The 67,698-nt window shown below is 41.4% G+C and overlaps 1 protein-coding gene and 1 long non-coding RNA gene across 6 annotated transcripts; one reads left to right on the top strand and one right to left on the bottom strand.

The window, feature by feature from the left end:
* Positions 1-32,353: 32,353 nt before the first annotated feature.
* Positions 32,354-40,062, bottom strand: ZBTB14 (zinc finger and BTB domain containing 14). Of its 5 annotated transcripts, none has more exons than XM_060613338.3 (4): positions 39,289-40,062; positions 36,963-37,049; positions 36,782-36,865; positions 32,354-35,591 (listed from the first exon to the last, which is right to left on the bottom strand). In XM_060613338.3, exons 3-4 carry the CDS (start codon positions 36,782-36,784, stop codon positions 34,245-34,247), a joined length of 1,350 nt encoding a protein of 449 aa, XP_060469321.1. In that variant the 5' UTR covers positions 36,785-36,865; positions 36,963-37,049; positions 39,289-40,062; the 3' UTR covers positions 32,354-34,244. The 5 variants fall into 5 exon arrangements, with proteins under 5 accessions (XP_060469321.1, XP_060469319.1, XP_060469317.1 ...); XM_060613336.3 differs by lacking the exon at positions 39,289-40,062 and adding an exon at positions 37,532-38,415; XM_060613334.3 differs by lacking the exon at positions 36,963-37,049.
* Positions 37,982-42,489, top strand: LOC144613844 (uncharacterized). The gene is made up of 2 exons (XR_013551277.1): positions 37,982-38,098; positions 42,326-42,489. It is a non-coding gene; the product is annotated as an uncharacterized LOC144613844 (long non-coding RNA).
* The last annotated feature ends 25,209 nt before the right edge of the window (positions 42,490-67,698 follow it).

Genomic DNA, 67,698 nt, shown 5'->3' with positions numbered 1-67,698 from the left:
GAACGCGAACAGATATCTCGGGATCATAAGGATCAGGACCATAATCTGGGGATGGTAGAGCCCAGGTCTGTGAGGAGGAAGGCATCACCTTACCGGCCTTGCACTGCCTGCTTCCAGATGTTTTTAACAGCATGATAGAAATAAACGTCTACTGGTGTTTAAGCTCCTGCTATTTTGTACTTTCCTGTTACTACAGTCCAAACCAATTCTAACTGATACCAAAAATAGATCAGAAAACGTATGTGTGTTTGGGATGGGTGAGTGAGGAGCTGAGGTTTGGAATGGGCAAAGGGGTTGAATTGATAAGACGGGGACAGAATTCAGAAAGAGAAGATACATTGGGGGGGGGATTTAAAAATATGCTCCCCAGGGGTGCCTGGGTGGCTCAGTAGGTTAAGTGACCTACTCTTGGTTTCCACTCACGGTTTGTGAGTTCAAGCCCCATGTCTGGCTCTGTGCTGATGGTGAGGAGCTTCTTGGGATCCTCTCTCTCTGCCAATCCCCACCTCTCTCTCTCTTTAAATGTATAAATAAACTTTAAAAATAAAAATACGCCCCCAAATTCTTTGATCCTCCCCTCTTCAAAAGGTGTAGTTCTCCTTCCCATATTTGTGGGCCATATTTAGTGATTTCTTCTAATGAATAGACCGTGTCTGAAATAATGGTGCATGGATTCTAAGATTAACTTATGAAAGGTATTCTGGCTTTCACGTTGATATCTGTTGGATTCTTGGCTCCGGGCAAAGTCCAATGCCATATAGAGAGAATACTCAAGCAGCCTAAGAAGAAGTCCATGTGGTAAGGAACTGAGGCCTCAGATGCTCAACATAAACTTGCCATCTTGGCAGCAGACGGCGAGCCTGGTCAAGCCCTCAGATACCTACAGCCCCAGCCAACATCATGACTGCAACCTGATGAAACACCCTGGGCCAGAAGTAGCTAATGGAGCTGTGTTTGCACTCCTGACCCACAGACACTGTGCAATCATACATTTATTTTTAAGCCACAGTATGTAGCAGAAAACTACATATACCCTATCAAGTTGATACATTATGGATGGAGAAAATGGGATGGGAAGGTGTTTGCCAGTCCAGGACATGACATCTGAGCTTTGACTTAATGCTAAGTTATTGCATATGACAGAGGAAGAGGGAGCAACGTTTAGGCATGCTGAGCAGATCCAAATATGTTCTGAGCCAACTCTCTTCCTTCGAGGGTCCTGACTGTTGAAGCACACACAATAGGGCAGACTGGGAGATGGGAATGAGGCAGCATCATTGATTAATTCCTAGGAAAACACCCTATAATGTAGGTTTCTGATAGACTTGGAGGCTACATGGGACTTCATACACCCTCTCCTCTGGAGCTCAGGCCGCTGAGGCCTGCATTGCAATAATCCAAGTGGGAAAGGAAAGGGCTTTGGCTTAAGGTAGGGGTGGCAGAGGTGGAAAGAGGGGGGATTGATCTGAGGTATGTTTTGGAGATAGAAATGACAGGCCTTACAAATAAATGTGTGGGAAGTGTTTCTTCACCTCTCTCCAGTCAGGAATATTGGAGGTTCTCTCTCCAGTTTTCAACATCTCCTGTCTTGTTTCTCCCCAAGGGAGGAGAAGGGGATGAAGTGATTGGTTAGAGATCACTAGTCTTTGGACATCCTTTTCTTTGTGGATGGGATTGGGAGACAGGCTTCCTGTGCCCAGGCACAGCTGGTCCTCTGGGGCTTCTTGTCACTCTGCAATGTGTCATGAGGCCAACAGCCTCCTAACTAACTCTAACTACTCCCTACGGGTGCATTGTCCACACCAGCCATGATTACACCTTTTGTTCAATTTCCTCTAATAGCTCATTTGATTTACCTGAAGAGATTTGGAAGTCTGTTTGGTCTACAAAAATGGGGACAGTAGTCAGAAGTATCTCCAGTCAAGTTCACTGTTCATTTTGATGCAGGAGTGGCATTGCCATTTTTATGATGTAATATTATGTATGTCTCACATTTCTCTTACTGGACTCTGTTGTTTGAAGCCAAGCCTTTGTTTGGCAGCCATAAATATTTGCATCAAAAAAAAAAAAAATACAGCCATACAGAATCTTCAGTTGTCTTAAAAATGGGAAAGGATAAGTTGATAGAGACATTTTCCATTTTTGAAAGGCCTATTCAAAATGAAACCAAAAACTTCATTACAAGTTATGAAAAATGCATTGACTGACCTTTGAAGTTCATACAAGCTCAAAAAGAGCAGAATAATTAAAGAAGACAAGCAAAAAGCCCAAGAAAATATATGAAGCTTGACTAATGAGCATGTTCAAAATAAATAATGTATCTTCATGAGTTATTGATGATCTTATAATTCATGAATGCTGAGAAAAACATAACAAGGAATGATTTGTAAAAGGTCATCAAAAGCAAGTAAGAACACAACCATCTCACTGCTTATCTTGTAAGTGATTAAGGTTCTAAGAAACAATGAGAAAAGAAAAAAAGAAAAGGAACAATGGAAAGGGGTCTGTACTTGTTTGAATAATGTCCTCCCAAAATTCATGTTCACCCAGAAACTCAGAATGTGATCTTCCATAGAAATAGGATCTTTGCAGATGTAATTGTTACAATGAAGTCATATTGATTAGGGTGGGTCCTAAATCCAGTATGACTGGTGTCCTGATAAGAGGAGGGGACATAGAGAGACACAGAAACACACAGGGAAGAAAGCTGTATGACAACAGAGGCAGAGATTTAGTGATGGAGCTGTAAGCTAAGGAATTGCTACCAAAGAAGCCAAGGATTGTTAGCAAGCATCGGGAGCTAGAAGGCATGGGAATATTCTTTCCTAGAATCTCAGAGGAAACAAAGCCCTACAGGCCTCCTTGATTTTAGACTTACCTAACTCAAATATTGAATTCAATCGTTATATTTGCCCAAATCTGTGAGCTAATGTCATTTAAGTCATAAATAGGCCTATATTTGAATATCAATTTTATTTAACAAATATCCAATGATCCATTAGAACCTAAGAATGCTAAGAGCTGGGGGTACTAAAAAGGAGAAATGTATAAATTACAGACCTCAGGTAACTTCACCTGTTAGGATAAATAAATGAATAATTAAATAACCAAGGAACTTAGTATAATAAAAGATGATAAATTACAAAGTACTGCACTAGGCTGTAGTTAAGGTCAAAAAGAGAAGATACTAATTATAATGGCTACTAAGCATGAAAAAGAGGATGGGCCGAAGTCACTGCACATACTTCCTAGGAATCAAGGAACTTAGTGGGGCATAAACAGTATCTGAAATTTTGTAAAGTTTAATAAAAAAAAAAAAAAAACAAACAAAAACTCAGGGGCACCTGGTGTCTGACTTCAGCTCAGGTCATGGTCTCACACTCCACGAGTTCGAGCCCCACGATGGGCTCTGTGCTGACAGCTCAGAGCCTGGAGCCTGCTTCAGATTCTGTGTCTCCCTCTCTCTCTGCTCCTCCCCCACTTGGCCTCGCTCTCTCTCTCTCTCTCAAAAATAAATAAAATGTAAAACAAACAAACAAATAAATGAGAGGGGGTAAACATATTTAAACACAGCTCTCTTTTACAGATCCATTGTAATAGGCTCTGGATAACTGGGCAATTGCTCAAGCACTTGGCATTGCTTTGCCTCACCTGCTTTCTATTTAAATCTTCTTGTGGAATTGTGACACTCAGGGTGGTCAACTAGTGTGGGGTTAGGATGAATCCCGATTCAAGAATTGTTAACTACGAACAACAAGAAGGGGCTTGTGACCATGAATAGTCTCAAAGATGTAGATTGGTAACAAGATATGAAAAGTGAAAAACGTGAGACAGTTGTGAAGCTGTTATGTATGAGTCTAGGAGCTAATTTTTTGCTTCAAATTAATCATTCTTAATAATACTTCTGTAATTAACTCTCAACGTAACAAAACGTGGAAATTATATTATTTTAAATTACATACCATCAGTCAATGCTCAATTACCATTTACTTTAAAAGTCTATTACTCTAAATTTAAAAACCAACACTGTTTATATCCTAATATACAACTGATTAAAATTAGTAACTAAATGGTTGAGAAGCTACCCTATTGTTCATTTAAATTATAATGAAGTGCATCTATCCTCAATTGTACAATCTTGTCATTTTTAAATTTTTATATTTTAATAATGTCATTAAAAATATCCTACTGTAGGGGTGCCTGGGTAACTCAGTCAGTTAAGCATTTGAGTCTTGATTTTGGCTCAGGTCCTGATCTCCAGCTCCGCATCAGGCTCTGCTCTGACAGCACAGAGCCTGCTTGGGATTCTCGTTCTCTTTCTCTCTGCCCCTCCCCCACTTGCTCGCTCACTCTTTCTCTCTCTCTCTCAAAATAAATAAACTAAAAAAATATCATACTGTATACCACCATTCATGTTAAAGTATGCAGATGGAGAGGACATTATTGTGAGCTTCATCTAAGTTCCAGAAGCTCATTGAATTTGCTTTTAAAGAGATAATGGACATCCAATGCCCATATCTTGATTTCTTATACTATTCTCCAATAAAAGGAACCAGAGAGAAATGGTTGATTCTAGGGATGGGGCAGAGAATATACAAGATGACCCTGGAGCATCTTGCAGTGCCAGAAAATAAGGAAGTATTCAAAACAATTAAAAAGATGGGCCTGTCAAAAGAACTTGGGAGCCATCCTGAAAAAATTCACAATAGTAAAAGCTGGAATAATTTGAGCAATAAAGTAGTGTAGTATTGGATTATAACCCACAGCATAAAATATTCATGAGCCCCATGATTGCCCTAGCTTGCTGCCTGGAGAGAATTTCCAGTGAGAGAGCAGGAAGGGAGAACACAATCATAGCCTAGATGTGCGCCAACTTCAGAATTGGTGGAGGCCAAGACAGCTGGTATTCATGGGGCAGAGCAACAGAGAGCCTTAAGTTCTCTACATCTGTAGAGGGATCCCCTCAGGTCTTTAGCTGAGTCCTGATCCACACGTATAAATGAAGAAACTATGGAGGTTAGGAAAGAGATGACCAGAAAGAAGCAGAACAACCTGTGAATCTCACAGAGAGCCAAGGATAGAATGTATTTCCACCAGCCATGGTGGAAGACCGACCACTTGGGACATCTAGGAAAATCCACAGGGGGCACTCTCACAGAGGGACCACATTAGCCCTTTGTTGAATCTAACAAAGTATCAAATTAAGTCTTAAAGACATCAGACTATTCAAGTAAATTGCATCCCAGAAGGAAGCCCAAAACAATTTAAGGAATACAAAAGTCTAGCATCCAACAAGGTAAAATTCAAAGTGTCTTCCACGTGATTAAAAAATAAAGTTACCAGCACAAGAAACAAGGGTCATCAAGGATGTGGAGGAAAAAAAACCCCTCATGCACTGCTGGTGGGAATGCAAACTGGTGCAGCCCCTGTATGGAGGGTTACTCAAAAAGTTAGAAATAGGGGCGCCTGGTGGCTCAGTCGGTTGAGCGTCCGACTTCAGCTCAGGTCATCATCTCACAGTCTGTGGGTTCGAGCCCCGCATCGGGCTCCATGCTGACAGCTCAGAGCCTGGAGCCTGTTTTGGATTCTGTGTCTCCCTCTCTCTCTGACCCTCCCCTATTCATGCTCTGTCTCTGTCTCAAAAATAAATAAACGTTAATAAAAAAAAATTTTTTTTTAAAGTTAGAAATAGAACTACCCTACAATCCAGTCATTGCATTACTGAGTATTTACCCAAAGAATACCAAAAAACCAATTTGAAAAGATATATGCGCCCTTATGATTAATGCGTTGTTTACAATAGCCAAGATATGGAAACAATCCAAGTGCCCATCAACTGATGAACAGATAAAGATGTGGTGTATATAGATACAATGGAATAAAAAAGAATGAAATCTTGCCATTTGCAGCATAAGGCAAAGTGAAATAAGTTAGTTAGAGAAAGACAAATACCATATGATTTCACTCATATGTGGAATTTAAGAAACAAAATAAACAATCCAGGGGTGCCTGGGTGGCTCAGTCGGTTAAGCGTCCGACTTCAGCTCAGGTCATGATCTCGCGGTCCGTGAGTTCGAGCCCCGCGTCGGGCTCTGGGTTGATGGCTCAGAGCCTGGAGCCTGCTTCCGATTCTGTGTCTCCCTCTCTCTCTGGCCCTCCCCCGTTCATGCTCTGTCTCTCTGTGTCTCAAAAATAAATAAACGTTAAAAAAAATTTTTTTTTCAAAATAAACAATCCAAGGGGGAAATAGAAGAAAGAGAAACAAACCAAGTAAAGGACTCTTAACTATAGAGAACAAACTGACGGTTACCAAAGGGGAAGTGAGGGGGGATGGGTAAAGTAGGTAAAGGGGATTAAGAGTACACTTATCATGATGGATCCTGAGCAATGTATAGAATTATTGAATCACTATATTGTACACCTGAAACTAATACAATACTGTATGTTAACTATACTGGAATTAAAATAACAAAACACAAAGTCATACCTACAGTCATATAAAGGAGCAAGAAAATATGACTCATAACAAAGAGAAATAAAAAAAAAAAAACAGACCAAGAAATGATACAGATGGTAGAATTAGTAGACAAGGGTATTAAAAACAATTATTATAAATATATGTTCCAGAGAGCGGAGGAAAGCATAAGCGTATAAGAAAACAAAAAGGAAATAGAAAAGACCCAAATCAGGGGTTACCTGATTGGCTCAGTCAGTTAAGCATCTCTTGATTTGGGCTCACATCATGACCCCACCCTTTGTGAGATCAAGCCCCACGTCAGGCTCTGTGCTGAAAGCACGGAGCCTGCTTGGGATTTTCTCTCTCCCTCTCTCTCTGCCCATCCTCTGCTTGCATGTGCACAGGCTTTCTCTAAACAAACAAACACACATTAAAAAATAAAAGACCCAAATCAAACCTCTAGAGATAAAAATGATAATGTCTGAGATAAAAACCATCCTGGAAGTGGTTACCAACTACAGTAAAAAGATCAGTGAACTTGAGAACAAAGTACATAAAATGAAGCTACATAAAATGAAATCAGAGAAGGAAAAAAACTGAAAACCTAAGTGGATCTGTGAAACATCAAGCAGATTAACATGTATGTATGATTTGAGCCCTAGAATGAGAGAAGAGAAATGGAGGAATGAAGAACTTGTGTCTGGCATATATAAAGAACCCTTAAAAATAAATAGTAAGGCAAACAACTCAATCAAAAAAAAATGAGCAATATATTTGAATAGACTCTTTAACAAGGAAAGAAGATCCACAGATAGTCAAAAAGCACCTGAATAGATGCTCAAAATCATGATCACTGGGAAATTGCAAATTAAAAACACAATGGGATACTACTACATATCTGGAATAGCTAAATACCAAGTGTTGTCAAGGACATAGAACAATTTGAACTCCTATACAATGCTGATGGAAATTTTAAATGGTGCAACCACTTTCGAAAACAATTTGGTGGCTTCTTACATACAACCACCAAGCACCACAGCCAATCCACTCCTAGGTGATTATACAAGAGAAGTGAAAGCACATGTCGACACAGAGGCTTGTATAGAAACATTCATAGGAAGTGTATTTGCAATAAAACCTTTGGGAGTTATAGAAATGTGCATTATCTTTTACGTAGGGATAGTGTCATGTAATATGTACGTCAAAATTAACCAAATTGTACATTTTAATGCTATGGAGCTTAGTGTATATCAAATATATTTCAAAAAATTAATAAAAATAATTATTGGGAAATAAGCAGAAATTTAAAAAGATAGAGAAAATAGTTCATTTACAATTTCTGAGGAAAAAAAACAAGCATGTTAGTCAGAATTATAAGACGGCCCTCTAGGTTTCTGCTCCCTGGTGCTCATGCTCTGTATCAATCCCACACTTTGGGTAGGATCTGTGAATATGTTGGGATATCACTCTTACAATCAGGTTACGTTCTATGGCAACAGTGAAGGAATTTTGCATTTGCAGTTAGGTCTCAAATCAGTTAACTTTGAGTCAATCAAAGGGTTATTATCTTCAGTAGGCCTGACCTAATTGGGTGATCCATTTAAAGGAGGATCTGTAGGTAAGAGACAAAAAGCAGCAGATACCCTCCTGTTGGTCTTGAAAGAGCAAACTATCATGTGGCAGGGAATAGCAGGCAGCCTGTTGTTGCTGAGGGCCTCAGTCCTACAATCGTTAAGACCTGACTTCTTCCTATAATCACTGAGGTTGGAAGAGAGCCGGGAGCTTTAGCTGACATCACAGCCCTAGCTGACACCTTCACTGCAGTCTTGTGAGATAGTGAGCAGAGAATCCCAATTAGACTGTCCCAGACTCCTAAGCCTTTGAAATTGTGATAATAAATGTATGTTAACTTAAGCTACTAAGGTTGTAATTTGTTACACAGCAATAGAAAACTAATATGCATGAAAACTGAAGAATGCAAATGATGACATAAATGCTAGCCTGTACATGAATGAATTACTGAAATGGAAGATAGTACTTAGTAATTCACCCAGAATCTTGCTCAGGGAGATAAAGAGTTAAGCAAAGTAAGACCAAAACTTAAAAGAACATTTGTTAAATATGAAGGATAGATTGAACAGTTAGTGTGTGTGTGTGCATGTGCGTGTGTGTGTGTGTGTGTGTGTGTGTGATATAAGTTGTATAAAAACAGAATGTAAAGAGTAACAGACTAATGGAGAAGCAATATTTAGGAGATTCCAGACGTAATTTGCCTGAATTAAATAAAGATGAGTCCTCTCATTAAATGTACACTATAGAGGTAAAAAAAATAGAGTCCATACTAGAATATCAAGAATAAAAAGGAATTCTTAAAAATCTAAGAGATAAAGAACTAGTTATCTGGAAAGAAATGACAAGTAGACTAATAGTAAACTTCCTATCAGTGCAACAGGTGACAGGAGACACTTCATTTTTTAAATTTATTTATTTATTTATTTTGAGGGAGAGACAGCATGAGTAGAGGAGGGACAGAGAGAGAGACACACACAGAATCTGAGGCAGGCTCCAGGCTCTGAGCTGTCAACACAGAGTGGATGTGAGCCTCAAACCCATAAACCGTACTATCATGACCTGAGGAAGTTGGAGCTTAACTGACTCAGCCACCCAGGTGTCCCAGGCACTTTAATTATGTCTGCAAAATGCTGAAGGAAATGACTTGGAATTTTATACCCTGCTAAACTGTTATTCCAAAGTTAAAACAAAGTAAAGACATTTCCAAAGATATAAAGATTAAGGATTGTTATTCACAGAGTCTCACTAAAAGAACTATTAAAAGACTGTGTATATGTGTATAAAATGAATTAAGAGGAAAGGTCATGGATCAATAAACAATGGTAAGAACAAAAATTGCTAAGTTATTTTGCTAAATTTAACTATTGACTGTAGAAAAAAAAAAAGATAATTTTTGTAAGTTTCTAAAAAGGCAAGTCAAAAACTATTAAAAAATAACTAGATGGTGGGGCACCTGGGTGGCTCAGTCAGTTAAGCGTCTGACTTCAGTTCAGGTCATGATCTTGTGGTTTGTAAGTCGGAGTGCCACATCAGACTCTGTGCTGACAGCTCAGAGCCTGGAGCCTGCTTCACATTCTGTGTCTCCCTCTCTCTCTCTCTCTGCCCCCTCCCCTGCTTGTGCTCTCTCTCTCTCTCTCTCTCTCTCTCAAAAATGAATAAATATTTTAAAAATTTTTAAAAAATAACTAGATGGGAGAAGTATTCAATAGGTAGTTAGAATGAACTAAGGTTTTTTGTTGTTGTTGTTGTTGTTGTTGTTGTTTTTAGTTTATTTTGAGAAAGACAGAGCATGAGCCGAGGAAGGGCAGAGAGAGACAGAGAAAAAGGGAATCTCAAGTAGGTTCTGAAGGGTCACTACAGAGCCCGATGTGGGACTCGAACCCACAAAACCATGAGATCATGACCTGAGCCAAAATCAAGAGTCAAACACTCAACCAACTGAGCCACCTAGGTGCCCCTGAACTAAGGTTCTTACTACATTCAAGAACACAATAGAGATTCCAAATAACTTTAGACTTTATTAGAAACTTCTAGGTCTAAGCATGCGTATGTTAAATGTTTAGTGGTAATCACTACAAAATATGAATAAAAGCTATACTTTCTTAAATACTAGGGAAAAAAAATGAACAGAGGTCAGTAGTGAGAACTTCAACAGAAAGTGAACAGGAGAAAAAAGATGAAATGAAAAAGTTGAATAAGGGAAGACTCAAAATCATAGTAGAAATAGTATGACTGTATTAGGAATAAAAAAAAAAGTGCTAATTAAATCCACCAGTTAAAAGATAAATGTTATCAGACTGGATTTCTTTTTTCAATTCAGTTATATAGTGATGGGAGTCACACCTAAACACATTAATCAGAAGGTTAAAAGTAAAGGGATGAAGGGGCGCCTGGGTGGCTCAGTCGGTTGGGCATCCGACTTCGGCTCGGGTCATGATCTCGTGGTCCATGGGTTCGAGCCCCGTGTCGGGCTCTGTGCTGACAGCTCAGAGCCTGGAGCTGTTTTAGATTCTGTGCCCTCTCTCTCTCAGACCCTCTCCTGTTAATGCTCTGTCTCTCTCTGTCTCAAAAATAAATAAACGTTAAAAAAAATTTTTTTTAAATAAAAAATAAAAAAAAAATAAAGGGATAAAGATAGGTATCTTAAGTACATAACAACTCAAAGAAAGTTAATTAGCAAATGCTAATTTCATTAAAAAATTTAAGCAAAAATGCATTAAGAAAAGCGAGATACTATACAGTAATAAAAAAACTACCAAAAAGATACAATCTTAAACTTCAGTAATCATAAACTTAATGAACCTCACAATATAGTATAAACATACACAGTAAAATGAACCAAATACAATGAGTTATTAAACCAAAAAGAGTGGCATTTTTACATGCACAATCATTAAAAACTAATACACAGGGTTATAAAAATTTTAGCATTCATATAAAATATGTGCAAAACAAAATGTAAAATCATTATCTACAAGATGGATTTAGAAACCCTCATGTGGGCATCTGGCTGGCTTAGTAGAGCATGAGACCCTTGGTCTCAGGGTCATGAGTTCAAGCCCTACACTGGGCATGGGGCCTACTTAAAATTAAAAGAATGAATGAATGAATGAATGAATGAATGAATAAAGAAAGAAAGAAAAGAAAACTTCATACAACAAATAGAGACTGTTTTTTTAAGTTTCAAATTTACTAGGTCATAAGGAAATCTCAGTAAACTACAAAGTAAATTGCAAAGAACTAACATTGTACTGGCCACGTTTTTTTTTAAACCACAATGTAATTAAATTTGAACTTTACTACAAAAAGTTTTTTTTTTTTTTGAAAGTTAGAGAGCAAGTGGGGGAGGGGCAGAGAGAGCAGGAGACAGAATACCAAGCAAGCTCTACGCTGGCAGTGTGGAACCCAACATGGGCCTCAAACCCATAAACTGTGAGATCATGACTGAGCCGAAGTCAAGAGTTGGATTTTTAACCGACTGAGCCACCCAGACACCCCAAAAAAATTTTTTTTAATTCAAACTTCTAATAACTCAGGAATGGAATTACAATGTACATGTAAGATATTTAGGACTAACTAATAAAAACATTAATATCAAAATTTGTTTAATTTTTAACTTACAAAATAAAAACAATAAAGATAAAAATAAATGAGTTTTATATTACTGAAGAGCTTAGAAAAAGATGAATAATAAATACACAGGCATAGAATGAAATTTTGAAAAAATAAGAACAGAGATTAATGAAGTAGAAGACCAAGAAAAACAGAATATAGCAGCAAAAGTGAACAGGTTCCTTAAAAAATAGACAAGGCACTAGGAAGACTATCAGAAAGAAGAGAGAAGACAACACAAATATACAATATAAAAATGTAAAAGGGCTATAGCTTCAAATTGAGTAGAGATTTTTTTAATCTATGAAAAGGGTATAAATTACCTAATGACAAAAAATTTGAAGACTTCTAGGAATCCATGATTTTAAAGAATATAATTTAATGAATCCAAGAAGAAATAAACTTGAATAGATCTAGAATAATTAAAAAAAAAAAAAAAACAAAACTGAAGCAGCAATAAAACCTACCCACAAAAAAGGACAAATATATAAATAAACACAAACAGGTCCAGGTAGTTTTATAGGTGAGTTTTACCAAAACTTTGAAAAACAGATACAGTCAATCTGACACGTAATTTAAAAGATATGAGAAAAAAGAGACGAAGCAACCCAACTTTATTTATTGGTGTTAAGTAACTGGTAACAAAACAGTTACCAACACAAGAAAATAAGGTGAATGACCATGCTCACTGAAAACGGTGTGGGAGGAAGAGGAGGATGGAATCAGACTGTGTTTGCCAACGATAACTGTCGTAAACGTTTAAAAAGAAACATCTGGAAATAGTAGACAATGGATTATACAGGATAGAGGGAAACTAAAACCAGAGAGATCCTGTAAAACAAACAAACAAAAACTTGTAATAGTCCAAAGGATGAAAGATAAAAAGATGAGCCAGGGCAAAGAAGTGTGATGGGTCTGAGAGGAAAGTTTGGAATGAAAATACTGTGCTTTTAGCAAAAGTAAATAAGATATATTGTGAGTGATAGTTACTTTATTTATTTTGAGAGAGAGAGAGCGAGCAGGGGAGGGGCAGAGAGAGAGGGGGAGAGAGAACCCCAAGCAGGGTCCCTACTATCAGCACAGAGCCAAACGTGGCCAGATCCCAAGAATCATGAGATCACAACCCGAGCCAACACCAAGAGTCCAGCGATCAACTGACACCCCAAATCCAGGTGCCCCCAAATCCCTTTTTAAACTTAAAGCCAAAAATTACCACCTCTCCCTGATGTTGGTGTCAATTCTCTTCATTAGAATGTTACTTAAGCATATAAAAATTCAACCAAATATAAATCCTTATGCTTATAATTCTTAAGCAACTATTCTAACTACAAATTAAATACAAATTTCAAAACCCACAAAACTCAAATGAACAACAGGAGTGAAAACTGAATTATGATGTGCTTCCCTAAAAATAAATGACTCCTTCACGACATGAATGTGATACTAATTATAAATGGCACTATGTCCCTTGCCTGATGCTTAGAGCCCAGTGCAGTCTCATGGCTGTGGGCTACTTTCTAGAAGAGTCACACGTTCCTGCCTCTGTCAGCTGAGTGTATGCCCACTAAGAATCTGTTGTGTTGCCCTATCCCCACCCTGGACGTCGTATGCTCGTTGTACTTCTTAAGTTAAATATGCAACTTAATTAAGTATTTTACCAACTGCTCAATAATTATGACAAGAAAGAGAAAGTGTGCTTCTTAAAAAACTATTTACATACTTAACAAAAATTGAATGGCTAAGTTGTTATATTATGTATTGTGGTGGAGGCCTTCTCAGAACAAAGGAAGGCAACGTGCAAGGTGGCCCAACCAACTCTTATACCCACATGCATGACTCTGACGCAACTCTGTAACCTGGACTGGGTCCAGTCAGACTCTATGTGTCGCCATAAATGGGAGACGAAGAAGTAGAAATTGCATGAAAGGCTACACCCCGCTGTGCCTGGGCCTCAGCCTTTTTGCGGGTCTTAGCCTGCTGAGCCCGTCCAGCAGAAATAAAGCTGCTTCCTGGAAAGAAGAGCATCGGTGTCCTGTCCCTCTAGGCAAGAATCCTGCTACAGTATAGTTGAGACAAATACAAAGTTTCAGCCCCCAAAATTTAAGCAATAACTATTCTGTAGTTTTGTGGTTTTTTAAATTTTGTGGGGTTTATTTTAATTTTTAAAGTTCTTTATTTATTTATTTTGAGAGAGAGCATACATACAAGTCGGGGAGGGGCAGAGAGAGAGAGTCCCAAGCAAACTCCACACTGTCAGCACAAAGCCTAATGAAGGGCTTGAATTCACACCATGAGATCATGACCTGAGCCCAAATCGGACGCTTAACCGACTGAGCCACCCAGGCACCCCTGTTTCACTGCATCCTCTTTTTATTACTCCATGACAACACAAGTAGTAGCACTTTCTGGTGCCCGGGCATTCCTGAACGCAAATAAAAAATGTGGGGCCTACACGTGACTTGTAGTTATTTCTTGCTCTAGGGTGGCCTTCCAAAAAGTACTATTGTTTTTTATTATTTTAAATTTCTTTTGTGGAGGGGCACCTGGGTGCCTCGGTGGACTAAGCGTCCGACTTCAGCTCAGGTCACGATCTCACAGTTCGAGGGTTCGAGCCCCGCGTCGGGCTCTGTGCTGACAGCTCAGAGCCTGGAGCCTGTTTCCGATTCTGTGTCTCCCTCTCTCTCTGACCCTCCCCCGTTCATGCTCTGTCTCTCTCTGTCTCAAAAATAAATAAACGTTAAAAAAATTTTTTTTTTAATTTCTTTTGTGGAAAACAAGTGGAGCCCAATGAAAGTATCAGTATAAGAAAGTCTTATGAAAGGTAAAGCTAGTCTTCAGGAAACCACAGAAAAGTTTATTTCACCATGTTTAAATGACTTTCACAAGGTGTTAGAGTGACAAATAAAGCAATAGACTGAAAGAGGACGATTTTTGTCTTTAAAGAAAAGGTTCCAGTTCTTTCTGGTTTCTTAAGTTTCATCTTGAAAAACTGGTATTATTCCATACCTCCTAAACCTTCTAATGTTAAGTGTTAAAAGAAAAAAAAAAAAAACTGTCAAACACAAAACAAAAAACTGTCAAACACAACTGGGAGAACTATAAGTGACTCAACTTCCTGAAATGCCATTTGGCAGGCAGTAACAAAGCTTTGTAATTTTGACACAAAAAGTCTACTTCTTAAGATGCATCGCAAGGATATATACTGTGCCCAGAGATATGAATAAATATTTGGTCAGAATGGTGTGCTTTAGGGGCGCCTAGATGGCTCAGTTGGTTAAGTGCCCAACTTTGGCTCAGGTCGTGATCTCACGGTTCGTGAGCTCGAGCCCGTGTCAGGCTCTGTGCTGACAGCTCAGAGCCTGGAGCCTGCTTCGGATTCTGTGTGTCTCTCTCTCTCTCTACCCCTCCCCTGTCCGTGCTCTGTCTCTCTTTCAAAAATAAATTTAAAAATTTTTGTAAAGAATGGCATACTTTATGTGCATAAAAAATTAAGCATACAAAAAGAGTAAAAGTTAAGGCTTGAATAAGTAAATTATGGCAATATCCAAATAATGGAATACTATGCAGAAATAAAAATCCTATCGTACAACACTAGTGTTGTTACTGAAAAATATTTGTTATATGCTGTTTAGTGAAAGAATCACGATCAAAACAAGATATACAGCATGATCCTATGTGTATTTAAATACATTTATTTATATAGAAAAAAGTCCGAAAGGCATACACAGAAATGTTAAGAGAAATTTACACAGCTCTAGGATGATCTAGGGAATACCACAATGGGCAAACTAGACTGAATTGTAGTTATTCTGGAGCTCATATCCCAGTAGGGAAATACAGAAAATAGACAATAGTAAATTCACAAAAGTAAGATATAACGTGTTAGGCAGTGATGAGTACAGTGAGTAATGAGTATCCAGGTGGAGGTAGGCAGGGCTGTCTGTATAAAGTGGTCCAGGAAGGATTCACTGATAAGGTGACATTTGAGTAGTGCCCGAAAGGACCCCAGGAAAGTGATGGAAGAGATTTAAATTTTCTATATATAAAAAAAAAAAATTTTTTTTTCTACTGTTATATTTAGCACAGCATGTAGTGGAGCAAGGCAAGGGTAGAAATAGGAAGCCCAGAAGGCCACTGCAATATCATGGCAAGAGAGAACGACAGTTTAGAAGGTAGGCAGATTTTGAAGTCTGGGCCAACAGGGGGTGCTGGTGGCTTGCATGTGGATTGGATGTTAGCTGCAAGAGTATAGGATTTATACCCTCAATGGGAAGGACAGAGTTGCCATTTAGTAAGACAGGAAAGATGTGGGGAAGAGAGGTGAGGGTCAGGTCAGGAGTATGGTTTTGGATAGGTTATATTTGAGATGCCTACTAGAAATCAATATGGAGATCATTTATATTGAAGAATCTCCCTCCAAGAGCTCTCCCTCCCCTCCATTCCCCCTGTTTGAATTAGTTACACTTGCCCTGTGTGGCACCCCCCCCCCACGCCCCCACCTCCCCATACATGCCCCTTTCATGAAATTGGAATTGTTTATGAATCTTTTTCCACCCCCACTAGACTGTGAGGATGCTCTCACTGCGTCTCTGGCACCTGCTGCTAGAGGACTTGGATTGTAAATAAAGCACAAGTGTCTGTAGAAAGGGGTTTAAAAAAGTAGGGAACTAAAGCCAGTGAATGTTACCATAGACACATAAGTTATTGTTACTAATAAGGTAAATATCTTTCTATATTTCATTTAGAAACATCTTGCTAAAATGTTTTTACCTGGGAACGAAAAAGGTCAGTAACGCTTTTATAACTTATTTGAGTCTCATGACATCCAAGCCAGTAACATAGCTGTGTGCTGATTTCTTTCCAAACTTTACATAATAAAGACCTACAACCTAAGTGCAGAATTTGAATGTTCTCATGTTAATTTAGTTCAAAGGAAAGAAATAAGAACTTCAGACTTACTGATTGACTCCAAAGGCTTAACAGGCAGGACTCGGTACATTTCGGCGCATTCTAATTTAAGATCTTCTAATAACTCCCTTGAGAAATTTCATATTGAAATAGTTCCTGGGACTTCTGATAGACAAACACAGGTATTTATTTACTTATGTTACCACCTCATACTGCCAGTAAATGACAATAAAGTGATTTTTTAAAAACATTCTCCAGATTGAGGTAAAATAGGAAGTCTCTGGATTGTGGGACACCAGAGCCAGCTGAAGGTGGGAATTTAAAAAACAAGACTAGAGCGGTGCCTGGGTGGCTCAGTCAAGTAAGTGTCCCACTTTAGGGTTAGGTCATGTTCTTGTAGTTCTTGAGTTCAAGGCCCGTGTCAGGCTCTGTGCTGACAGCTCAGAGCCTGGGGTCTGCTTCAGATTCTGTGTTTCTCTCTCTCTCTCTCTCTCTCTCTCTCTCTCTCTCTCTCTGCCCTCACTCACTCTCTCTCTCACTCTCTCTGAAAAATAAATAAACATTAAAAAAAATAATAAAAAACAAGACTAGCAGGAGAACGTACATATCGAATGATGGGATTCTTCAGCCTTCTTCTCCTGTAGATTCTGAGAACACTATCAGCTAAAACCTTCCTCCCAACCAGGAGATGTGAGAATATGTTTTGCCATGTCTGACCACCTCAAAAGGAAGGATCTAAAGATGTTGACATCAGATGATAACCAACAAGCATCCCAGTGAGATCACCAGAGAGTGAAGCCTCCTCAGTGGGCTCAGAGATTCCCATCAGCTTTCATTACCCAGTTTTAGAAATGAGGTGACAAAGAAATATTACCAGTCATCTGAGGAAAGTCTCTAACACAAAAAAGAGAAACCAAGTCAAACAAGAAAATGAACGGGGAAAAAAAAACCCAACAAAACTTGGAGTAAACAAATGATTGATCCAGGGAGAACATTCAAAAACAAACTATCATTAGTATCTTCAGAAATATAAGAGAAGATTTTGCAGCCATGAGACAAGAACAGGATGCTGTGAAAGGGAGCAGGTGGGAGGCATTCAAAAACAAAACAAAGTGCATGGAAATTAAAAATTACGATAGCCCAATGGCCAAAGTTGAAACAATTTGGGTAACAAAATAATGTTAGCATTGGCATATTGCCCATAGAATAAAATAAACATTCATCAGCTCTGATATAAATAATTGTATAAGTAAATAATTGGGGGAGAAGGCACATTTCTTCCTTATAAAAAATTTCAATTAATGTATCTAGAAAGAATGAGTAAAACAAAAAAATCACTATTAGAACACCATGGTAATAACTATTACAGGTAATTTCTACCAAAGTTGGATGCTAAAATTAGTGACCTCAAATTTGAGGAGGAATTGGATGTTTACATCTTCTCAAAGTACCATCTCCAAGACATTAACTAGAAAGAGGAAAAATAGTAAGTTTATATTTGAGCATCTTTACAAGAACCAGATTACTTAAGTGAACAAGTTAACGGTCACCAGGAATAAGACATGGCAGCATCAGGAACCCCCTGATATAATTCACAGAGAAAGGCACATCACTTCTGTGGTATTCTTGCCAAAAATGCACAACGTCAGCATAATCATAAGAAATTATCAGACAAACTCAAATTGAGACACATTCTATACAAATAACACACGAGCACTGTCCAAAAGTGTCAAGGTCATGAAACACATGGAAAGAATGAGAACCATTACAGATTAGAGAAGTTTAAAGAGATAGAATAAATAACTGCAACGCAATATCCCAGATTTGATCCATTGACAGAAAACAAAACAAAACAAAAAACATTACTGGTAAAAAACAACAAAAACAACAAAACTGGTGAAATCCAAAATTAAGTTTGTAGTTTGGCTAGTGGAATTGTTCCAATATTAATTTCTTAGTTCTGATAATCATACTGTGGTTATGTCAGATGTTAACATTAGGGGAAATTTACTGGGGTATAGGGAAACTCTCTTTTTGCAACATTTCTGTAAATCTAAAATTATTTCCAATAAAAAGCTTTCTCTTAAACCTTAATATAAATGTTGAAAATATAAGGTTAAGGAAATCTCTCAGAAATCAGATCAAGGACAGAGATGGAAAATAAGGAATAACAAGGATTTTAGAAGATTTGTTTAAGAAAACTGAAGAAAGAGAAAACAACGGCGAGGAAGTTATAAATGAAATAATTCAAGAAAACTGTGCAGAAGCTGAAGGACAGTTTCCAGATTAAAAGGATTTACCAGTTTCCAGTACAAAGACTCACGCCAAGAAACATGACATTTCAGAACAGGAGGATAAAGAGAAGATTCTTCAAGCTTTAAAGGGAGAAAAATATACACGCTACACATGAGAAAAAGAAATCAAAATGACTTCAAACTGAAAGGGCGGGCCTACGCCGGCCGACTCCATCTTGTTCTGTGTCCTTCACCTAGACCACGCCTCCTCCCCTTGAGTAACCTCCCGCTCACCCGTTCAAACTTCCTGATCAAAACACTCCCAACGACCTGCGTAACAGGACTCCGACCCTTCCCCAGCCAATCGGCTGAGGCCACAGCCATTACCTCAACTGCCCCTAGACCCCAATAAAACCTTTGTCCTTTTGAAACTCGGTCTCTCTCCCTGGTATCTCACCGCTGCGTCGGTGCAGGTAGGGGACTGAGCTCGAGCTAGCTCGAATAAAGGCTCTTTTGCTTTTGCATCGGACTTGGCTCCCCGGTGGTCTTTGGGGATCACGAATTCTGGGCATAACAAAACTTCTCAAGATATGTCTGAAATTTTGAAGATAGATTATAGGTTTTTAATATCTATATTTACTCACATTTTTACCCTCAAAGCAGATGTGAGATTGGTGGAGCAGAAATCAAAGTTGTTATTACTTACAGCAGTAACTGCATCGGCTCCCCACACCCAGTACCCTACAGGTCACATGATGAGAGTCAGATGTCACCCTGTACAGAGAGGTCTGTCTGAGCTTATAAATCTGGGAGTTTATACAGGCCCTAAAACTGACCTTTTGAGAGAAGCCTGGACACCGTGGATCCCGAGTCATTAATAATCCTTTGGAATGTAAATGACTGGCTCTAGGCTCAGCACGTTCATCCCCTTTCAAATGCGCACACTTTGGGAGATAAAGCTCCAAGTCTTTCTGGAGTTATCTAGGCTATTCAACTACCCTTTAGCCTCTAAGGCTAGTTTTTCAACCCAGGTGCCATTAAAAGTTTGCTCAAGAAGCTCTGATTGTGCAGGAACATGAAATTATTCACTTCCTGACAGGTTATTTCCCAATCTAGAATTCTAGCCCGAGGCCAACCATCAGTAAGAGTGAAGGTAAAATGAATCTCAAAAAGTTCACCTTCAGTTCACTCCTCAGATTGCGGATGTGCTCCTCCACCAAAGCAAGAGAGTGAATCAAGAAAAGGAGGACAGCTTGGGATAAAAGAATACCTTTTTTCAGTAAAATTTGCATTTCTTTTAGATGCATCTCCAAAGTCTGAGAATGTCCTTAAAACAGGAGCAGGAAGTACGGTTTTATGATAGGAGAAGATAGGATTCAGTAGCCAGAGAGGGAAAGATTAGGGCCTGAGGTCCCTGGGTAGGGAAAAGCACCTATTTTTGAACAATGCTGGGAGTGTCTGACCACAGCCAACCCCCTCAGGCATAAGGTTCCTCTTAAGAATGTCACAGATACCACCTACTCCCCCTTCAAGTATCCCCTCAGGGATTTGACCAAAGACCTAAGTATGGCCAGAGACCACCCCTCATACAATGGAAATGAGCCAATCAGGAATGGACAACCCAGCACCCGGAGCTATCAAGCCAGTAAGAGTAGAACCTGAGAAGGAACAAGGGGGAAGGGAAGGGAGAAGGCTGACTAGAACCTTATAAAACAAGGACCCTTGCCTACAGTCCTTAGGCAATCATTTTAAAATGTCCCCTCTCTAGAGAGAGCTTTCCTTCTATTCTTCCTTTCTTAAGCATTTTTTTTTTCATGTGAAAGGAACAGCTTTGAATTCAAATGACAGCCCTGCCTTAGTTTAAAGCTAGGTTCTCTTTTCTGCTTATTATGGATCTTTGATAAGAAATACAATTGCTGAGAAGTCTGTTTTGCTTGCTGTTTGCTATGAGCATTGTGAGACCTTTCCTGATTGTAACCCGCTGTAGAATGGGCTGTAAAACTTCCTAAATGTAGTCTGATATGTAATGGAATGAGTGATTGTATACAAACTAACCGGCATTTCTCGCTTCTGTAAACCTGCCTGCTTAGCACATTCCTCACCTACCCCCTTCCCCCTTTCTTCCTCCCGCCACAAGTAAAAAACCTCCCCTGTGCTATTTGTCTCTGTCTATAAAAATGCTATACCAACCCTATTCGTGGCCTCTTGTGTCACCGGCGACGAGTGCGCAGAGGACCAGGTTCGAACCTGCAATAAACGACCCTTGCCGCTTGGCTTTGACTTACGACTCTGGTGGTCTTTTGTGGGAGGTTTTGGAACTTCAGGCATTACACATGTTTATTTATTTTTGAGAGAGAGACAGACAGACAAAGACGGAGAGCAAGCCGGGGAGGGGCAGAGAGGGAGACACGGAACCCAAAGCAGGCTCCAGGCTCTGAGCTGTCAGCACAGAGCCCTACATAGGGCTCAAACCCACAAACCATGAGATCATGACCTCAGCTGAAGTTAGAAGCCTAACTGGCCGAGCCATTCAGGCACCCCTCTCTTCTTCCTTTCTAACCTTATACTCTAATAAACTTTTGGCTGCTGCTTATTTTGTGTCCACCTCTTCATTCTTCAAAGCAGCGAGACAATGAATCCTGGGTGTTATGGTAAAAAAAAAAAAAAAAATCCTGCAACAGTTTGAGCTATTTCACTTAAGAGTCTGTGACAGTTTGTGTGGAATCATTCACATTCCCTACATTTTGAACAGTAGCATAAACTTAAGAAACGGTCACCAGTTCCAAACGCCTCTCCCTTATTATCTCTCATTGGCATTGAGGAACCTGGATGTTGTGATCATCTTTGGTGCCCATTTGGAGTTAAAAGTAGGTCGACTTCAAGCAATTACATTACAAACGCCTACAGGGTTATCCCAACTAATTAAATAATTACAATAGGCTTGAATCCTGAAATAACTTTAAAGACCATCTAATACAAGCCCCCTTTTTCAAACAGGGAGATGATTTAGGAAGATCAAATCAGTTGCTCAAAGTTTGTACAATCAATTTAAGGCTAAAAAGAAACTGAAATTCAGGAGTCTCATCTTTTTGCTGATGGACTGAAAACAAGGATATTGTGTTTCCCGTGCTTAAGAACTTTCCACGGATTATTCACATAATTCTCCCTTGATTAAATCTCATGTTACAGATGAGGAAATTGAAACCAAGAGAGGTTCTATAACTTGTCCAAGGCCATGCAGTTCGTGGTGGAACCAGGATTCACACTCAGCCAGTCTACGCAGAGAGCCCACACCCTAAATTACATATTGGATGTGTCACTCGCACGAACAGTCCAAAAGTTTTTCAGTAGAGAAAAATCCTCACAAAACTAGCTTCAGAGATTTTACTCAGGGCTCCAGGGGTGCCTAGGTGGCTCAGTCAGTTAAGCATCTGACTCTGGATTTCGGCTCAGGTCATGATCTCAGGGTTGCTAAGACTGAGCCCTGCATCCGGCACTGAGCTGACAGTGCTGGGCCTGCTTGGTATTCTCTCTTTGCCCCTCCCCTGCCCTCACGCTCTCTCTCAAAATAAATAAACTTAAAAAAAAAAAAAAAAAAGAAGTGCAGTGCCCCAGCTAAAAATTCAGATGCTGTATACAGACCAAGAGCAAAAACAATACTTGAAGATAACTAGTAGATCCTCATAGAGAGTAAAAATAAGAAACAACAAACTTTAGGAACTCAAGAGTTTTAAATCCATGGACGCTAAGGGCACCTGGGTGGCTCAGTCAGTTAAGCCTCCGACTTCAGTTTGGGTCATGATCTCACAGCTCTTGAGTTCAAGCCCCACAGCTGCTTCAGATTCTGTCTCCCTCTCTCTCTGCTCCTCCCTTCTCACTCTCTCTCTCAAAAATAAATAAACTTAAAAAAAATTTTAATCCATGGGACATTTGGGTGGCTCTGTCTGTTAAACATTAGACTCTTGGTTTCGGCTCAAGTCATGATCTCACAGTTTTTGAGTTTGAGCCCCACATTGGGCTCTGCACTGCTTGGGATTCTCTCTCCCCTCTCTCTCTGTCCCTACCCTGCTCACACTCTCTCTCTCTCTCAAAACAAATGAACTTACAAAAAGTAAAAATTAAAAACTTTAAGTGTTTTAAATCCAATCTTTCAAATCTTACTCTTTTATATTAGGAAGTTTTAGAAAGAGCCAAAGCTTTGTATAAACTAAATAGATCCTGTATATATATTTAATGATTCTACTTCAGGTCACTTGTAGTTCAGAGATTAATCTCTCTGCAGTTTGCAGAATCAAAGAATTTAGATTAAGTCTATTTTACTTTTGCCCAGAATGATATTTACCTCTTAATATTGTGAATTAATTACTGTGAACTATAAAGCTATCTGATGCCCATTAATAACTGATAATTAATAATTAGCATATGGTCTAGTTCAACTCTATCACCAAATTTAAACTGCTTTCTCTGCATTAATACCACTGAAAAAAATAAGAAAACTCTTATGATCTCAAAATTCACATAAGTGAGTTTGGGAAAATAATGATAAATTGTAGAGCATCTAAAATTAATTCATCCCTACCAGTTCTCATTCCTCTCTTCTGAAGCCCATATTTTATTCTAGGGTATCCAGACTATTAAATATAATCTTGTTGGCACTGATCAGGCCAACTGATCCCATAATTTTCCAGTCTGATTAATATTTTCTGTTTCTTATTAGCTGAAAGATTGTGGGAAGAATCCAAACAGCCAAAGCATTCACAATTTTCAGAGAAACAGCACGCACACACCTACCCATTATTTACATGTAATTATGTAAACAGCAGAAAAATGAAGTGTAATTAAGAATCCCAACTATTAACCTTCCAACCATCTCTGCCGCCCTGTTTGAAGTCAGTGATATTTTAAATCATTTATATCTGATCTTGAAAAGCATTTTTAAGCTAAATTTCTTATCTATTACTTATGGAAAAAAAAGAGTTTATCTTTTGAAATAAACAAGAGTGCTATAAACTGCAGGGACTCACCGTTTGTACTTTGGCTGAAGAAATTAAGAAAGATTATGCAACTAACCTGAGGTGGTGACATAGCTCGAAAGCAGAGTTAGAATGTGAAGTAAAACTTTCTAGAGCTTTTCAGAGAGAGGGGGTGGAAGGAGAGGCAGGTGGGAACTCCTAACATAGATAACCATTTTTACGGAGTTAATTTTGACATCAAACTGGAAGGCCTTTTCCTGCTGTGGTCTGTCCAGCTCACCAGATAACGGAACTTGTGTAGAAGGCCGACGGGCAGCTTTGTGCTGTGCTGCAAAACATCCATGACATTCTATCTGCAGCCTTCTGTTATGTGGGGGCAGCCTCTAGATCTGAATCAAGGTAAAACAATGTTTAGTATTTGGTCCTTTGCATGGGAAATGTCCTTGAGAAGTCAAATTATTGGGACGAATTTATTATAGAAACCCAAGGAAGCTGTTTGCATCAATGCCCCTCTCTCTCTTCCATCCACCTCCCTAACAGCAGACTGATGTTGGTAAAGATGTGCACAGGGCCACATCCATCTGGAGGCATATGGACCTGATGTTCTGTTCTGACTCTGATAACAACTTGACCCTGGCAGGATTTTTAACTTGAATCGTGATGTCTTCGTCAGTACTAATATGTATATCAGAGAGCTCATAAAGCATACAAAGAGATTGTGTATACAGTGCCTGATACCTGGTAAATATTCAATATATGCTAGGTTTTGGTAAATTCCTGATTCTCTTGATCATCTAGTGATGGAAGTTCAAAGTGAGATGTAGAAGCAAAAAGCAAACAAACAAAAACCCAGCAGAGCCACCAAATCACTTACAGAAATCATCCATCTCAGGAAATCTTCAATGTGACAAACAGAAAAAATATGCAGCCAAGAATCCTTTACCCAGCAAGTCTGTCATTCAGAATAGAAGGAGAGATAAAGGTTTTCCCAAACAAAAACTGAAGGAATTCATCACCACTAAACCAGCCCTACAAGAGATCCTAAGGGGAACTCAGTGAGTGAAATGTTGCAAGGACCACAAAGTACCAGAGACATCACTACAAGCATGAAACCTACAGATATCACAATGACTATAAACCCATATATTTCAATAACACTGAATGTAAATGGACTAAATGGTCCAACCAAAAGACACAGGGTATCAGAATGGATAAAAAAAAACAAGACCCATCTATTTGCTAACTACAAGAGACTCATTTTAGGCCTGAGGACACCTCCAGATTGAAAGTGGGGGGATGGAGAACTACTTATCATGCTACTGGAAGTCAAAAGAAAGCTGGAGTAGCCATACAGATAAACTAGACTTTAAATTAAAGGCTGTAACAAGAGATGAAGAAGGGCATTATATAATAATTACAGGGTCTATCCATCAGGAAGAGCTAACAATTATAAATGTCTATGCACCGAATACGGAAGCCCCTAAACATATAAAACAATTAGTCACAAACATAAGCAACCTTATTGATAAGAATGTGGTAATTGCAGGAGACTCTAATACTCCATTTACAATAATGGATAGAACATATAGACAGAGTATAAATAAAGAAACAAAGGCCCTGAATGATATATTGGATCAGATGGACTTGACAGATATATTTAGAACTCTACATCCCAAAGTGACAGATATACTTTCTTCTCGAGTGCACATGGAACATTCTCCAAGATAGATCACATACTGGGTCACAAAACAGCCCTTCATAAGTATAAAAGAATTGAGATCATACCATGCACACTTTCAGATCTCAATGCTATTAAACTTGAAATCAACCACAGGAAAGTCTGGAAAACCTCCAAAAGCATGGAGGTTAAAGAACACCCTACTAAAGAATGAATGGGTCAACCAGGCAATTAGAGAAGAAATTAAAAAACATATGGAAACAAATAAAAATGAAAATACAACAATCCAAACGCTTTGGGATGCAGCAAAGGCAGTCCTGAGAGGAAAATACATTGCAATCCAGGCCTATCTCGAGATAAGAAAAATCCCCAATACAATATCTAACAGCACACCTAAAGGAAATAGAAGCAGAAAAGCAAAGACACCCAAAGCCCAGCAGAAGAAGAGAAACAATAAAGATCAAAGCAGAAATAAACAATATAGAAGCTAAAAAAACTGTAGAGCAGATCACTGAAACCAAGAGTTGGTTTTTTGAAAAAATAAACAAAATTGACAAACCTCTAGCCAGGCTTCTTAAAAAGAAAAGGGAGATGACCCAAATGGACAAAATCATGAATGAAAATGGAATTATTACAACCAATCCCTCAGAAATACAAGCAATTATCAGGGAATACTATGAAAAATTATATGCCAACAAACTGGACAACCTGGAAGAAATGGACAAATTCCTAGGCACCCACACACTCCCAAAACTCAAACAGGAAGAAATAGAAAATTTGAACAGACCCATAACCAGTGAAGAAATTGAATCGGTTATCAAAAATCTCCCAACAAATAAGAGTCCAGGACCAGATGGCTTCCCTGGGGAATTCTACCAGACATTTAAAGCAGAGATAATATCTATCCTTGTCAAGCTGTTCCAAAAAATAGAAAGGGAAGGAAAACTTCCAGACTCATTCCATGAATCCAGCATTACCTTGATTCCCAAACCAGACAGAGACCCAGCAAAAAAAGAGAACTACAGGCCAATATCCCTGATGAATATGGATGCAAAAATTCTCAATAAGATACTAGCAAATGGAATTCAACAGCATTTAAAAAGAATTATACCATGATCAAGTGGGATTCATTCCTGGGCTGCAAGCCTGGTTCAATATTTGCAAATCAATCAATGTGATACATCACATTAATAAAAGAAAAGAACCATATGATCCTGTCAATAGACGCAGAAAAAGCATTTGACAAAATTCAGCATCCTTTATTAATAAAAACCCTCAAGAAAGTCGGGAGAGAAGGATCATACTTAAACATCATAAAAGCCATTTATGAAAATCCCACAGCTAATATCACCCTCAATGGGGAAAAACTGAGAGCTTTCCCCCTGAGATCAGGAACACGACAGGATGTCCACTCTCACCACTGTTGTTTAACATAGCGTTGGAAGTTCTGGCATCAGCAATCAGACAACAAAAGGAAATCAAAGGCATCAAAATTGACAAAGATGAAGTTAAGCTTTCACTTTTTGCAGATGACATGATGCTCTACATGGAAAGCCCGAAAGACTCCACCAAAAGTCTGCTAAAACTGTTACATGAATTCAGCAAAGTTGCAGGATACAAAATTAATGTACAGAAATCGGTTGCATTCTTATACACTAATAATGAAGCAACAGAAAGAAAAATAAAGAAACTGATCCCATTCACAACTGCACCAAGAATCATAAAATACCTAGGAAGAAACCTAACCAAAGATCTAAAAGACCTGTATGCTGAAAACTACAGAAAGCTTATGAAGGAAATTGAAGAAGATACAAAGAAATGGAAAAGCATTCCGTGCTCATGGATTGGAAGAATACATATAAAATTCGTATGGAACCACAAAAGACCCCGAATAGCCAAAGTAATACTGAAGAAGACCAAAGTGGGAGGCATCACAATCCCAGACTTTAGCCTCTACTACAAAGCGGTAATCATCAAGACAGCATGGTATTGGCACAAAACAGACACATAGACCAATGGAATAGAATAGGACCCACAGAATTGGACCCACAAATGTATGGCCAACTCATCTTTGACAAAACAGGAAAGAATATCCAGTGGAAAAAAGACAGTTTCTTTAACAAATGGTGCTGGGAGAACTGAACAGCAACATGCAGAAGGATGAAACTAGACCGCTTTCTTACACCATTCACAAAAATAAACTCAAAATGGATAAAGGACCTGGATGTGAGACAGGAAACCATCAAAACCCTAGAGGAGAAAGCAGGAGAAAACCTCTCTGACCTCAGCCGCAGCAATTTCTTACTTGACACATCTCTGAAGGCAAGGAAATTAAAAGCAAAAATGAACTATTGGGACATCATCAAGATAAAAAGCTTCTGCACTGCAAAGGCAACCGATGGAATGGGAAAAGATATTTGCAAATGACATATCAGACAAAGGGCTAGTATCCAAAATCTACAAAGAACTCACCAAACTCCACACCTGAAAAACAAATAATTCAGTGAAGAAATAGGCAGAAGACATGAATAGCCAGTTTTCTAAAGACATCCAGATGGCCAACGGGCACATGAAAAGATGCTCAACATCACTCCTCATCAGGGAAATACAAATCAAAACCACACTCAGATACCACCTCACGCCAGTCAGAGTGGCTAAAATGAACAAATCAGGAGACTATAGATGCTGGAGAGGATGTGGAGAAACGGGAACCCTCTTGCACTGTTGGTGGGAATGCAAACTGGTGCAGCCACTCTGGAAAACGGTGTGGAGGTTCCTCAAAAAATTAAAAATAGATCTACTCTATGACCCAGCAATAGCACTGCTAGGAATTTACCCGAGGGATACAGGAGTGCTGATGCATAGGGGCACTTGTACCCCAATGTTTATAGCAGCACTTTCAACAACAGCCAAATTATGGAAAGAGCCTAAATGTCCATCAACTGATGAATGGATACAGAAATTGTGGTTTATATGTATAATGGAATACTACTTGGCAATGAGAAAGAATCAAATCTGGCCATTTGTAGCAACATGGATGGAACTGGAGAGTGTGATGCTACATGAAATAAGTCAGGCAGAGAAAGACAGATACGATATGTTTTCACTCATATATGGATCCTGAGAAACTCAACAGAAGACCAGGGCGGAGTGGAAGGGGGAAAAAAAAAAGTTACAGTGAGGGAAGGAGACAAAGCATTCTTAAATACCCTTAAATACTAAGAACAAACTAAGGGTTGATGGGGGTTGAGGGGGAGGGGAAAGTGGGTGATGGACATTGAGGAGGCCACCTGTTGGGATGAGCACTGGGTGTTGTATGGAAACCAATGTGACAATAAATTTCATATAAAAAATAATTAAAAATTTAAAAAGGAAAAAAAAAGAAATCATCCATCTGAGGCTTCTTCCCTCTGATTGAAAACAGAACATGACTACATTCCCAATAAGTTTAATAACAGAAGATGCTTTTGCAGAACTCCATCAGAATGATGGGCTATCTCATGGTGATCTGAAACCAACAGAAGAAATACCTTTTCTATTCCGGTTTCCATTAGCTGACTTGCTATCCTATGCTTTGCACATCGTCATCCTTAACTTGTTGGTGGGCTCTAAGGGAATGCCTACTGACTGTGTTGTCATTTCAGAGCTGCTGCTGAACATATTCTGTATTGCGCAATGAGCTGCCTTCACTATGACCTTCTGAGTTATTAATATACTTGTTAAAAGCTGCTAGAAGCCCAGATTATTGTTCTTTTATACTTCTAATTTTCTTTCTATCAGTACCCTTTCTTGATGTCAGGATCCATGATTTTTAAGAAATATATCATCCTTAGTCTCATATTACCATTCCTCTTTCCAAAATTACCAGTGAGATAAAATGAGAACCATTCCATGGAAATGGTAATATTTAACAAGTATACGTTTCCAGTGTATATTCAAAAAAGTCATTCGAGAATGCTCCTTTTGGTAACCACACATTTCGTGACTATCTAAAACCCTTAATTACTCTCTCAAGTGTGTTCTAGAACTGGATTAAAATACATATCACAGACTTTTTTTAAAAAGCATTTTATATATGTATGGTAATTATTTGTAAATCTTTGTAACATTCTATAAAACTTAGAAAGGCAATCATTTAACCCGCCCCTGAAGAGTGAGCTGTGATGCGGGAATAGGGTCAGTGCTGTTGTAGGCCTAGCGCCTGCTCCGGTGCCTGGCACACACAAGGCATTCAATAAGCATTTGTTGACCGATACACTTTAATCAACACATTAAATAAAGTGATTTCAGAGTGCCTGGTGGAGCATGCGACTCTGGATCTCTAAGCCCCACGTTGGGCATCAAGCTTACTTAAAAATAAAATTAAAACAAATTAAGTGATTTCAAACTCGAGAGCCAGCTCTCCAAATTTCAGCTTTGACCCTGCCATCAGATATGCCCCCCAGAAAGCAAGGAGCCATCCAGAGGCCAGGGTTTACACTTGGCCACAATCCAAGGATCCACGTGAATGATGGGAGATTACAAAACCAAAGACAACTCTAAAATGAATACATGAGTGAGCCATGAAGGGACTGAAGCTTACAGAAGTGCATCTGGAGACACTTCCAATTTAGAAGACTAAGTGAGGTTTAGGTCTACAGCTTGGGGCTAAAGATTATAGACCTGACAGATGTTAGCCAAAAGAGAACTTCAACTTTGCTTCTACCTCTCTGATGAGGATGTCCTTTGGGAAGAAGGGAACATTTACAGGGCAGCTAAAAAGCAGTAGGGGCTAGGCTAGATATTTCATATTGGTTATCACATATAATCGTCACATGTGATATACCTTCATTTTTTGTTTCCTAGCGTGTTGATATTTGCTTTTCTAAAACTGAGCGTATTTCAGACGACACTCGACCTTTTCCTTCCTAGTCTGTATGAGTTCCAGGGTGATGTGTAGCCTTCTCCCCCAAAGACACAACCCCAGGAATCTTGGTCTTCCTTTTAGTTTCAGAATTCCAGTTTACTCAATCACTTTGCTCTTCTTTTGAGAATATTTCCATTAATCTTACATAAAATTCTTTCTACAAAGTAAAACTAAAGTATATCAGTATACCAGAAATCCCCATCCCTATTTTAGAAATGGCAAAACTAAATTAAGGCTCGGGGCAGTTAAGAACTTGCCTAAATTTACACCATCTAATTTCTAAGCAGAACCAGGATCCAATTCAAGTTTGCTTCCAAAAGTCTTTCCACTAAACCACATTTCCTTATCAGGATGAAAAAATTTGCATGAATATTGCTAATTTTCATGATCTCTCTTGAAGAGATCATGAACATACACCACTGCTGAAAACTGTCATAACCCAGATAAGTTACGTCTAGAAGCCGACATAAAATTAGCGCGGCAACCTCTAACGAATCATGGGTAATAGGTGATGGCCAAATGGCATCTTCATTTTTTAAAAAAGAACACTTAAGACCGAGAAAGGAAGCACAGTCTGCTAGGCAGGAGCCACATTTCTTCGGCCTTTGTATCTCCAGGATCTAGCCCAGGGCCTCATACACGATGCTCAACAGATGTTCAATGAATGATACACTACCTGACACATCTCGGGTCATCAAAGAGATGAAGAATTAAACTTAGTGTGTATAGCTTCAAGAGGCAGAAATTCCCAGTCACAAGGGGGTATGCTACAATGAAGACAAAATGCAAGAAAACAATGGGCAGTTAGGGCTATCTCAAAATGGCAGTGTATCACGAGGGGGGTGGGGAGCTGCCAATCACTAAAGTGCTCATGAAGTATGAGAATGACACAGAATGACCTAAGGCCCTCACCTCTGCGATGGTTGTCAGTGGTCACCTTGCCTCCAGCCTGCCGTCTTGTCTCCCATTCATGGCGGTGGGGAGGGGGTTGGAGGTTTGGGCGTCGGAGAAAAGGCAGGTAGAGGTTCAAGGTAAATGACAGGAAAGCGAGAGTTCTCCATTATTCACTTCCCTGGAAGCCTCAACTCCTTACATTATACCAGTCCTATAACACACTTACAGGGAAGGCTTTCATGGCTGCTCCGGGAACTGGTCACCACTAACAGCATCACTCAGGAAAATGAATTCCAGGTTCCCAGTGACTCGGCTATCCTTGTACAACATAATCCATTGAGCTGGAGACTGCATAAATGTGCACCTCAATTTTTTCTTCAACAAAATAGTAGGAATTTGTTAGCATCTGGCTCACTTGATGGTAACTTCTGTGATTTCTAACAATCCCAAATTCATGAAGTTAATCAACAGGCAATTCCCTAAAATTCAGATTTCCTAAAATTCTCTGTCACTGCCAATACACTGCACCTTGGCATAAAAGTTAAAACCAAGCCTACCGACATTTTCTTTGTACAAAAGGAAAAAAGTGGCTGACTTTCAGATAATGTAAAGGTAGTAACATTAACATTTAGAATCTCCTTTCCTCTCACATCGCAGATTCAGGGTCAGCATATTTCAGAATTAACGCCCTGTGACTGGAGGTCTAACATGAAGGCTTCACCATCCAGGGGACCACTCAAGTTAGCTGGGTGGGAGAGGCAGTCTGAAAGACCAGAGAACAGGAAAGGTTCCACGTCATGATTTTGCTGCCACCAAAAAACAAAGGGAACAAGCATGCTAGCACACATACAGACCCCGTAACCGGTGTTAGCCACGGTAAACCACAAATTCATTTCTCATGCAAAAGCGGACAGATGATAGGTATGTGCACAATACAAATCAAGTGCTGAAAATTAAGCTTTTTTGGGGTACCACCGAGACTCTGGTTTCACTGAGGATCAATAGCATGTGTTTAACTTGCAACTCTGTGTAAAACCATGATGAAGATAGCATAGAAAATGTGCTTCGGCAGAAAGCTGGGTGTGTGAAACGTTGCTATGAAAAAAATGAAAACAGGAATAACGGAAGTATATTTTCTTTTATATACAAAAATGAAGCCCCCAAAAATGGTTTGTTGCAGTAGCTATCGACAAGACGTTAAATTATTTTTCCTCTGCTTTGGTTAAAACAGCCAAGGAGCGCCAATCAGTTCCCCTTCCACTAACAGCATATAAACACAGTGACAAGACTACTTTTCGGACAGAATAAACGACTTTTAAGAAAGAAGATTAAATTAATTTTAAACTAAACATTTTACCAATAAATAACTTTCTTTAAAAGGTAGCATCTCCATCCTATGATCTTGGGCACAACATATACATCAAGTTAAAAAATAAAATTTCTCCTGTAACAGCAATTACAGGTGTTAATGCAACAAGCATGAAATGAAATTACTTTAATGTATCTTGAGGAAAAAAGTTCTAGGAATCAAAAATAAATTTTGAAAAATGACATTTTCCTAAAATTGTACATTCTAAAATAATTGACTAATACTTTATTACAGAACATAATTCAAACTATTTTGGCATTTCAATATATTCCTAAAGAAATGGTTAAAAAAAAGTTTTCATACACCAAAATTGGAACAGTGTTTATACTTCTGTTTATGACTATGAAATGGCAACCAAATTCTACTTAAAACTGTAACCACCAATGATGAAATATACTTCAAAAAAATAAAAATTTGGTCTGATAGTCTTTAATATTGGTTAAAAAAGAGACTGATGTTTGCTGCTTATGAAAGTTATTTTAATCCAATGTGCAAAAAAAAAAAAAAAGTGCAGCTGTCTACTTTTACTTGAAATACATAAGACCAACACTTCTACACTATTTACACACTTAAAAGATTTTCAATTTATTAATTTAAGTAACGATATTACATCTCCTATAAATCACGTGCTGCAGAGAGCCCAAACGCTTGATGACATTCTCTTAAGTGACACAAATGTATCCGAAGAAGCATACCTGTTCTTGTCCTAATTTGATCCTAAATAAAAATCCAAGTTCAAAAATCAATTGAGAATTATTTTGATCTAGAAAATCTTGGAATTGTTGCAAACATGAAAACCTTGTCCCTGAGAGCAGGTTCCTATTCCCCCTTTGCTATCCCTCTAATAACTGGTCTACCCCACAAACCACATCTGCCGCCGAGTGACAATGCCCCAAAAGAGAGGAACAAAAAGAACTCAGCCCCCAGACCACCATCATCCCTGTGGGTTTGCTCAGCCTCGTGTTCGGGACTTGTGACTACATCTTTTGGGGGAAGTAAGGGCAATCAAAATGAAGAAACATTTTAGCAAAGCAACCATCATTTGTCCACAAAAATAGTGAAAAACAGTGATATAAAATTAACAAACCGAATACAAATCTAATGCCATTCTGCACTTCTGGAACTTGTGTTCGTATCCACGCGGTGTTCTTGGTCAACCACCCACCAGTATTTTCTGCATCTACATGACGTACTCTTATTAAGTTATTAAAAAGGCTGTTTTGACTGTGAAGTCACAAATAAGCGTGATGATCAGGAAATCAATTTACTCAATTATCACTCTGTGCAATACACTCACCAGCGCAGCAAGTGTCGAGAGGAATTAAAAATGGAATAGAAGTCTCCTACTTCTGGACTGGACACAGGAGTTCTCAAATTAAAATCATAAAAAAGAGGGAGGGGGACTTACTGGCAACATTACTACCAGACACCAGACAGGACAGTGACACTGTTTGGTCGGAACCAAGGAACCTGACTTCCTTGCAAAGTTTTAAAACTACCTAACCAAGCACTGCCTTAAGTCCAGCGAGTACAATGCTCCGTAAGTTTCCACAAAAATACAGCGACTGGCGTTCATGTATGACGAACAATGCAGTCTCAGTCTCCGGGGCTCAGGCGAAGCGGGGTCCTGTCCCATCACCTCTAGCTACAGGCTATCGTTTCCAACTGCTGCTCGGCTTCAGCGGCCATCGCTGCTGCCTGCAACTGTTCTGTCTCGCTCTGGATGGCACTGGGGGTCACCTGCTTCCTTTCACTGTGCATATTGTTCTCGTGCCTTTTCAGATCAGACGCCTTGGCAAATGCCTTGGTGCAAGAGCCACATACAAAGGGCTTCTCCCCTCTGTGTCTTCGTTCGTGGTCTTTGAGGTGGGACTTGTGTTTGAAGGCTTTGTCACACATGTGGCACGCAAAAGGTCTCTCGTTACTGTGAACTCTCTCGTGCTTCTTTAAGTCTGGGGCGCGGATAAATGATTTTCCACACACCTCGCAACTGTAGGGTTTGTACCCTGTGTGGATTTTTAGGTGTTCTTTCAGGTGGGCCTGTGTGGTAAAACCTTTTGTGCACATTTCACAGACAAACGGCCTGTCTGCCGTGTGGAGTTTCTCATGCTTCCTCAACCTGCCTTCGTCAGAGAATGTCTTACCGCACGCCTGGCAGGCTATCTGCTCCCGATGGTGGCCATAGAGTAAGTACTCGAACTTCATGTCACTGGCAGCTGTTGTCCAGCCTGGCGTCTGTTCATCCTTCACTTCACTCATTCCGTCGTTAAATGTTAAGGCTTGAGGGGTCTGGGACCCCAAATCTTTCGATTCCGGGGTCTCCATGGATTCTACCTCCTGCCCGTAGCAATTTACTTTCCGGACTTCCTCACTCCCCAGCTCTTTTAAGATTGCTTCCTGAACCCTGAGCGTTGTCGTCGGTGACTTGCCGTCCTCCTGACTCGGGGGGGTGCCTTCTACCGTGTCATCGGAAGGACTGTCATCCTGGTCTCCAATTTCTTCCACGTCATCATCCTGAGTGTCAGCAGCATCTCCAATGGGGCGATTTATTTTGAGGCAATACTTACTCTTTGACTGGCCGTTGTTTTCATCGGGACTGGAGACATCACGTTTCTGAGTACAGAGTTTATCCAAAAACCGGATACCAAGAATCTGACCCGATGACATCATTAGGTTGACATCTTCTTTTTTCACAGAAATCTTTGCTGTGTACATGTAGTTCAGGACCTCTTCGAATATATCAGAACGAAGAAAATCTATTTCTATTACCGAAGAGCTATCAACCTCAAGCTTCTTGAAAAGCTTTTTAAAGTAGGTGCTGCAGGCGGCAAGAACACACCTGTGTGCTCGGAATTTCACATCTTCGACCACAATGGCGATATCACAGAATTCTCCTTCCAGGCGTTGTTCGTTTAGTGTTTTCAGAAACAGAGTTTTATGATCATCGTCATTATATTTAATGGTTTCAGACATACTGATGAAAAACTCCTGCAAAAAAATTGTTAAAAACAGAGTTTGAGATTTACGACCAATACTTTTTCCACATACAAAACACAGGTGGGCTTTCATTTCCTTATGAATTTTCAGTAGCTAGCAATTTCAGAAAGTCAATGTTAGGAGTGGTTCAAGAACAGGAGTACGAAAGACTGGGATATCCATCCCAGCTTGGGGATGGCCATGTTGCCACTTCTATTCATCTTCAGTTTAAAAAGTATTTGTTTAGTAATAATAACAGCCACTTTGAGTGGGCACGTAATACATGCCAGACCCTGTTCTGTGTGCTTTGCGTGCCTTCACAAATGTACTGATTAAATAACCTTAGGACACAGGCATTCCTACCCACCACCCACCCCTCCACCCCCCCTTTCTACATGACTTTAGGAACCTGCTCAATACTCTGGTTATTTACTGGAGAGCTGGGACTCCAATCCAGGCAACCTACCCCAAAACTTGTGCTGCTGACAAGGAGAGGTAATGACAACAAATAACCTCAAGGTTTAAGAAAGAGGTGCGAGGCCAAGAGCCTCTACTCCTGTCGTGTCTACTCTAATTCCGTGTACAGAAGAGATTCCGCGAAGCAACTAACAGCACTCAGTGTTCTACTTCCTGGACAGAAGAGACGCATCACTCCCGTAGAACCAGAAAGAGATATCATTGCCAAAACATCCCACTTGGTGTTGTCTTCTGGGGTTTTTTCCTCACCGGCCTTGGGCTACTTCTGAATGAGGGTTATGGTTTAATATGACCCTCAGACAATCAGATGGCATTTGGGAGGACAGTGATAAGTGTCTTCAGTCCACCTGGATGCCAATCTATCTGCCATCCGGACGAAAGCGTCATCGGGACTGGATGTGCTTGGCAAGTGCTGTATTTTATAAGCTAAAAAACTTCTGAACTGGCACGAGACATCTGGCGCAAAAGACCGTTCTAAAGAATTATCTTTTTAAAAGAATGTGTCCTGTATGATTTCTTTTTGAAACATTGTTTTCCTTTTATTTAACAAAGCATTCTCCCCAAAGAAACAGAAGTTCTAATGCATAACCGATACGTATATATATCATACTGTGCACATGTTACTGTGCATATACGTTATATGTTGTATACGTTATACACGCTGTGTTTTTTAAAGCAAACACCAAACCATATTTTCAAGATTTAATATCCAGAGTTATAGTTACCATGAACAACTCAGGCTATTATCTTAATGCTTCAAACACCAAATTCTTCAGATCAGAATAACTCTGATCAGGGATGCGCCAGTCCTATAAGAGAAAAGGACAAACAAGAATAAGGTAGGACCTTCCCCCATCCCAAATTCTAAACAAGAATATTTTCAAGAATTGATTTTAAAAAATAAACTTTCCTTTCTCGTCCTGCCACTTGCACATGTACCCATTTTCAGGTTGGGAACAGAGAGGAGGGTGACTGGCAGCATCAGGTCCAGCTCTGAACAGATATGAATGAGAACAGATAAAGGCTGTGGCACTTGGGGCGTGCAGGGGCGGTACACTGGGATTAGAGGAATGGGTTGGAGAACCACTAAGGAAGTCCTAACAAAGCCCATGCCCAGATTTGCACAGAGGTTGATAGCTACACAGATACAGAAAAAGCCAGTAAGTATCCCCTACCCCCACCATTTCCTGCTTGGGCATGTAGCCCTCCACCTTTATTTCTAGGCTCATAGAAGCATATAGTGTGTACGTTTTAAAAATCAATATAAAGTCATAGACGTGCCCATACCCCACAATTAACCTTGGAGGAGAGAGAACAGTAGCTGCTTTCTTCTTTCCACGCTTCTATGTGATGTGCACCTACCACTTAAACTACACTGCTGTTTATTGTTGTAACTGAGAAATCCTGGTGTTTTCACCTCTATCCCTACTGGGAGACTGAAAAAATTCTAGCTTTTAGGGGGTTTTAACTCTTACCAGAGGGACTCCATCCTGCAGACCAATATTCTGGAAAAACATCTTTCCTCGACTGAACAGTGAGCACGCAAACTTCGGTGTGGTAGAACCAAGGACTGAGCTGCAATATTCTTCCACAAAAATTGTGGTGCAAGAACCGAACTTAGAGACCAACATTCTGAAAACCCTCCCAAGTTCCCTCTCCAGAAAAACAAACACACCCCTAAGCTGCCTAAAGTAGCAGGGGGTTTCTCATCTGCACACTGTGAGAGCTGGGCAACATTACTAATAGCTGCGGACCCCGCCAGTCCCTTCGATGCACCTCGGCCTGCAGTCATCTCCAAGGGAAGGCAGCCACGCAAAACCTTCCTACCTAGTCGCTTCCCACTGTTGTAACTCTCCCTAAGGCTTGTGGGATAAAAGTGCATGGGACTAGGGAGAGGAGTGGCCCTGCAGTACCCATGGCGACACACCACGGTGCTGAATTTGGTGGGATGGAGGGTGCAGTGTGATATTTGGTCCCCACTCTCTCGCAAGATCGCCGAGGACCATTACTTTCTGCTGAGACGTTCCAGTTGCTAAGTTCAGGTGAGTTAAACTGAAAGACGGCCGTTGCCGGTATTTGTGTAGGTGCAGGGAAAGCTGTAGCCCCAACTACACCTCCAAACAAAGCTGCCCCTTTATTGTGGTTCTCCAAACCGCTGGCGCGCTGGGCCGCCGTTAGACAGCAGGGAGCAGGGGCTCCAGCAAAGTCAAACTTACATAAGCAGCGGCAGCCGCCTCCCCTACCCCGGAGCAGCCGCGACAATGGCGGCGGCGCGACTTCCCGGTTGAAAGCTCGCAACTTCGGGATGGGGAGGAAGCAGGGAACGAAGCGCAAGACCCAAGAGGACTTCGGAGCCTCTCAGGCCTCGCTCTCGTCCCTTTCGGCCCGGGAGGTGGGGGGTCGGATAAGGCCCTTTGCATCCCTTCCTAAACAAAAGCTCCCCGCCTCGCAGCCGGGAGGTGAAAGAGCCACTTTCCCTTTCAAAATCGCAGTCCAGAGCAGGCTGGGGGCCGCGGCTCCGCGCCCAAGAGGGAGGGCCGGCGGCGGCGAGCGGGAGCGGGAGCGGGCGTGCAGCCCGGCTCCGCAGCCCCGCGCCGCGCCCCGCGAGCCCGGAGCTCGCGCCCCGCGCACTCCCCGGCCGGCTCGCGCCGGGCCCTCCCCCGCCCTCCCGCGGCCGGGGGCGGGGGCGGCGCGCGGCCGGCTTCCAAGCTCCGCGGGCGCACCCGGGAGTGCGTGCGCGGGGGTCCCGGCCCCCTCCGCGGCAGGCAGCTGGGGGCGGCGCGGCGGGGCCCGCGGCTCGTAGGGGCGGCGCCCGGCGGGCCGCGCTCCGCGCCGGGCTCTGAGCCGTCCCCACCCCCACCCCCACCGCGGTGCACTGCGGCGGTGCGAGCGGGGGCGGCCATGAACTCCGCCGCCGAGACTCGGCGAGCGCGCGCGCGGGGCCGCCGCCGCCGCCGCCGCCCGGCCGCTACCGGAGCCCGCTCGCCGGCCTGCGCGGTCCCTAGGGCGCCCGGTCCCTTCGCCCGGCCCGGCCCCGGCCCACGCCCGGCGCCGCTCGCATCGCGCCGCCAGCGGCCGCCCGCACATCCTGGAACTGGCTGGTGCCCCAGAGCTCGGCGAGAACGCGCTTCTTCCGGGCCGCCCCGCCGCGCCGGCGGCCGGCCGCCCCCGCGCCCCCGCGGCCGCCTCGCGGATGGCCCGGGCCCCTTCCGCACCCCCGGCCCGCGCTTACCTGCAGCCTGGCACAGCCACAGACACTCGCCGTGGGCTCCCCGCGCTCACTGCACGCAGGCCGGGGACGGGTTGGACGCGGGGCGCGGGGGCACGGTGGGTGGCAGTGTATTTTGAATTTTTTTTTTTTTTGGAGTTTGGGGAGGGGGCGGGGTGGGAGGGAATCGTGCACGTCCCTGATGGTAGCAGCCCTCCTCCTGCACGAGCACAGAATGTCTAGCCGGCCGTGAACACCCCCACCGGCACCCCCCCCTTCCCGTGCATGCGCGGTGCGGGCTGGGGGGAAGGCGCGCCACCGGCTTGCGCAGGCACGGAACCCGACAGGGCCTCTAAATGGGCCTGCAAGGAAAGGGTTAATCCGGGACCTTGCGACGCTTTAGGATGGAGTCTACGGGGCCGCCCCCGGAGGGCCCTGGCCTGCGCACGCGCGCGCACGCGCGCGGCTTGGGGCGCGCGGAGCCCGCGCGCGGGAGAAGGGGTGGGCGGGGCGGGGGCGGGGCTTCGTGAGCAGACGAGCGTAAGCACGAGCGCCGCTCGCGGGCACCCGCCCTGCCTGGTGCTCCCGCCTCCCGCCCAGACTCCTGGGCTCCCGCCCGCGCCCGCCGCCGGCGCTGCGCCGGGGACGCGGGAGCGCGGCGCTCCCGTGCGTGTGCATGTTCGTGGGGCAGTGCCGCCCTCGGGCGCGCGCAGGTCGGGCGCTGCGCCTGCGGGGCTCGCCCACGGCTCCAGCGTGGGGGTTCCGGGCACCTTAGCCCTTCGCGCACACTGGCAGAGGCTCGGACACGAGGTTTCGGACGTTGTGTCTTGGCTGGTGTTGCTGGTGTCTTGTGTGTATTGGGAGAATGATAGGCGCTCGACAAACGTTAGCAAAGCAAATGAATAAAATGACATCTTTCATTTGGAATGTGAGGGGTGACCCGAGTCACCCAGGAGAAAGGGAACACCCATAAAGCTCTGGATCCAGCCAAACCTGTGCCCCCGCTCCCTCATTTACCCGAACACTCTGAAATCTCGGGGGCTGGAGGCCCTCGCTCTTTTGTGGCAGTAGTGAGACTGGACTTAATTTCATTTGAAGCTTCCTCAGAGAACTCTGAGAACAGCACTGTTCTTAACATCCCTGTTCAGCAAAAGTAATGGCTCTGTTAGTGTTCAAAGTATGTCTTGTTCCTTCTGATGGTGTGGCTGGGCTTGTGTCTGGCATATGGGGACCTGGGAAGTCCCTTCCGCTCCTGAGGTTTTCTCTTCACCCAAACATAGGAAGCGGGACAGCACTACCGCATGTCCTTGGAGTTGCTTATGCTGCTTTATCATACCTGCTTTAACAGCGTTTCACAAAAGCACGCATGATTTGACATCTAAAAATTAGAATAGGACCTTCCTCTTGGGCTTGTGTGGTGATTACATAGCAAACATTTAAGAAATAATATCATTGGCTGTGTTCAATTCTAAAGAAATTCTAGAGGGTTTCAGTTGATTTTATAATATTTGACATTCGTTTCAATGTTCTGAACGATAGATAATTTTATGCACATCCTTTTTGATGTTCACAAAAGCATGGCATTTAGGAGGTCTGCTGAATGAAAAAGGACAGCATAGACCAGTTTTAGGGGTCAGACATCCAGTTCCAATATTAGGTACATTGTTTAGCTTCTCTAAACCTCACCTTCTTATTCTCTGAAATGGAGATAAAGGAAGGACCTATTAGAGCAGTTGCACGGATTAAATGAAATAACGCTTGGTTAAGCGCCTAGCTCAAATATTAGCTCCATGATGTTAAATGACCTGCCCACTCTCCATAGAGAGTGGGGTTAAGTGGCGGGGCAGGACCGGAACGGCCGAAGTTCATGCTGGCTCCGGATCCCTATGTAGCCTCCTTCCCCCTAACGCCACGGCTGGGCCTGTTTATTCCTATTTACACAGATTTTAAGATTACGCTTCAATCCTGTTTTGTATTTAAAGGGGATGATAATAGTACTGTATCATAGGGCTATGCTATCAAGCAACAAGGTTGCAACTGCCTGTACCAGTGGTGGGCGTGGCTAGCACTTACGGTTCATCGTCTGCTACCGTTCCCCATTCTTCCATACCACGTACTTGCCGAGGTTCACGAACTCAGTCTGCGTGTGTTGGTCTGCCTCCTATGTAAAGACAGTCTGTTTGCGTACGGCTAGGTAAAGTCTTCCCAGCACCGGACTCATCTGAGGAAATGAAAATAGTTCGGAAGAGATCTCAAGCACTAGACTGCACTTCCCAAGTGGCAGATTCCTGACATCTAGGCGTCAATTAACCCTCTTGTCTCATTCGTTTTATGGGCTCTGCCCATCTGTTCCTTGCTTCATGAGGATCACGGGTCTGAGGCTAAATTAAAAGGGCAACTCCATGGGAAGGCAGAGGGAAGGATTGGGAAACCATACAGGAAGGGCCTGACCCGGACCTGGCACTTTGCCTGGTCACCAGCCTTAACTCGGCATTGTGCAGCACCCATTAGGCCCTCGATAAATATTGGTGACAGATAAGTGACAACCCAGAACTCGATACCAAGGAGAGTTACAAGGGCGCATTGTGGGACTGATGGGGAGGGGGAGGTGAGGGCCTTCCTGAAATGCACCAACCTGAGGCCCTTGAAGGAAATCTCTCTCTCCTACTATCACTCTGTGTGGACTTCTCTGTCCAAGTACTTGGCTGGGAGCCCCTTATGTCTCCCCTGGAATGCCCACAGACTCCTCCTGAGTGGAGCCTGCTTCTAAGAACTGTGAGGCCTGATGTATGGGGTCTGTGGTATGGAATTTGAGGTGCCGGGGCCTAGGGTGGTGATGGAGCAGCTCCCAGAGACCTTTGGAAGTGTTAAATCATTGGGGTTCTCACAGTCGGGGCGGGGGGGGGGGGGGGGGAGGCTGATTTCTCTATCACACCGACCTTGGGCCCTCTGACTGGTTTTGACCAGTGGAAGATGGGCAGACAAGAGAATGAGTTTGGAGCAGAGGCTGGGAGAAGCAGTGTGTGTTTTGCTTTGACTCCTGTGCTTGTGTGGTCCACAGTGAGAGGACCATGCCCACGATGCTACTGCCTCTACAGCCTGGGCCCCTCAATGACAGGCACACCTGGGAGAATGAAGCCGATCCAGAACCTGAGCCCGGGCAAGCCCAGGCTGATCCGCAGATCCATGAGTGAGAAATAAACACTTGTTTTTGTAAATCCCTGGGAGATTGTGTTTTGTGATTTGTTATCCCAGCAACACCTGATATGCCTACACAAGGAAGAATGTCCCATCAAGGGCCAATAAGCAACCTGCCCTCATTGCTCTGAGAACACTGGCTACAGTAAATGAACAATAAATATATCCAATCCCTAATAACACAGAGGTAGGAATACACACATTCAACAAATAATCACATGCATAATTATACAACTGCACATTGTAACGCATGCTTTAATAAGTTAAAAAGCATAAGATGTGATGGAAAAGAATTAATTTTGACTGAGAAATCAATAAAAGTGTCTGGAAAGATACACATTTAAGGTCTGAAGGATGAAGGATAGGCAAAGAGGGGAGATAGCATTTCGGGCACAGGGGGAACACTATGAACGAGCAGGTGGAAGGAGCTAGGTGTGCCTGAGGCTCTGACAGAGTGCCAGTCACTCTGTCCTGCAGACGGGAGCACAGTGAGCATGGCCTGGGTCAGTGGGAACGGCAGGGCCCAGCACGTTCAGGAACTTGCAGCTGCAGTGAGGGGTCTGGCTTTTATGCTAAGCACAGTGAGAGCCATCAGAGGGTTTTTCTTTTAAACTAACATTTACTTGGTGAATTTATTAGTCTCACGACTATAATAGATTAGGCCCATGGAACACAGACATGGACTTTGAATTTCAAATACCTCCAATGGTGAGACCACTCATGTAAAACTCTTGCCATAGTATAGGTTGTGGGGAATGTTTTAAATACAATCAAGTGAAATACTAGCCTTCGTTATCTAGCAATAGGAAAAAAAGTTAACAATTTACTCACGACATTTACTTAAAAAAAATGTTTATTGAGGCGCCTGGGTGGCTCAGTTGGTTAAGCGCCCAACTGTGACTTCGGCTCAGGTCACGATCTCACAGTTTGTGGGTTCAAGCCCTGCGTCGGGCTCTGTGCTGGCAGCTCAGAGCCCAGAGCCTTCTTCGGATTCTGTCTCTCTTTCTCTCTCTGCCCCTCTTCTACTCACTTCTATCTAGCTGTCTCTCAAAAATAAACATGTTTATTTTTGAGAGAAAGCTGGGGAGGGGCAGAGAGAGAGGGAGAGAGAATTTCAAACAGGCTCCCCCCGGTAAGCACAGAGCCCTAAATGGGGCTCAATCTCAGGAACCTTGAGATCATGAACTGAGCCAAAATCAAGAGTCGGAGGCTTAACCGACTGAGCCACCCAGGCACCCCGTGAAATTTACTTTTAAATAAAATACATTTATTAAATACTATCCTAAGTAGTATAATTTCAGTCAAACTTGCATTTGAGCTGCTGTATGCTTGCTGTTTCTGGATCAGTAGAAGAAACTTGTTGATTAACCACAATGAAAATACTATACACTATCTAAAAACCAAATGAAAAGAAAACAAATTACTAATAAGACTCACATATACAGAATATACATTTGTAAAACATCATCCTAAGAAGTTTCATTGGAGCTATTCAATAGGTACTTAAATAATAGCAGTGGAACTGAAAAAGGAAAAACAAACTTATTTAAAAAAAAATTTTTTTTAATGTTTATTTTGGGGAGAGAAAGAGAGACAGAGCATCAGCAGGGGAGGGGCAGAGAGAGGGAGACACAGAATCTGAAGGAGGCTCCAGGCTCTGAGCAGTCAGCACAGAGCCTGACATGGGGCTCAAACTCACCAACCACGGGATTGTGACCTGAGGCAAAGTTGGATGCTTAACCGACTGAGCCACTCAGGTGCCCCCAAACTCAAACTTATTTTAGAAGAAGGAGGGGTGGCTGGGTGGCTCAGTCAGTTAACCATCCAACTTCGGCTCAGGTCATGATCTTGCAGTTCATGGGTTTGAGCCCCACATCGGGCTCTGTGCTGACAGTTTGGAGCCTGGAGTCTGCTTTGGATCTGTGTCTCCCTCTCTCTCTGCCCCTCCCCCATTTGTGCTCTGGCCCTCTCTCCCTCTCTCTCTCTCTCAAAAATAAATAAACCTTAGGGGTGCCTGGGTGGCTCAGTCGGTTAAGCGTCCGACTTCGGCTCAGGTCATGATCTCACGGTCCGTGGGTTTGAGCCCCGCGTCGGGCTCTGTGCTGACAGCTCAGAGCCTGGAGCCTGTTTCAGATTCTGCGTGTCCCTCTTTCTCTGACCCTCCCCTGTTCATGCTCTCTCTCTCTCGGTCTCAAAAATAAATAAATGTTAAAAAAATTTTTAAAAATAAATAAATAAATAAATAAACCTTAAAAAAATTTAATGGAAAGAAAGAAATATTATTGCTATGTTTCTGGATTATTTTAGTGGTCTCCTTAAGAAAAAAAAATACTGTAATTACATTACCTACAAATGGAATAAAATGGGAGCAATTAATTTATAAGAGTCACATTCAAATATAGAACATTATTCTAAGAAGTATAATTATATCAAACTTCCATTTAGGCCTTGAATAGTCCCTTAATTAATAGCAATAAAACGAAGAGACAAAAAAGCAAAGTTACTTTAGTAGAAAGGGGGAAAAGTACCTTGTTTTTGTTCTATATCTTCAGAAGTATGCATTTGGGAAGATAGGGTCTACTTAAGATGTGATTTACTTCCGTTTTCTGGTTTTGTGGACAGAAGATTGAATCCAGCACTTTCTTTAGACATTTCTTGTTGCTAATTTCGGACGTGCTGGCCAGGGAAGTCGCTTGGCGGGATTTGTTTGTTTGTTCTCACTTTCTGGAGAGGTTTGTTCTCACTTTCTAGAAGAAGGACATAACAGGGTATTCTCTTCTCGGAAACTGCCCCCTAAGACTTCTCTGTCACATCTGAACTCCGAAGGAAGAGTCTGGGCCAGCAGCTCCTCTTTGAGGTGGGAGAGTTAAGTCAAGAAAAAGTTCTGAATATCTGCTAGGGCAAGGTGCACAAGCACAAGTGTGCCTTATATTTGTGGAGGAACCCCTGTATAAGGATGGGGTTGGCTGAACAGAGGGATCCCCCCCAGTGCGGGTTTGAATCTGAAGAAGCATCAGGTCTACCGGGACACCAGACCCTGGATCCCCATGGCGAGATAGCCCGTTGCGTCTCCTTTCTCTGAAATCTGGTCATCCAGAGGGTTCCTTCATGATCTTCTTGGGTTAACATCAGAAGGAGCTGGGTGAACTCTTTATGGGAACATTCTGTACTATCTTAACCACTCTCTGGAAATAGTGTATTATTTCAAAACAGACCATTTTTCTGTACAGGTAATTTTTTTTTTCTCTGACTGCTTTCAAGATTTTTTCTTCGTTTTAGTTTTTATTTAGCATTTTGATTAAGGCATTTCTGGGTATGGAGTTCATTAAGTTTATTCTATTTGGGATTCATTGAGCTGCTTGAATCTGTGGGATTCTATCTTTCTCTAAATTTGGGTAGTTTTCTGCTAGAACTGATAAACAACTTCAGTAAAGTCACAGGATACAAAAGTCAACGTACAGGAATCTGTTGCATTTCTATACATCAAATGAATGAAGTAGTAGAAAGAGAAATTAAAAATACAATCCCATTTACAACTACACCAAAAATAATAAGACACCAAGGAATAAATATAAAGAGGCGAAAGATCTGTACTCTGAAAACTAAAAATACTGATGAAATAAGTTAAAGATGACACATAGAAATGGAAAGACATTCCATGCTCATGGATTAGAAGAATAAGTATTGCTAAAATTTCTAGACTGCCCAAGAATTCTACACATTTAATGCAATCCCTATCAAAATACCAAAGCTGGAGGCATCACAATTCTGGACTTCACGTTATTTTACAAAGTATGGTACTGGCACAAAAATAGACACATGGATCGATGGAACTGAATAGAAAACCCAGAAATAATCCCACAACTATACAGTCAATTAATCTTTGAAAAAAGCAGGAAAGAATATCCAATGGGGAAAGGACAGTCTCTTCAATAAACAGTGTTGGGAAAAGTGGACAGCAGTAAACAAAAGAAAGAAACTGGACCACTTTCTTACACCATCCACAAAAAATAAATTCAAAATGGGTTACAGACCTAAATGTGAGACCTGAAACCATAAAAATCCTAGAAGAGAACAAAGAGTAACCTCTTGACATCAGCTGTAGTAAATTTTTTTCTAGGTATGTCTCCTGAGGCAAGGGAAACAAAAGCAAAAATAAACTATTGGGACTACATCAAAATAAAATCTTCTTGCACAGAAAAGAAAACGATCAACAAAACAAAAGGGCAATCTAGAGAATGGGAGAAGATATTTGTAAATGACACATCTGATAAAGGGTTAGTATCCAAAATCTATAAAGAACTTGTAAAACTCAACCCCCCCTCCAAAACAAACGAACAAACAAACAAACAAACAAACAAATAATCCAATTAAAAAATGGGCAGAAGACACAAACTGACATTTATCCAAAGAAACATCCACATGGTCAACAGACAAATGAAAAGATGTTAATTATCACTTACAATCCGGGAAATAATGCATACCAAAACTACAATGAAATATCACCTCACACCTGTCAGAATGGCTAAAACCAAAAACACAAGAAACACCACATGTTAACAAGGATGTGATGGAAAAGGAACACTTTTGCACTGTTGGTGGGAATGCAAACTGGTGTAGCCACTCTGGAAAACAGGATGGGAGGTTCCTCAAAAAGTTAAAAATAGAGCAACCCTAAGATCCAGCAATCACACTTGTAAGTATTTACACAAAGAATACAAAAACAGGGGCGCCTGGGTGGCTCAGTCGGTTGGGCGGCCGACTTTGGCTCAGGTCATGATCTCGAGGTCCGTGAGTTCAAGCCCCGCGTCGGGCTCTGTGCTGACAGCTCAGAGCCTGGAGCCTGCTTCAGATTCTGTGTCTCCCTCTCGCTGACCCTCCCCTGTTCATGCTCTGTCTCTCTCTGTCTCAAAAATAAATTAAAAAAAACATTAAAAAAAATTAAAAAAAGAATACAAAAACAGTAATTGAAAGGGATACATGCACCTCTATGTTCGTAGCAGCATTATCTACCATAGCCAAGGTATGGAAACAGCCATGTCTATTAACTGGTGAATGGATGTAGAAGATGTGGCAAATAAACATAGTGGAATATTATTTGGCCGTAAAAAAGAAAAAAAATCTTGCTATTTGTAATGACATGGATGGAGCTAGAAAATACTATACTAAGTGAAATAAGTCAGAGAAAGACACATATCATATGATTTCACTCACATGTGGAATTTAAGAAACAAATGAGCAAAGGGGGCAAAAAGAGAGAGAAAGAGAGGCAAACCAGGAAGCTGACTCTTAACTACAGAGAAGTTGATGGTTACCAGCGGGGAGATGGGTGGGGGTAAGGGTGAAATAGGAGATGGGGATTAAGGAGGGCACTTGTGATTGAGCACCGGGTGTTGTAGGAAAGTGTTGAATCCCTATATTGTACACCTGAAACTAATATTACACTGTCTGTTAATTCACTGAAATTAAAATAAAAACTTAAAAAATTGGGGGGTAGTTTTCAGCCCCATAATCTTCACATTTTTTTCCACCATCACATTATTTCTCCTGAGATTCCAATGACAGGAATGTTGGGATTCTTTTTTAATTCTCTCATAGGATCATGAGACTTGATTTTTTAAAAGACTGCTTTCTCTTTGGTATTCAGATTGAGTAATTTCTATTGATTTGTCAAGTTAACTAACTTGTTCTTCTGTCCTCTCCATTCTGCTGTTTAGTCCATCTGGTGAGTGTTTTCATTTCAGCTGTATTTTTCAGTTCTAAATTTTTCATTGTATTTTTCTTTATAGCTCTTACCTCCTTGCTGAGACTTCCTTTTTTTTTTTTTTTTTTTTTTTTGCCAATTCTTCCTATTTTTTTATTTGTCTTAGGAATATTTATAATTACTTGTTGGAGAATTTTAATAAAATGTGCCTCTAAGTGTCTGTTGCTTAATTCCAACATGTTTGTCCACTCAGTGTTGCCTTCTGTTGACTGTCTTTTCACAAATGAGTTGAGATCTCCTCGGTCTTTTTATAGTGAGTAATTTTGGATTGTGTCTTGGACATTTGAAATATTGTAAGACTCCGGGCTTTGTTTTTTTTTTTTTTTTTTTTTTCTTTAGTTTTTTTTTAACGTTTATTTATTTTTGGGACAGAGAGAGACAGAGCATGAATGGGGGAGGGGCAGAGAGAGAGGGAGACACAGAACCGGAAGCAGGCTCCGGGCTCTGAGCCATCAGCACAGAGCCCGATGCTGGGCTTGAACTCACTGACCGCGGGATTGTGACCTGAGCTGAAGTCTGACGCTTAACAGACTGAGCCACCGAGGCGCCCCGGGGCTTTGTTAAATAGTATGGCAAAGGTTGTTAATATTAGCAGACAATCAACCAGGTTAGTTTCTGGTCACAAGTTTCAACACATTTTCTGTGGGCTGTGGGTTGGTACGTTTGGGACGCTGTCTGGATCTGTCTCAAGTGTTTTCCATTCATTGGCCAGTCTGGGATATGGGCTGTGATCAGTCAGTTCAGTTCTCAAAGTCTTTGATATGCTGACTAGGATCAGATCCACTCACGTGCAGCTCCAAGGTGAGCCTAAGATTTGTCAACGACATTGTGGGGTTGTTTCTGGGCTCCTTCCTCTTTATGTTCTCTTTGATACTTTCTGCCTTCCTAGAGCCCCCTTTTCCTATTTTTCAGCTAGAAAGTTCGGGTACATCTATGGCTAAACCTGGTCTATAGCCAGACTTCTTCTGTTAGAAGGACAAGGAGGAAAAAAAAAATGGTAAACTCACTGCCGGTTTAGTGATAAGCTTGCTTATTTCTAATACACTTATTTTAAATACCTGTTTTCTCCCAAGAACTGCTTTTTCCTTTTCGATGCATTTTTCCATGTCGTTTTACTTATATTCAGTTCTATGTATTTCTTAGATTTCTTTATTTCCTTTTTTAACCAGTGTTATTGAATAATCCAAGTGTGGATTTCTCTTTCTAATTATATGGGAATTTGTTTTTAGTTATCCTTTTTTGGTAACTTCTTATTTTGAAAGAATACAGTTAAAAGAATTCCCACGGGGATGCCTGGGTGGCTTAGTCAGTTAAGTGTCTGACTCTTAGTTTAGGCTCAGGTCATGATCTCAAGATTCATGGGTTCAAGCCCCACGTCAAGCTCTGTGCTGACACTGAGGAACCTGCTTCGGATTCTCTCTCTCTCTGTCCCTACCCACGCCCCCCAAATAAATAAACTTTTTTTAAATAGTGTATTTAAAAAAATTCACATATGCACTTTACCTTTATCCAGATTTACCAATTATTAACATTTAGCCCCTATTTGCTTAATCATTTGCTGTCTTTCTCTCTCTCTCCTTCAGTATCTACCCACATACATAACACACACGTTTTTTTTTCTGAACCATATTTAAAGAATGAGTTACAGATATCATGCCTTTTTCCCCTAATTATTTCAGCGTGTGATCCCCAAAACAAGGACAAACTCAAACTGCACCCCAAAATGCCCATTATATTGCATAGCTTTTCCCCCCACTTTTTAAAAAAGTTTATTTATTTTGAGAGAGGGAGAGCATGTGCAGGAGGGACAGAGAGAGGAAGAGAGAGAGAGTCCCAAGTAGGCTCCACACTGTCAGCAGGGTTTGAACTCACCAACCATGAAATCACGACCTGAGCCAAAATCAAGAGTTGGATGCTTAACCAACTGAGCCACCCAGGCACCCTTAGATAGCTTTTTTTTTTTTTTTTTTTTAAATGGTTCAGGATTCATTCCAGGACTACCCTATTGCATTTGGCTATCAAGGCACTCTTCTTTTGTCATTTATTTCCTGACTCTTTTTCATATGCCTCAATGCCAGTACTGGTCCCTTTTCAAATTCTGTGATTTTCATTTTGCTAAAACATCTCTATGAGAATGTTTTGTATCCTTTTAAGTTTAGTACACCAACAGCAAGACCCCCTCTTCCTTGCCGTAGCCTTCCCCATTACTAAAGATTATTGTTACCTTCTTATAGTCCAGCATCCCTAAAATCTCAAGATAAGTTTAGTTGCCTTTCTTTCTCATTCTATCTCGCATTGGTTCCACAGCTCAGCTACTTGATCTACACCAGGGCAGAGAGAGTTTTCTTCATTTCTGGAGGACAAACCTTAAAGACTTGACTTTTGTCCTTAAGCAAGAATCTTTCATTCTCTGGAGTGAAGCACATGCTCTTATATTAATATTCAAAATATGTTATTCTCTTTGAGCTGGCATGCTATGAAGCTGGAATTGGCTTCCTCTGGGCTTTTGTAAAACTGTGAATACTTTCGATGCACGGAGCAGATTGTCATCCATAATATGGGCTGAGGTTTGTCAATTACCCTTCTCCCACTCTGCGGCAGTGTCTGGATATGGGACACACCAGGCTGAACCATGCTACGTCAAGGGACGACAGTTTTCTAGTTTGCAACTGGATTTCAAGTTAAATTTCCTACTATTGATGCTAAATAGAAATATCTACCAAGTTCTATCTATCTATCTATCTGCCTCTCTATTAATTGTCAAATTCCTGTTTCTGTGACCCATACTACTTAGGGTCATTTTCCTGCTCCTGTATCGGAACTGGCCATCTGTCATATTGACAGCATAAGCCTCCATAAAATATGCAAACTCTCTGTTATATTATCTCTGATGGTTAGTAAACTGTTTAGTGTACATATCACATATAGAATCAAGTCATCCGTTTGGGTTAGAATGTAATATTTTAACGTACCAAAATTATCATCATGATGCGAAATATTGTTAAAGCTGTTTCCAAAAAAAAAAAAAAACGGAAAGCATTTATTCTTAATTTTAGTGAGCTAAAATTAGTTTCCTCTTTTACAATCAAAAAGCTGTATTATTTTTGAATCATAAAGACTTCACTCCAGTATAATAAGTAACTCAGTGAAAATTGAAATAAAAATGTCTCCAATCGCCATCTGTTCTTATAGATTTGTACAAACGATACATTACTTCTCTATGCTGCTTCCAGCTTCCAATACTATGTTTTTGCTGTTCCTCAAGCACCTCTGCTATGTTTTCCCCTCAGGGTCTCGTGTACCTCTGCAATATTCAGGCTGAATTGTTGAAATTTATTTCAGATTCTAATTATCTAAATAAAATTGTAATAGTTGGCCAAATGGTCGTTGAAAGAGACCAGACTGTTTGGTCAACCATTACAATATCGTATTCTTTAGTTTTGTAACTACTTCAGCATTCAGCCTTCATTTACACAGTTAGGAGGTGAATCTTTCACTTAACCCATAAAAGAAAAGCAGTATAATTGATGGGAGATTCCCCAGTCTCTGAGTACTGAACTTGGATCCCACTGCTACCACTTTCCAACCAGCGTTCCTAAGCAGGTTACTTTGTGGTTCAAGATTCAGTTTCCTTATCTGCGTAATCACAACAAAAATAGAACCTATCTCTTAGGGTTAATGGATGAATTCAATAGTGATGAGTACCAGTCATTGTAGCAGGCCCTGCGGCTACGACATAAACAAACCATACAAATATTGAGGCAGCAGAGAAACAAATAGGTCATTGAAATGTATATCATATCTAATGATAAGTGCTGTGAATTAAAGTACAGCAGGGATAGACATCAGAGGGCTGTAAATATGGGTGAGCAAGTTTCAGTGCAATCATCAGGAAAAGCTCACTGAGAAGATGCAATTTATGAAAAGGCCTAAAGGAAGTGAGGAGGCCGGGCAAGGGAAGATCACGGCCAAGAGCCTTCCTCTAGGGAGAAAAGACCAGCTTGCACAAAGCAGGTGAGGTGGGAGCATGCGTTTTCCATTGAAAAAACAGCCAAGAGAGAAGTAGAGGAAAGGGGTACCAGAAGACACATGCCCCAGCCCCCCACTCTGCATCATCCTGGGAGGGACATATGATAATGTGACAACTTTTGCTTCAGTTTTCTGCTGAGACGCTGTATTTATGTCTGTTGAACGTGAAATGACTAACATACTCGAATTGAACAATGACTTGATATATTTCCGGACAAATTCTAGCATGGCTTCAGAGGCTCCTGAACTAAAATCTTCAGAGAATAAGGGGAGCTGACAGTGGTTGGGAGGGGGCGGTAGGTGGAAGGGGACAGGAACAAGGAGGAGGAGGGACAGGTTGGATAGTCAGATGACCTGACAATCACAGCTAGGGGCTTTCGTAGAGAAAACAGGGGGGAAAGTTTGGAAAGGGAAGGATGCCCGCTGTACTCCAGGCAGGAGTACAAAGAGTCCCATTTGAGAGAATTATGGGCACAACGGCCTCTGGTGAGGGCCAGGATTCCCACAGACCACTGAGCACAACAATCCTTGTCAACCTTGGTTGCTCACAGTAATCATGGGGTGCGGGGCTCACGTGCACTTTAAACATACAGGGACTGGCCCCACCCTCAGAGGGTCTGATTAATTGCTGTGGGGTGTGGCCTGAATGATCTGGAGTTAAAACAGCTCCGCAGGTGATTGATTGTAAGGTACAGCCACGGTTAAAATCCAAGTCTTTATTAAATAAATGAATAAATAAATAAATAAATGCCATCTCTTTATAGCAAAAAAAAAAAAAAAAAAAAAAAAAAAAGGTGAGGGGACCATTCAGGAACATTCAGGGTAATGAGAGATTCACATAAGATGATACTTTTAAGATATTAACACAGTTCCCGGTACATGGTCAGCTCTGGACTTCCTTCTTCAGACTCCAATGCTTAAATTCTGGCAGAAGTAAGAAGGTGACATTTGTTCTGCAGGATGGGATTGACATGAAATGGATAAGAACATCTCCGGGGATCCTTCACCCCATCCAGGGTGATATCTTTATAACACTCTCCCATCTTTCCATGGTCAGGCCAATGCTCTGTCTGGAAGTGAGCCATTCCTTAATATGCTTTACAAATGAGACCACAGACAAGGTTGAACTGAATAAATGGAATATTCCTTTTCTCCTCATAATTAGTTTGGGAACCAAGCAGATTTGTCTGTAAAACTAGATACCCTATTAGATCTAAATTCCAGTTTTTCTTTGGGATGAACAGGCCAAGCATGAATTTAAGCCAGTTGACTTATTAGCTGCTACTATATTCAAACTGAGGAATAATAAAAGTAACAAATGACCATAAATATTGAATGACTATCTTTATGGTTAGCGAATAAGCTAATATATTTTCCCATGCTCCTCTTATCCGATATTAATAAAAGTTATGGTCTCAATCTCCAGTTAGAAAAGAAACAATTCAACCAAAGTCCTAAGAAATTCATAAAGACACATAGATCTTTTTAGAGCTAATGTTTCAACCATTTGAATAACTGGAAAAGGAAATGATCAGACAAATTCTCTCATTGGCTTCTCATTCTTTCTTCAGTTTCAGAGTGAAACAGATAACCTTTCTAAACAGATCTTTTTGAAACAGTCTATACTATAATTTGAAACGTTTATTTATGAAATTTCACTCTACTGTTCACAAAGTAGCATTTAGAATAGTTTAAACAAATATTCATGAGGAAAGGCATGAGTAGTATTCTTTTTAAATAGAGCACTTAGGTATGTTCGTACTTCCCGTCCAAGGGGGTTATTTACCAGTATGTTTGACCTCTGAACAGTCCATACACTAAGCTATCACTAGAGCGATGTTCCACAAAAAAAAGGGTACTTACGTTTCTAACTGTATTTTAATACATTTTTATTTTGAAATGATCTTAGACTTATGGAAAAGTTGCAACAATAGTACAGAGCACTCCAATATACCCTTCTACCTAGTTTCTCCATTGTTAACATTCATTTTACCACGGTACAGGGGTCCAAACGAAAAACCTGACATCAGTGCCTTACTGTTGACTAAAGTCCAGACTTGTTTGGGTGTCATCATTTTTTTCCATTAATGTTCTCTTTCTGCTCCAGGATCCAATCCAGGGTGACATATTGTATTTAGTTGTCATCCCTCCCAGGCTCCTCTGGTCTGTGACAGCTTCTCAGTCTTTCCTTGTTTTCCATGAGTTTGGCAAGGAGCACCAATACGCATCTTGTAGAATGTTCCCCTGACCTAGGTTTGTCTGTTTTTCTCATGATTACACCACGATTATGGGATTTTGGAAAGAATACTACAGAGGTGAAGTGACCTTGTCGCATCATCCAACTATTTTAAAACCACTAAATTTGGACAGAATAAGCTCTAAGATCCTTTCCAGTCCTAAAATGCTATGGTCATATTTTTTATAGAGCCCACTATTTTTTAAGCAAATATGTATATATTTAAAAGAAATATAGGGGCGCCTGGGTGGCTCAGTCAGTTAAGCGTCCGACTTCAGCTCGGGTCATGATCTCACGGTTTGTGAGTTCAAGCCCCATGTAGGGCTCTGTGCTGACAGCTTGGAGCCTGGGGCCTCCTTCAGATTCTGTGTCTCCCTCTCTCTCTGCTCTCCCCCACTCAGGGAAGCTCATGTAATCAATTATCGGCTGGAACAGGTTAACACTATACTTCTCCCACAGGCCATGTGCTCTGTATGCAACTCTAGCATTTACAGATTTAGGCCTGATTTTACCAGTACACTATGATATCCCCGTCCTTGGCTAAAGTGGCTCATGTGAGGCAGATATATCAGCAGGCCAACCAGATTTTAGAATAAAAGGAAAAGAATAAAAAATCCAATTGAAAAAAAAAAAAAAAAGTAGGCGTGTATTCAATTCTGGGGACATCGAGAATGAGAAAGACGCTCCTAGCTTGAGGAATCCAGGACTCCTTGAGTGGCAACAGGAGGAAAGCGAAGAGACAAGACAGAGAGGAAATCACTGGTCAGCAGACCAACCATGCCATTAAAAAGATTTTGTAGTTATCTTATTGTCTTTCATGACCACTCAGTTTTATTCTTTTTTTTTTTTAATTTTTTTTAACGTTTATTTATTTTTGAGACAGAGAGAGACAGAGCATGAACGGGGGAGGGTCACAGAGAGAGGGAGACACAGAATCTGAAACAGGCTCCAGGCTCTGAGCTGTCAGCACAGAGCCCGACGTGGGGCTCGAACTCACAAACCGCGAGATCATGACCTGAGCTGAAGTCAGCCGCTTAACCGACTGAGCCACCCAGGCGCCCCCTCAGTTTTATTCTTCAGAGCCACTGGGACTTATCAGATTTGGACATTAATACTAAAATGTCCTCAGACTGAATCCAGTACTGAATACAGCCTATAGCGACACTAAAAACTGACATTACGTTTGCTTTGCATTTGTATGATGCTCATACATTCATTATTCAATTTGATCGCTGCAATGCCCTGTATGCTTCTATTTCTGTTTCGTAAGGGAAGAAATGTAGGGCAAAATGAGATATTGTTATAGGATTGGAAGCCCGAAGCCCTTCCTTGTAGCCTATACCCTCATTTCACAGATAAGACAACAGAAACGTGGGGCTGTTACAACACCTGTAGCCCGTTCATGGTAGAGCACAAAAGAATCTCCGTTCACCTAACCCTCCAGGCCTGCTTGCTGACTGCTTCAGAGTAAGTAAAACAGCAACAATGAATGCTCGTCACTTCACGTGCATTATCTCACTTATCCTTACAAAACCCTGTGAGGCCGGAATCCCCATTTATAAGCGATGAAGCGAGAGCACATCAAAATTAGCCCATCTGCCTGACATCAGACGCCCAACAAACGTCAGGCCAGGGATTTGAACCCACATCACCCGGCTCCAGCGTCTCTCAGGCACTGTACCAACTGCCCTAACTCAAACGTTGATTTCCTCACCTTTTAGTTACATTTGCCCTTGCAGGAACAGGAAACTTCGAACTGTTGTTGTTGCCTCCAGCATTCATAGGATGTTGGGAGAGGTCCTCTAAACTGCCAGTTGAACCATGAGCTGGACCCAGGTGCTCAAAGGCTGCTGGCCTCCTCCCCTGTTCTTGGGATGTGTGTTCCTCTTGTCCTTCTTCCTCCCAGAGGCTGCCACAAGGACACAGCCTTGGGATAGGGGTGTGGTGTTGAAAACACCTGCCAATATACATGGCTGAACCCAGTTAAGGTAAACTTTTAACACTTGGCAGATGGGTGCAGGGACCCATTCGTCTTGCTGCTGCCCCAGACAAGCCTCCCCTACAAGTTCCCTGTGCTTATTAAAACTGCCACCTGCCAATCTGGCATGGCCTGCCTCTGTCACAGTCTTTCCTTGCTCTCTGCATAAGAGGCTGGTTTCAGATTACATTGGGGAAGCTCCTTATGAGGTTAGGAGACAGGAGTCTTGAGTTTTAGCGCAATCAGTGTGGAGGAGAGTCTCTGAAGCCAGGCTGAGAGGACCCGGCTTTCTTGTGACACTAGCTACCGTTGCTGAATTTCTCCTTATTCTGGTCCCTTCCACTTTTGACTTCACAGTACACTGAAGGATCTGGTCATGCCACACCTTCCCAAATGCATATTGAGCACTTATTATGCATAAGGGATTGGGGCCATAGCCATGAACAAGACAGACATAATCCCGCTCTCAAGGAGATTATAATTTAGTCATGGTGGGAGGTGGGGAATTTTGGATGGCAGAGGTAAAATTTTCTAATAATGCCAGAGCAAAGGGATCACTTGTTGGAAAAAAACAAAAACAAAAACAAAAACAAAAAAACCCCACAAACATGTAGCAGATTGCGGCTGTAAATAAAGTTGTCGCGAATAGATTAATAAATTCACAACTAAATATTAGGTACGACTGTTTTAGAAGACGGCCATCATGACTTTGACAGTAATTAGTACGGTAATAGCAGCTAATATAAGACATGATCGTTTGTAAGATTCACTTCATTCCATGTCCGACAGTAAGATGATTTCTAATATTCCTTTTCAAAAACTCTGTCAACGGTTGTTTCATATTTTTCAAAGAGAAAGTCTTTTATCATGTTTTCATTTGAGAGGAAGCAAATTGCCAAATGTTTGAAATTAATGACTAGGTCCATTCTCTTCTGACGCCAAACAAGCCCCTTACTCCAAAGACAAAAATTTCCAAACATACCTTACCATCTCCTGGTCATCTCTGGCGGCTGAAAATAATTTAGTACCTGAGATTTAAACCAGAAGAATTCTTCAGTTTTTGGTTGCTGACAAGAGGGAGACTATGCTATCTTCAACCTGGCGTAAGGTTTGTGGAACACGATATACTGATAACTCATCTTCAAAATATCTTCATGTAGAATTCTGATTATAGTTTGAACTTCTAATCCAGCTAATAGGCAAGCATTCGTGCTGTTCAGACTTCATTATTTATGATTCTGATATCACTTTAAGAGTAGGCAGTTCGACAGTGAAGAGAAGCAATTATTTAGTCGTCTACTCAGCATTTTTATTTATTTATGCTGACTCACAAATTCCTTGATAATGGTCATGTCAAGCCAACACTTCCTTAATTTGCACGCAGTCCCAAGAAGGAATTACGATTCTGAAATCGCAACAGGAGATCTCTCTTTTAGCTTTGGTGACTCCACAGGACATCCACCGATGACTGGGTTGTCATTTGTTCATTTTTGCCTTTGCTATTATTTTCTCCCCACACAAATTGCTTGCCAAATGTTTCTGGAAGCAGCATGGTTGTTTTCATTTGGAACAACCCACTGTTGGATGCTTATATTTCTTCTGCTGTCAAATTTGGTAACTTGGTCAGAATTGCTATAGCTCTAGTCACAAGTAAATCAATGCTTCATGTGAAATCCCTCATTTTTATTGTCGAGGTGTTAAATGCAATCTAGACTCATAAAATGATTTATTTCCCTGCAGAATAGAAAGGACAATAATCAAGTATATCCAAAATCGTTATAGTGACCACAGCAGCCACACTGAACTAGAATCCAAATTATCTCTAGAATCCTTTATGCATCCCAATTCTTTACTTCCCTCACACTTGCTAGTCTTAGATAAACAAAATATGAGTCTCAGGAGGCTTTAGTTGAGGCAGTCATTATGAGTTTTTGTACAGTGCTGTGAAATTAACATTCCTGTGTATATTTCACTTGGGTCCCCTGCATGTACAAAACACTGTCAGGTTGGGGGAGTCAATATTTTAGAAATGGAGAAACCAAGACTCAGAAGCTAAATGAGTCATCTAGGATGAAACAGGTAGCAAGTGGCCCTGTTGATGCTAGAATCTTCTGACTCTCTGATCACTGCTCTCCACTCTCCACTCCCTGAAAAACCAAATAAAACAATAAGGTTAGAAAACAGAGGCGATATATTTGACAGTTCACAAAAGGATCTCTTTGCTGAGACAGACCAGCAACTATAACCTTTTGTTTGGTTCTGTTAAAAACCCATTATCTTTTATCTTTTATTTGATGTCTGTGGTCCCTTGGGATTTTCTTTCACGCCTTTAACCAATTCCATTTGATAAAGATGCCCTTTTATCTAATGTTGCTTTTATTTCAGACAATGAAAATAGGATGAGCTTTGAAATTTTACCCACCTGTGGTTGAAGCTCAATTCTGTTACCATTTGTGTGACCTAAGGCATGAAACATCTCTCCTTAGCAGAAGAGTAGATGAATTAAAATTTACCTCCTTGTTGAATTGCTGTGAGGTTTGCAATGATAATTAAGTCAGAACGTGCACAGTACCTGGCACCATGAAGGTAACCCACAAATGTAAATTTCTTTCCTTTGCCATGCTCATATTCTGTCTTCTGTGTGCATTTAGGTTACTTACTTACAGTGCACTACAATGATGGTTGAGGGAATAATAAGGGGAAGACGAGGCTAAGATAAATTCCATACGCATTCTCTAAATATAATATTCATCTGGCCCAACATCTGTATCGGAAATATGAGTTCGGATTAAAGCCTTTGGAATCTCCTACTGAAGTAAAAAATTACTTAGTAATTTATACATGCAAAGAGCTTAAATGTTACTCTTAGAAACTTATGAAAAATGCAGGGATTCTTTCGATTCAATACCACAGGTTCACCCAGAAAGGAGGCATGACCCTAAGTATACCTCGTTAGTTACCATTCATTCATTTATTAAACACTTATTGAATTGTAATTATGTGTCTGGCTTCCAGGAGCCTGGTTAGTTTCTAGGTAGGGAAGCAACCAAAAGTTACAACAGGAACTCTTGAATTTTAATCTGTCTCCAGTTGATGTGGAGAAAGATAGGCTTCAGATGAATGTGGAATTCAAGTAATTCAAAATTGACTGGAAACTAGGAGCCCCTGTGACAGTCCAGCTATTTCATGATGGCAGATGGGGAAAGGGCCCCTTAAGGTTAGTGGCAACAATGTTACTTCTGCCAGAAGTCAGTGGTTACATGTTCATGAAATGCTCCCTTCAGGGCATCTGGCCCCAGACTCTTGGGTACCCCTGGGAAAATAACATAAGAATGTTCCTCTTGATTTGGACTCTGATTTTAATCATGAATGTCAAAGGTGAAAGGAGGCTTAGGTCATCTAGTCCATAACTCTATTATATAGGTAAGGAAACTGAAGTCCATAGAGGTAAAGGTGTGCCTAAGATTACCCGCCTAGTTCGAAGCAGAGACGGACTGGGCTGGCTACAGGGCAGATACCACAGGCAACCCTTGCTGCCTCTTGAGCAGAGTGTCATGATGAAATCAGTGTTTGACTCCTTAAACTGGGCTTAATTTTCCCTTAGACATTCACATGGTGAGTTAAACACCTGAAGAACTAGAGGGTAGTAGGGACGTTTATGCGAGAATGCTGCTTTTATGTAGTATTTACGAGTTACAAAACCTAAAAAAACCCCAAAGAGGACTTTATGAACTCCTCTAAAAAATGTTCTCCCAAAAGTGACAATGACTTCCTTAATGAGAATTTGAGGTTACAAGTTTGAAGGCACAGGTCATCGCTGCTAAGTGTCTTTCCGAAAGATCACTTGGGAGAGTCTTAGGGATTATGAAATTTCAATAGCTAATTTCTCAACCTGTCACACAGAGTCACAGGACACACCCATCCCCTTATAGAGCAAGGTCTGAGGCTAGGAAATGATAATTGAGTAGTAAATGAGAAAATATGATCTCAAATATGTAGCAAAGATTATGCATGAAAAAAACTGAATGAAAATATTTCAAGATATTAATAGTCATCATCTCTGGATTGTGGGTGCTTTTTTCCTTTTGAATACCTTTTTGGCATCTGCTAACTTTTCTGCAATGACTATACATGATATTTCTTCTTAACAAGGTATTATATGTATAGATGTGTGTGTGACTTAGAAGAATATTTTAAGAGTCAGTATCTTCCTGGTAGGGACGTGGTGCCATCATAACCTCATCGCCAGCAGAGTGTTATCACTGAAGGGGTACAAGACTGGGGGAGGGGCGGGAGGTTCATAAGATTTTTTCTTAGCCTGACAGGCTCTGCAATTCTAGATAGACTGCTCCACAATGGTCACTGGTCTATGAATCATCAAATGGCCCTCAGGGTGTTATTTAAGATGGGGCAGAGGATAAAGACGGGCTTAAGCAGACAATCACCACTCCACTTCCCACTCCAGTCCCCACAAAACTACCCAAAACATTAAAGTTTGGGGAAAATCTTACTTGTCCTCTATTCGGCCACTAGATAACTTGTCCCCATATCCTGACCAACCCCCCCTCACCAACCACCGCTCGCAGGAACGACAAAGAAAACCCTCACAGTTAAAGTTGTTGGCTTCCCGTCCAGGAATGTAAAATCAAGATCTGGAAGGGGTTGGGAAAAGGCTGAGGAACTTTCACTGATACCCATGCATTAATATTGGTCGGGAATACATTTAGATCAAAGGCTCGTTTGCTGACCTGAAAGGAGAGAGTTCCATCCGGGTAAACGCATTAAAAGGATGCGTTTATACACATTTATGGTGGTGAGCACCTTCTAACGTATGTAATTGTTGAATCACTATGTACACCTAAGATTAATTTAGTATTATATGTCAACTATACTTGAATTTTAAAAATTCTAAGATTGTGCCTTCCTAAACAAATAAATAACAGGATGCAGGTGTGAAGTCTTAACAGTTTTATAGAGGATGTTTTGTAGAAGATGAAATAGCTCTATGAGGGTCCTAAGTCTCTGCCTCCTGCCCTCCAGCTTCCCGGCAACTCTCCACATGTACTTATTCTGTGGATACCGCTGAATTTCTGACCCTGTCTTCAGCCTGTGTAGCAGACACTGGCCCGACCATAATTTCACAGAAGCCCAAAGATGCCTAAGAAGTTAGCACTGAGGACCCATCCAATTTGGCGATGAAGGTAGTTTTCCTAGCACGCTAGAATTACGTGGATCCTGTATGGGGTTGCCAGATGAAATACAGGACAGCCCTGTGAAATCTGAATTTCAGATAGCAAGGCATACATTTGTATGTAAGTGTACATAATTATACCAAAAATTGTATGTCGTTCATCTGAAATTCAAACTGAACTGAGCATTTCTGTATTTTCATTTGTTAAACTTGGTTAACCCTAATCCTGAATTAGTGATGATGTCTAACACAATGAAATGTTAATCTAATGTAAGCACTTAAACACTTCCAGTCCAGTTCTCACTGTCTTATGTTAAAGACATAAGTAGTCTTTAACTATAAGACTATAAGTCCATAACTATAAGACATTCTATAGTATTCTTAATTCACATCATTTGGGGATCTGTAAACTTCAATGATATCTTTCACTTGTTGGAATGAAAATGATTTTACTACTGATCTGAGATCATTTGTGTAAGTGTGATTGAGCTTAAAGTCCTTGGAATATATATCCTCCACATTTAAGAATTCTAATTGATAGCAGGCCCTTTTCATTTTTAGAATTAGCCTGATGATCACTGGGAGACCGAGAATATATTCAATCCAGAAAATGATTGGATCAGAGGGATGATAATACCTTTTCAGTGTGTCATTTGTCCAGAAGGTGGCAATTGAAATATCTGTGACATATCACAAGGAGTCGGTCCCTTGCAATTTCACAAAGATCGTAATCCCAGTGATGACTGTTTTTTCTTGTAGCAAAGAAGACAGTGAAATCAAAGAGGAAATATTCAAAGTGGGATGAAAGGAATAGATGTTAGGAAAGACTGCATAATGACTGGAAAAAAACAGGAAAAGATTTTAGAAGTTCTCTGTCGTGGGGCACATTACAGTCTCTGGCTTTGTCTCTTACAAAATTTCCTTTCCTATTGTACTAACTAACCCCTTGCTGGCTTCCCTGATGTCTGCTGGAAAACAGCAGAGAGAGAAAAGGTTTTCAAATGCTAATAATAGGTAAATTCAAGCAGCCCAGGTCTACAAGGAGCAACAATGCTCAAAAGCGAGGTCAGACACAAAGCAAACTTGCTTCTCCCAAATGACAGACGACTGTGTTCTCATCATCTGCCGGGCAAGGTAATGTCCGAGGCCAAGCATGGAGCAAAAAAACGGCTGGGACAGAAACACCTCCAAAGACACGGGATCAGAAGTTCTGAATTTTGGACCCTGCTCCGCCAGCAGTTAGCTGTGACTCTGGACAAGTTCTTCAGTCTCTTCCTTTACAGAATGAAGAAGTTGAATAAATCTAGGCTTATAAGATGCCTGTCCAGTAAACTCCAAAGAAACCTAATTCAATTAGTTTTCCCCCCAAACCTTCACTTCCCTTGCTCATTTATCTTTTCCTCCATTTCTCCCTGCAAAGCCCTCCCCCGCCAACCCACCTGTCCTACCCGCTGCGTCAGGACTCCCAGACAGCTGGAAAAGAGTGGAAGAGAGTGGCACAACTAAGCTTAGTGCCGTCCCAGATCCGGAGCTAGCATCTTCCACCCTCATTCGGCAGAGATTCCCCCCCTCAGTTTAGAGAAAATAGAAAACTCCCTCCCATCCCTGCCTTCTGCTGACTCCACAGGCTCACTGCCAAAGCACCAATTGCTTCCTTTTTCCCACCTCCGTGGGATGATCCACTGATCATCGTTTCTCTAGGATATTATGTTCTTCCGCTTGACTAGAGAATTTTCTGAGCATTAAATATTTATATAATCTATTTAAAAAAACAAAACAAGACAAAACCCTCCTCTCTCGTCTCCCGATTGCAGTTTTCCTTCTTAAGAGTTAAGCTCTTTGAAAGGGTGGTCTGTAATGATCATACCCACTTTCTTATCCCAATTCCCCCTTTCTTTCACTTCTGCCTGGCTTCCGCCCCTTCGGTCCCAGTGAACGCCTCTCTGAAATCATCACCTGCCTTATTGCTAGAGCCAGAAGATATGTTCCAGCCCTCTGGCCTAATAGCACGTGCACTGAAATGTTCTTTCCCTTGGCTTTTATGAGCTCTCTCTCTGAGCTTCCTTCCCGGCCTATCCCTTAAACGTGGATATCCCCTACGATAGTGTCTCAGGCTCCTCTTTCATGGGTGGATTCTCTTACCAACTTTCTAACATGTTTCACTTTTCCAAAACTGAACAAGTCATTCTGCTGCCTAAACCCTCTATGCTCTTGTCAGCATGCGAGACTACCGGTCATTTTATCACCAATATCTGGAACCTTAGCCCTGTCCTTACATTCACCAATGTGGTCAGTATCATATCAGCTCCATGTCTGTAACTTCCTATTCATTATCAGGCAGATCTGATCTTGTCATTACCACCAGCCATGTCTGTACCCCCACACTGAAAGTCCTTAGAGGTTCTAGACCACCAACAGCCCTCTCCCATATTGGAATATTTCCAATATTGCCATATTGGAAAGAGAGGAGGGAGGATGCATTCTAGGGTAACATATACTAACTCGCGTCTGTCACAGGAATGTTTCAAAAAAGAGGTGTTAAAGTTGACTTTGAGTAGAAGGCAGTTGAAAGGGAGAGAGAACAGGGAAAAACAGAGTAGAGGGACATTCAGAAACCGAATGAAAAAGAACCAGGCTAAGTTATTTCAACATCTGGATTGAGAACGTAAAACAAGGCAGAAGAGACAGAACAATGGCTCAGGGCAAAAAGGGATTGGCCAAGGGAGAAGATGCCCTTATGCTTGAGGCAGTGCACAACAGAGAAGGGAGGAGGGAGTATATAGTCAGCCTTCTGCATCATAGCTGGGGCCTCAGAAGTTTGGATATGACTTTGCTCCCAAATGGGGGAGGGCTGATATGGGAAATCAGTAGTAAACTGAGCTTTAAAGAGACTCAAGGTCTCAAGGCAGAGGAGGATGAGAAAGAGAGAACATAAGGGCATAAAATAAGTACAAGGGTGAATCTCAGACAGAAGGTTAAACAATAGAACCAAGGCACACAAGAATATATATTGTTTGTTCAGTTTACATAGCATTCAAAAAGTGGAAAATCTAACCTAGAGTTACAAACATCAAAAGCCGATGGCCTTGGGGGAGGGTGATGCATGAGACGGGCCATGAGGTAGCTTCTGAGATGCAGATCATGTTCTCTATCTTAATGTGGGTAATGTTTATATGAGCATGTTGCTTGGTAAAGGTCATTATTGATGTGTAGATACTTTTATGTATTAATATTACACTTCAATAAAAATGGTATAGAAACCAACGAGCAACCAAGGGAATGAATTACTATGACTGATATAGAGCCCACATTACAGACCTATCGTGAGTCATTCCTTGGGGTTGGGGAGAGTCTGACCTTCTCTAAGCATATTATTGCTCACTTAAAACTTGAATAAAATCAAGGTTCCTTTTTCAGGGAAGCAGGAGAGATTAGCTGTTAAGTAGGCAGCAATTGGTGACTGATAACATGCAGTTAATTTTAAAATAACTTAGCTCCATATTCATTGACCTGGATGAACATCCACCATGAATTCTGAAAGAGGAAAGAGAAGATGGCAAGTAATATTCTCATTCCGTTAAAAATGCCTTTCCCATGGGGCACATGGGTCCCAGTCGGTTATGCATCGGACTCTTGATTTGGGCTCAGGTCATGATCTCACTGTTTGTGGGTTCGATCCCCACATCAGGCTCTGCACTGACAGTGTGGAAACTGCTTGGGATTCTCTTTCCCTCCCTCCCTTCCTCTGCCCCTCCCCCGGCTTGCACACATGCTCCTGCTCTCTCTCTCTCAAAATAAATAAATAAACATTAAAAAAAAAAAAATACCTTTTCCTTATATGGAGAGGTGTGGAAGAAGACACCCCAGGCTATCACTGTTGGTTCCCCAAGGGCAGATGGGTGGGGGGAAATGGGGGGCAGAGCTTTCAGGGTTTTCTTGTTTTGGCATTGTTCTAGGGACCACAGGAAGCATATGTGCTTTTGTAATTTTTGAAGTAGAATTTACCAGGGAGATTAAAATGATAAAGGTCAATAACCTAGTAAAATTAGAAACTAAGGTACCAGGGATGCTTGAATTTCATAAAAGAGACTGTAGTACACCTAAGGGCTAGGTGGCAACATTTTCTCTTTCGCTCTTGGCATCGCGTTAAGAAAAGCACTGCCTGGGGCGCCTGGGTGGCTCAGTGGGTTAAGCGTTGGACTTCAGCTCAGGTCATGGTCTCCCTCCCGGTTGGTGAGTTCCAACCCCACGACGGGCTCTGTGCTGACAACTCAGAGCCTGGAGCCTGTTTCAGATTCTGTGTCTCCCTCTCTCTGCCCCTCCCCTGCTGCCCCTCCCCCGCTTGTGCTCTGTCTCACTCCGCCTCTCAAAAATAAATACATGCAAAAAAAAAATTTATTTTTATTTATTTTTATTTTTATTTTTTTAATTCTTAATGTTTTATTTATTTTTAAGACAGAGGGAGACAGAGCATGAGTGGGGATGGGGCAGAGAGAGAGACACACAGAATCTGAAGCAGGCTCCAGGCTCTGAGCTGTCAGCACAGAGCCCGGTGCGGGGCTCGAACTCACAAACTGTGAGATCATGACCTGGGCCGAAGTCAGATGCTCAACCAACTGAGCCACCCAGGCGCCCCAAAAAATTTTTTTAAAGGAAAGCACTGCTTTAGCTCCTCCCCCTCCCCCCCCCCCCCCCCCCCCCCATTTAATAAACCACAGAAACAGATGTTGTGGCTCTTTCTAAATGCTTTTGTTCCTGGGAACCATTGCTTGGGTAAAGTTTGAAAACTGTTAGCACAATGTCTTGGGAAGCAGACTTCTCAGCAGGATTCCATTTCTTTCTGTGTCTTGGGTATCATTAACATCTGTGGAGAAGGGGAATGTGGGAAAAAGTCAGTTTTGTTTGGCAACACCCACCTGCCAGAGGCATTCCTTTCCTGGGAGGAGAAAAGCTGTCAAGTCACCTTGTAAACAAAATCAGTTTTTCAGCAACCTGGTTCACAGATCTGAGGATCTGGGGCATTGACACAAAGCTTTTCCCTCAGCTATTTGGGTGTCATTACCACTTTGTCTAATACGTGCTAATTAATATTGACACAACAGTGTCAAATTCACCTTCAGGAGTTTTCCTCATTTATTGAGATTGCCTTAAATTTTCCTCGGGGTATGAAACCAATGGCAATAAAAAAGGTATCATTTATTTGACACTGGAGTTACTTATTTTTGCATTCCTTCTGGACTATGAATTTTATGTTAGGCAATGCAAAATACAGCTATGCAAATACAATTAAGACTTCATTGTCAAACTGGTATGCATTTTGTAAAAAAAATTTTTTAAAGAAACGCTCCCCGAAATATTGGTTCTATATTCCTCAAATTAGAGTTAAGTCCTTTTTCGGGTAGGTAGGTAACAGTATGAACCCAATTAAGTTCAGGGCTACTATTTAACCCTGAGGATCAAAATAGACTCTGCTATTTTGTCACAAAAATAACCACAAGGAGAAAAATGAGGACAGAATAATACACAACTAACATTTAGTAGAGGGAGGAGAGACTCAGAGCTAATGAAAAATAAGCCATCCCTTTGCCTTTCAGTGTGGGCACTAATGGACACTGTTTAAAAGTCAATAAGTCAAGAAATAGAGGTATAAATATACTGTTAGAACAGTGTTAAACCATCAGACGAACCAAACAGAGCAATAAACATCTTTATCATAGAAGAGGATATTGGCGAAATGGGAAATGACAGAAATTAGCTTTTCCTTTTTCCTTTTGGTTGTTTTTACCCCCAGTGCACAGTCGTCCTGGTGAAAGGATATGTGTCCCTCGGGAGGAAGGTTGGGAGAAAGACTAACAGTAGAATTGGGGGGCGGTGTAGCGGGGTGGCCTTTCCTTCGTTCAAGGGGTTCTGGATCTGCAATGTAAGCTGGCTCAAGTCTGGAATTGACTAGGAAGCCATGACTCTGTTATGATTCAGGTTGGACTTTTGTTTACTTGACCTAGAACCCTTCCGCTTATACAGATCAAGTCCAGAGTTCA

Source organism: Panthera onca, chromosome D3 (genome assembly GCF_046562875.1).
Source record: "Panthera onca isolate mPanOnc1 chromosome D3, mPanOnc1 haplotype 2, whole genome shotgun sequence".
Lineage (NCBI taxonomy): Eukaryota > Metazoa > Chordata > Mammalia > Carnivora > Felidae > Panthera > Panthera onca.
This window is presented reverse-complemented; position numbering and strand designations above follow the sequence as displayed.